The sequence below is a fragment of the Corythoichthys intestinalis genome, chromosome 17, assembly GCF_030265065.1.
Source record: "Corythoichthys intestinalis isolate RoL2023-P3 chromosome 17, ASM3026506v1, whole genome shotgun sequence".
In the NCBI taxonomy this organism is placed as follows: Eukaryota; Metazoa; Chordata; class Actinopteri; order Syngnathiformes; family Syngnathidae; genus Corythoichthys; species Corythoichthys intestinalis.
In genome coordinates, this window is record NC_080411.1 from 37464286 (window position 1) to 37525233 (window position 60948).

At 39.0% G+C, this 60948-nt stretch overlaps 4 protein-coding genes across 11 annotated transcripts; 2 read left to right on the top strand and 2 right to left on the bottom strand.

Moving 5' to 3' along the window:
• The first annotated feature begins 6426 nt into the window (after positions 1-6426).
• LOC130905071 (alpha-synuclein-like) lies at positions 6427-22278 on the top strand. 2 transcript variants are annotated; one of them, XM_057818085.1, is made up of 6 exons: positions 6427-6556; positions 6880-7033; positions 8183-8212; positions 10759-10904; positions 21698-21769; positions 21842-22278. In XM_057818085.1, exons 2-6 carry the CDS (start codon positions 6913-6915, stop codon positions 21854-21856), a joined length of 384 nt encoding a protein of 127 aa, XP_057674068.1. In that variant the 5' UTR covers positions 6427-6556; positions 6880-6912; the 3' UTR covers positions 21857-22278. The 2 variants fall into 2 exon arrangements, with proteins under 2 accessions (XP_057674068.1, XP_057674069.1); XM_057818086.1 differs by lacking the exon at positions 6427-6556 and adding an exon at positions 6728-6792.
• Positions 22279-23456: 1178 nt separating this feature from the next.
• nop14 (NOP14 nucleolar protein homolog (yeast)) lies at positions 23457-40444 on the bottom strand. Of its 2 annotated transcripts, none has more exons than XM_057818990.1 (19): positions 40322-40444; positions 39470-39652; positions 39209-39343; positions 38993-39134; positions 38719-38864; positions 38508-38645; positions 38182-38304; positions 37725-37856; positions 34076-34358; positions 31985-32115; positions 31835-31920; positions 31621-31756; positions 31063-31164; positions 27439-27592; positions 26140-26293; positions 25860-26007; positions 24611-24729; positions 24373-24528; positions 23457-24292 (listed from the first exon to the last, which is right to left on the bottom strand). In XM_057818990.1, exons 2-19 carry the CDS (start codon positions 39650-39652, stop codon positions 24196-24198), a joined length of 2565 nt encoding a protein of 854 aa, XP_057674973.1. In that variant the 5' UTR covers positions 40322-40444; the 3' UTR covers positions 23457-24195. The 2 variants fall into 2 exon arrangements, with proteins under 2 accessions (XP_057674973.1, XP_057674974.1); XM_057818991.1 differs by having other exon boundaries at positions 23458-24292; positions 40251-40414.
• Positions 40445-42671: 2227 nt separating this feature from the next.
• Positions 42672-50003, top strand: trappc13 (trafficking protein particle complex subunit 13). Of its 5 annotated transcripts, XM_057818232.1 has the most exons (14): positions 42672-42823; positions 44742-44810; positions 45060-45159; positions 45629-45713; positions 45790-45917; positions 46421-46493; positions 46655-46699; positions 46794-46811; positions 48187-48320; positions 48388-48586; positions 49220-49320; positions 49423-49570; positions 49758-49797; positions 49877-50003. In XM_057818232.1, exons 1-14 carry the CDS (start codon positions 42778-42780, stop codon positions 49933-49935), a joined length of 1245 nt encoding a protein of 414 aa, XP_057674215.1. In that variant the 5' UTR covers positions 42672-42777; the 3' UTR covers positions 49936-50003. The 5 variants fall into 5 exon arrangements, with proteins under 5 accessions (XP_057674215.1, XP_057674216.1, XP_057674217.1 ...); XM_057818233.1 differs by having other exon boundaries at positions 49758-50003; XM_057818234.1 differs by lacking the exon at positions 46794-46811.
• A 255-nt stretch (positions 50004-50258) lies between these two features.
• On the bottom strand, positions 50259-55962 carry sgtb (small glutamine rich tetratricopeptide repeat co-chaperone beta). 2 transcript variants are annotated; one of them, XM_057818238.1, is made up of 12 exons: positions 55834-55962; positions 55234-55346; positions 55071-55174; positions 54872-54947; positions 54667-54766; positions 54501-54605; positions 52522-52660; positions 52227-52289; positions 52104-52141; positions 51943-52026; positions 51059-51178; positions 50259-50998 (listed from the first exon to the last, which is right to left on the bottom strand). In XM_057818238.1, exons 2-11 carry the CDS (start codon positions 55331-55333, stop codon positions 51067-51069), a joined length of 921 nt encoding a protein of 306 aa, XP_057674221.1. In that variant the 5' UTR covers positions 55334-55346; positions 55834-55962; the 3' UTR covers positions 50259-50998; positions 51059-51066. The 2 variants fall into 2 exon arrangements, with proteins under 2 accessions (XP_057674221.1, XP_057674222.1); XM_057818239.1 differs by lacking the exon at positions 55834-55962 and adding an exon at positions 55453-55730.
• Positions 55963-60948: the final 4986 nt, after the last annotated feature.

Sequence of the window (60948 nt, forward strand, 5' to 3'; positions counted from 1 at the left end):
CTGCAGGAGACGGGGGGATTGATTTTTGATTGATTGATGATTTTGCGGGTGTGCGCTGGTCCTAATGGGAAACGCAGTGCTGGTCCTCATGGGAAACGCAGTCTTCCTCAAAGCAAAACACTACCATTTTTGTCCACCGGTGTCGCTAAAAATGACCAAATCTGAAAAGTTACCAAGTGTTGCTTTAAATCAATTTTATTATTATTTTTTTTTTTGTCATTTTTCCCCCCTACCATTTAAATGTCTTAAAAAGGCATTCTAGTAGGTTTTTGCCCTGGCAATGGCTTTTCTATTGTCTTATCTTGAAATTAATTTAACTGCATTTTCAAATCCTGTTTTTTTTTTTTTTTTTTGACAAATTTTGCTATGCTATAAAAATGTGATTAACCAAGATAAATTAATTTAATAACCTCTAGTTAATTTGATTTTTTTTTTTTTTTTTTTTTTAAATCCTATCCCTAGTTTTTACATCTTTTACTGGGAAGGGTGTAGGAATGCTTAAGGCTGCTCTACTGGGAATTCCATGTAAGGTTAACTCATTCTCTGCCTTTGACAGTGATCGACGTCAAATCCAGTTTAACTCCGCCAGTTATCTCCCTGGCTGACATTGAGGACGATAGACGTCAAATCCATTTTGACTGGGAAGGCTGTTCATCCCGTCAATGTGTGTTTCTAATGTAGATTTTCTTACATCCATGATTTTAGACTACATACTAGAATTTCTTGTATGTGCCAATGTTGTGGCATTAGCAGTGCAGTGACTTCCACAACACGTAATCTTTGAATACTCGTTCACCCATATACACGAGCTGATTTTAATTAGTTAAAAAGGATTGAACATGTATCTCATAAATGCTATTTCTTAGCACATCCGCGATGTTTCTACTGATGTGTTATCAATTAGGCTTGTGTACAGAAACACAAAGTTACGTGGTAATTTTAAACAAATGTTCCATTCTCTTTGTTTTATGTTTGGTTTGACAGTAAACATTAATTGGTAGCAGTAATAAACAACAGGAAGCCACTTTAATGTTTATTATCCGAAAAAATGCTCCTTGTAATGAAGTCAATTGACACAGTGCTCGTGTCTCAAAAGTTTGCCGGAAAGACAAGGCATGAAACCTTCCCAAAAACAGCTCATATCTCAAAAAGGTTGTTGTTAGAGTACTAAGATTTGAAGGGATCAGTGTAACACAACTAAGAAGATTCAATTAGGTACCGTAATTAGTTGGCTAAAATGTTAGTGTAAGCAAAGTTAGTACAAGCATATTCGTAACAAAATCATCATCCAAATTCTGTATGTTTTTCTAGTTTCTTACATTCTAAGATGATTTTTGACTAACAAAATGCAAGAACAAAGAGCAAAATAGTAGACACGAGAAGGTTGAACGCATGAAAAACAAACATGTGTTGACGTCATCGTGGTTACATCCACTTTTTGGATGGAATGAAGTGAATTTGAAGTCTTCTGGCAAAGATGAAAGGAACGTGTGGCGCGCTGGCATCCCGCAGAAATTTTTCTGCGTCCTTCTTGACCCTTGAAGACTGCTACATGGTTGGCATGTGTACATGTGTGTATGTGCACATGGTTTAGTCATGGCCGCCAGGGAGCCGTGAGGCGTGCTGCCACTAGCTGCAAACACAAAGCAGCGCCATCTGCACGCCTGGAGCGCGTCCAATGTCAACAAAACAATAGCACACGCACGTCAGAGGTTGTACGCAGCCCCTCATCTGGTCACGTCAACGATAACATTTGGGCGCCAGAACACATGCTGTGTACATTGTTCGCTTTTTAATGACATTAAATTTACAGTATATGAGCCTTTCCCTAAACCCAATAACTGGTTGGACCACTGTCAACAGTAACAACTGTTTGTCCAGCTGTAGAAAAAAATGTGCTTAAAATTGAGTATAAACTGATGGGCAAACACTCTCCAGATTGATTTTCTGTTGAGCGTCTACCATCGTCATCAATTACGGTAAAATGTCCAGGTCCTGAAGAGGGAAAGCAGCCCCCAACCATATTTGGCTGATGATATGCTGGCTTGATAGCAATAAATAATATTTCCCCTTAATAAAACGGCAAATTGAATTTGTTTTATGTCTAAGGAAATCAATGAAAAAACTAGTAGACTTGATGGACAAATCTTTGGCTTTTACATTCGATACAAGCTCAAAATTGAACAGTTAGCTCTATTGTTGTGCTATTGCGCCATCAAGTGTCCACTAGGAGTGTCACATGTTTCAAAACCTTGACTTTCAAAAACTTTTTTGCTGGCTAAATATTGTATTTCTAAAAATGAAAATTAGTTAGCTTTAGAATGTTTTTATTTTTGTTCCTCTTGTGCCGTAGTCATAGTTTGCCATTCATTGTAGATATTAAACGCACTATACTTTAACCCTTTATAAGGCAATTAAGGCAATTAATTATACTTTTTAAATTATTAATCACTATTGTATATTTTTTTACATAGTTTTTAATGAATAAGTACATTATTGATTAATAACAAAGTAATAATAAATAAATAAATACACTGTTTATGGCCCACGGTAACACTCTACAATCGATTTTTAATTTGTTTTTTGTTTCATGGTATTTAACCCATTATCTACCATTGACAACGATCGGGGGTCAGCAACCTGCTTCTCTACAGCCGCATGCGGCTCTTTAGCCTTGCCCTAGTGGCGCTCTAGAGCTTATTTAAAAATGTTTGAAAAAGGGAAAAGATGGGGGAGGGAAATTTATATAATATGGTTTCTGTAGGAGGAAAAAACATGATTGTAATTCACAAATATTGTAATGAAGTTAAACTTGAGGCGGCATCATACAACAGAGTAGTCACGTGGTGTGTCATTCTCTGTAGGATGCACTGCAGGTAAAATAAACATTTGATGATGAAGGCTCATTATACAGTGCTGGCCAAAAGTTTTGGCATCCCTGCAGTTCTGTCAGATAATGCTGAATTTCTCTCAGAAAATGATTGCAATTACAAATGCTTTGGTAGTAAAATCTTCATTTATTTTGCTTGCAATTAAAAAACACAAAAGAGAATGATTTTTAAAAAAAATCATTTTACACAAAACAAAAAAATGGGCCGGACAAAAGAATTTGCACCCTTTGAAAAATCGTGATGCTTTCTTTAATTTGTGTAATTAACAGCACCTGTTGCTTATCTGTGGAACGTAACAAGTAGTGGCAATAACTAAATCACACTTGCAACCAGTTAAAATAGATTAAAGTTGATTCAACCTCTGTCCTGTGTCCTTGTGTATACCACATTGAGCATGCAGAAAAGAAAGAAGACCAAAGAACTGTCTGAGGATTTGAAAAGCAAAATTGTTAGGAAGCATGGGCAATCTCAAGGCTACAAGTCCATCTCCAAAGACCTGAATGTTTCTGTGTCTACCGTGCGCAGGGTCATCAATAAGTGTAAAGCCCTTTGCACTGTGGCTAACCTCCCAAAATGTGGACAGAAACGAAAAATTGACGAGAGATTTCAACGAAAGATTGCGCAGATGGTGAAAAAAGAACCTCGACTAACATCCAAACAAGTTCAAGCTGTCCTGCTGTCCGAGGGTACAGCAGTGTCAGTTATTGTAGTTATTGCCACCACCTGTTATGTGCCACGGGTAAGTAACAGTTGCTGTTAATTACACAAAATATAGAAGCATCACATGATTTTTCAAAGGGTGCCAATACTTTAGTCCGGCCTATTTTTGGAGTTTTGTGTAAAATGATAATGATTTTTTTCCCCGTTCTGTTTTGTGTTTTTTCATTGCAAGCAAAATAAATGAAGATATTACTACCAAAGCATTTGTAATTGCAATCATTTTCTGGAAGAAATTGAGCATTATCTGACAGAATTGCAGGGGTGCCAATACTTTTGGCCAGCACTGTATATTTGTAGCCAACTTACTGGTAGTCATTTTCATAAAGGCTAATATAGCTAATATAGATACATACATCATGTGTTGCCTTGATTGTAAGGCTTTTAATTTTTTGCTGCTCCCGTCATATTTGTTTTTTGGTCCAATATGGCTCTTTCAACATTTTGGTTTGCCGACCACTAATAGCGATGGACATCCAATTTGTATAAACTGGGAATCAAGGGCGCAGGTTTGGTCTCAACATTGATAGGGACGATATAACAGCATAAGCTGCATGTACACTTTTTGCTCGGGATGGGACATTAACAAGACCAAACAGATCGGGTGAATGGGGGTCAGGGCTACATTTCTCTCAAATTCTTCATGTTCACACAGTTTTATGCTAACTCTGATGCAGATCGGACTTTCAGTAGCAAAATAAGTGGTGTGTTTCCCACCTCCACAACATGGCGTCTTTTGAAATTAATGACAGTGGCTGCTGATGGCCCCCAAAAAAACTAATATCCCTCGTCTTCAGAGGAGGCGGCATGTTGTCGACATGTATTTCTCTCGGGGCTGTGTGTGCGTGAGCGTGCGTGTGTGTGTCGGGGGTGGGTGACGTCATCAGCCAATCAAACGTGTAGGGGGTGGGGTGGGGGATGGACCGGCGCATTCAGCAAGTCAAAAGGGGTAAAAATAAGTTTGAAGTCTGGTCAATTTTATCTTTACAACATATGGGACGTGTCTAAATTACCTGTATAACTGAACTATATAATGCATATATGGTTGCTTAAAGGTCGGTGGGGACAATTTGAGCATCCTGAAAAGTTGGTAGTATTATGTCCCTACCGTCCCTATCAAGGGCGTAGGTTTGCATAGGGACAACCTTATTTGCGTTATGTAATGAATTCACTTATATAGGTTATTTATATTGTCTTCCCATATGTTTTAATTGTAAGTGACCCTACCATTATTAAGTGAATTATTTTTATTATGTTTAGATTTACATGTACATCTTTTCACTTGCTGAATGTGCCGGTCCATTTTTTTCAGCCGGCAGCACCCACTGTTAGAAATGTAAAAAGACATCATTGTTTTGGAAGTGGGGAACACATCACTAATTTTTTTCCTGTAGGTCCGACCACCATCAGTGTTAGCATAACATTAAACTGTGTGAACTTGCTAACCTGCAAAACTCAAGTAGGAAGCTGCTTTGAGAGAAGTGTCCTTCTCTTTGTGTTTTCTTCTGTTAACATTAAATAAACTATGAGAAATGTAGTAACGTCTGCTGGCAACTATGGAACTAGAAAAACGTTAGCAAGAAGCTGTTTAGAGAGAGAGGGGTGCTGAATAATCTCATACGTAGCTCACATAACACAACATAAACACAGAAATCATAATTAATTATGTATATATATTAGGGGTGTCGAACGATTAAAATTTTAATCGAGTTAATTACAGCTTAAAAATTAATTAATCGTAATTAATCGCAATTAATCACAATTCAAACCATCTATAAAATATGCCATATTTTTCTGTAAATTATTGTTGGAATGGAAAGATAAGACACAAGATGGATATATACATTCAACATACGGTCCATAAGTACTGTATTTCTTTATTATAACAATAAATCAACAAGATGGCATTACCATTATTACCATTCTGTTGAAGTAATTCATGTATAGAAAGACTTGTAGATCTTAAAAGATAAATGTTAGTACAAGTTATAGAAATTTTATATTAAAACCCCTGTTCATGTTTTCGTTTTAATAAAATTTGTAAAATTTTCAATCAAAAATAAACTACTAGCCGCCATTGTTGATGTCAATAATTACTTACACAATGCTCATGGGTGCTGAAGCCTATAAAATCAGTCGCACCCAAGGGCGAGCAGAGGCCGGCAAAACTCAAAAAAACACAACAAGTACACCTTTCACTGTGCTGTCATTTTAATCTGTTTGAGCGGGGCATTTGTGCGTTAATTGCGTCAAATATTTTTAACGTGATTAATTTAAAAAATTAATTACCGCCCGTTAACGCAATAATTTTGACAGCCCTAATATATATATACAGTATATATATACAGTATATATGCAGAATATATATATATATATATATATTTTTTTTTTAAGTGTTATGGGGGGGGGGGGGGTGCCGCGAGCTACCCACGCTAGATTTGCAATTGACTTGTCGATCATGATCAACGGCATGAGCACCTCTGATTTTGTATATCAATTAATTAGATTCATATTCTTGAGAAATGTAGCCCTGACCCCCGTTCACCCAATCTGTTTGGCATTAATAATGTCCCATCCCAAGCAACAAGTGTACATGCAGGTTATCATGTAATATCATCCCTACCAATGTTGAGACCAAACCTACGCCCATGGTCCCTATGCAAACCGACTCATGTTCCAGTGCCATTGACGGCGCTAGACGTCCAATCCACTTTGAGTTGGATCCATGCCATCCTCTCCCTTTCAAAATGGATTGGACGTCTCGCGCCGTCAATGGCAGCGAGTCAAGCGCGTGCGCAACACACATAGCGCGCGCGCGTATACAACCCACTGTCAACGAGGCGTGCCTTATTGTGTTAACCATGTCGAGCGAGTTTGAGAGTGAGCGAGCCGGTTATTCGGGGGAATTTTAACCCGGAACTGAAAACCAAGAGGTTAACACACAACAGGTGCGTGACTTGCCTTAGTTAGAATTAAAATATACATGTGTTTGTGTAAATTATTGTACCTATTTTTTCTTGTTGGTATAACCTTATGTGTTGGTTTGGTGGTGACAATTAAATATTTAAATATTTAGTAAATTAATATTAATTATTTATCTAGTATTATTCTAGGAACCCTCTACGCGCCTCATTTCAGGGCTTCCACAGGTGGTACGGATCTACATCCGCGATAAAAAAAAAAAGTAGGGCGTCGACGTAGAGCTGGAGTGACCAACCTTGATACACGTTTTTTTCAGCAGTGCTGATTGAGCCTCGGTTTTTCTGTTCAGTCCTCTCGTTAGTTGTCAAGAAGCAACAGTAACATGGAGGCGCTGAAGAAAGGATTTAGCAAAGCCAAGGAAGGAGTGGTGGTGGCAGCCACGAAGACCAAGCAAGGAGTGAGTGGCGCGGCTGAGATGACCAAAGATGGGGTCCTGTTCGTCGGTGGGTCCCCCACTTTCTACTTATTAACGGGGAATAGATCAGATAATCGATTCGACGCCGTCCAATCACACCAAATGCGATCAGACTCGAGCTAGATTTTTTTTTTTTTTTTGTAAGGAGATACTAAATGAGGTTTCCACTCACCTGACTTCCTTTAACCTTGAAAAGCTGACATTTTAATATATTTATTTTAAACATTAATTACTCAATGTTACATGTATCAGTAGTATATTATAGTCTTTAATTAGGAAATTGTACACATGCATTGCTTTCTAATTAATATTAAAAGCATTTTTCTGTAATGAATTTTTTAACACCCTGATATCCGGACAAGCCGGCAAGTCGAAATAAATGTTACATTTTGCTTATTATTAGTAGTATTAATTTATTGTCATCACAAAAATTATTCATATTTTTCCAAATGCATTTTTCCACAATCCAAACAAGCCCTTATTATGTATTCATTATGAATTTGAATTTTAATGTATTTTCTAACTGTATTTATAAAACAAACAAAAAAAAGCTACATTTGCATACTGTGGAAATTTTTGGTATTTTCTTCCTGAAAATTTTATTTTGGAAATATGTTATATTTTTAACTAGTAGTAACTCTTGTATTGTAGCCTTTATTATTAACATGGTGAAATGTTTGCCTGGCACAGCCAGACTATTCTCCTTGTATTTTTCAAACACTGTGAGAAATCACTGGAACAGTGGTGAGTCTGGTATACCAGGCAAGTTAAATGTTAATTTGCATTTTAATTGCAACCTTTTAAAAAAATGCCACAACATACGTATATTTTCTTCCTGCTGTGGTTTTTTTTTTTAAAATTAGTATCAACTGTCAAATTGGTAAAGCTTACTTTTAGTGGTCCCTAACTGTTGACCAATCATATGCCCCTTACACTTAGACTAAACATAACTAAAAAAAAACCAAACAAAAAAACTAAAAGTCAGCTTTACCAGTTATGGTTAAATGAGGTAGAGTTTTTAAATGTAAATTTACTACTTGGTCCAATATAGTAGGGTAACTATTTAAAAATTCTTATCTTTTGTCATTACAAAGTTCACTAATGTATCTTGCTATATATACAGGTAGTAGTTCTTATAAACTGTGTATTTAATTACCATCACTTCTTCTACTTTCAGGCAACAAAACAATCGGTGGAGTCACAACAGGTATGTATCGATCTATCACACAATAAACATGATCTTAATTCACCTGAAAGTAAGTAGCAGGGTGCCATATTTCCATGTGTGGACCTTTGGGAGGTGCTGGGGGTGTGGCTGTCACAAACAAGCACAGGAACCCATAAGTGACCTACTTTGAGGTACTCTGTGGTCCTTGTTAGGCTCAATGCAAAGAACATAATAGAGAAGTATAGAAAGATGAAGCAGATCAATATATAAAGGCAAGGCAAATGTATTCATATAGCCCAATTCAACACAAGGCAATTCACATGAAGATCCTAAAATCACATTAAATCAATAGAACGTAAAAACAAAGACATTCGAAACAGGAAATAAAATTATACATAAAAATCGCATTTCATCACAAATAGAATAAATAATAATTGAAATCAGCAATAGAGATAAAGCACTAGAGGGAATAGGAAGCAAACAGCTTGAAATATATAGGCAGCTATGGATGTGCTGTGCGAAACAAAAGCGTTTTTAGCCCTGATTTGAAGGAGCTAAAAGTTTAAGCATACTTCAGACCTTCAGGTAACTTGTTCCAGAGGTGAGGAACATAACCATTAAATGCTGCCTTGCCCTGCTTGGTTCTTGTTCATGGAACATACAGGAGAACTGTTCCAGATGACCTTAGGGTTCTAGATGTTTCATAGGAATCTAACAAATCAACCATGTATTTACAGTAGGTCCAAGGCCATTAAGTGTTTTGTAGCCGAGCAGTAGTATTTTATAGTCTATCCTTTGACTCAATAGAAGCCAGTGTAATGATCTCAAAACTTGTGTGATGTGATCCACTTTCCTTGCAGCATTCTGTACTAGCTGCAGCTTCCTGACTGATTTTTTTAATTTTTATCAAGACCTGTAAATATACCGTTGCAGTAGTCCAATCTACTGAAAATTATTGCATGCATACGTTTTTCCATGTGTTGTTTAGTCAGAAGCCCCTTAATTCTGGCTATATTTTTATGTGGTAATAAGCAGATTTAGTGACGGACTTTAGATGGCTATCAAATTTTAGGTCAGAGTCAATAATTATGCCAAGATTTCTGACTTGATTTGTAGCTGTAGGTGACATTGTTCTAAGGTGCCTGCTTATCTTTGACCTTTCTTTTTTGGCCCAAAAATGATTACTTCCGCCTTCTCCACATTTAACTGGAGAAAATTCTGGCACATCCATTCATTGATTTGATGAATGCATTTACTCAGGCAGACTAAGGGACTATTATAATGTGGGGAAACAGAAATGTAGAGTTGTGTGTCGTATGCATAGGTGTGATAGGAGATGTCATACTGTTCCATAATCTGAGCTAGGGGAAGCATATAGATGTTAAATAAGAGTGGTCTAAGAATTGAACCTTGAGGGACTTCACACGTGAATTTGGTTCGTTCCGACTGATGGTTTCCATTTGACACAAAGAAATCCCTATCATGTAAATAAGATGTGAACCACTGAAGAACAGTGTCAGTAAGCTCTACCCACTGTTCCAATCTGCTGAGTAGTATGTTATGATCAACGGTGTCGAATGCGGCGCAGAGATCCAATAGTAGCAGAACAGATTATTTGCCTGCATCGGTGTTCCAAGGAATATTATTTAGGACTTAGATAAGCATGGTCTCGGTGCTGTGTTGTGGCCGAAATCCAAATTGAAATGAGATAAAATGATTGTTTTGCATCATAAAAACCTGGATCTGTTCGAACCCAACCCTCTCGACCAATTCAAAGGCCACTAATTGCATGAAGATTACTCATACGGTAGCGGGTGTGTTCATGTGCCTTTGCAACATTCTTAACTACGCATTCACTGCCAGCCATCTTGATTTAACCCTTTTTTAAGCAGTTCTTTAATATTCAGCAACCAGGAACTGAGAAAAAACTAGTTTCATGCTAATTGTTGCTTTTGTGACAACTCGTACATCTGAATAGCTTAGGGTTGCACCGATAATGTTTTTTTGAGTCCAGATTCCGACACGCTTTGTGGTATCTGCTGATAATCCTTTTTAGCTGGCGGCCATCTTGAGTGGGGCGACCAGCAGTACACTACATCATAAATCGCGTACAATGCAGAGCATCAACACGTTATGTCTTAGTATTCCTCGATACAGATGACGCCATTTTAGTGCTGTATCGGTATTGGCGCAGCAACTCTAATTTGAACCAACTAAAACTTTTGAGTGCAAATATATTTATTGATATAGACATTCTGTGAGCGACTAACTCGATAAAAATGTTAGTAGTACAGGCAACCACAGCATCCAAGACCTTTGTTAAATTTTCTCACATTTAAGACCCTGCTAACTACCACAACACATATGCTGCAGAAATTAAATCATATGATCAAGCACAAGCTACCTGCAGTTGCTAGGCTTGCACTCTTCTGCCATTTATCTCATTCCCAGTCATATACTTCACAAACTTTTCACACTGCACTAGAATGAGAGTACCCCGGTGCTAGATTGCCCATAGAAGCGCCGTACGTCTATCGTCAAGCCTTTGCTGCATGTAGTAGCGTTTTCTCTTTTTCTGTGTCAAGTTGCAGGTAAAACTGTGGACGGCGTGAGTCAGGTGGGCGAGGCAATGGTTAATGGGGTGACCACAGTGGCCCAGAAAACAGTGGAGGGGGCAGGAAACATCGTCGCCGCCACTACCGGATTGGTCAAGAAGGATCCTGCTAAATCAGTAAGTACAAAAACTTGAATAATAGAACTAGGAATGTCCCGATTGCATATTTTAACACCCGAGTTGAGAATCTGCCAATAGAGAGCCGATCCAATTTTTTTCCCTCCAAACATTTACTGGAGTGTTTACAGTACTTCCACTTTTCCCGGGAGTGTTGCAGAGTATAAAACGTATATATTTTTGTTTCTTTTGGCAATGCCATTGTATTTCTTCATTATTTAGTTACTTTTTAGCCCTTATTTTTTTTTTTTTAAATTAAAAACCCGATCCTTTTCACCCGTTCTTGATCCTCTGAAAAATGGGCCAATCGGCCCTATTTCCAATCGCATGATCGGATCAGGGATATCCCTAATAAGAACACATGTGTCATGTCGTGCTGACCTTACAAAAAGGCCAAACATCAAATGAAATATTGAATACAAACTTTTATAGACAAGTTTCCTAAGCGAAATATGGGCGGCGCTATCTTGGAAAATGTGTGCTCCGAACTTCCGGTTTTGAAAGAACAACATGAATTGCGGTTGAAGTAAGCAGTGTATTAACAAAGTTTAAACTGCAAAATTAAAGCAGAGGAACTCAAGGAATCTCCAAAAATTGATTCAGCACAACGTGGATGAGATGTAGATGAGATTGTACGAGTGTTCTTATCACTTCGTTGATCATTCGTGGACAAAATTAAAACAACCTGTAAGCCTGTGTTGACGTGAGGTGTAGATTGATACGCCGGACCCTTGAGTGACCAAAATGAGGTGAAATTACAAATTAATATTACATTTGCCGAATGCAGAAGGGCTAACACGGATTTTGTTATTACAAGGTATGTACATAATATAAACAAAAATAGTATGTCATTCTTTTTTATTGCAGATATTGATCGCAATAAAACATTTGGACAACTTGATTCCATTTCTTGTTTTTTTCTAAAACGATTGGTGCATGTGCAAAACAGGTCAATAAATAACAATTTATAAAATGAACTGAACGAAGGTTGAGCGTCGGAGGAATGTGTTATCAGACAGCAGAGCTTAAAGTGCATGTGACACGAAAAAGCATGTTTATTTCATAATACACGCGGTATTTTATGCCCCCTGGACCGCTTGGATGTGTGTGGAAGCGATCGCTATATTTATTTAGTTTTTTTAATCCTGCGCCATGAAAATGAGTGACTTCTGGCTTCGGTCTTGCATTGAGGAGGAGGGCGCTGTGACGTGTACGGTAGAAAACGTCCTCTTCACTATACAGTGTACTGTTGTGTATGAGGACGAAGAAGTCAGCTGATTTTGCGGATTAATACGTTTATTTTTCGCATCACGCCAGCCAAACGGCCGCAGAAAAATCATTCTGTATGCGGGAGAGGCGTATGCGCCTTTTTGGAGTTTCAAAAGGTTCCCATTCACCGTGGATATTTACTGTGGGACCATGGGACTTACGAGGAAGTGAGTAAACATCTTGTTTTGCATTATGTCAAATACGAATACAGCTATTACAAAGTAAACACTACAAACTTCCTTTAAATAAAGGACTACTTACGTTTGATCATTGATAGGCATGTAAAAAGCTCTCCTCATGCTCATTAGCAGCACGTTAGCTGCACAACAACTCCAGCCACCCTCCTCCGGGGAACGAACTGTAAATTGCTCTCCGCCGGGCGGTTTGCCGATCCGCGAAGACAATCGACAATCAGGTCGTCATGTCAAATAATCCAGGCTAGTTATGTGTGATTTTCCGCTTCGAAGACTTCGAAACATCACTCGGTTTGGGTTAGCATGTCGGCTAGCTGTCACGCCTCTTGGTTTGTTTACATTCTCCGAAGCCAGGGAAGGGAAATGACATGTCCGATTTAGGTGTCATAAAATATCGTTCGGGAGGTGCGACAGTAAAGGTGAAGTCGACAGTTTTGACCATTTATGGTGTAATTTTGCCATGTCATCTTGAATAAATTGATTTTTATTATTTCATATTCCATTTAGCACAAGACTGTTATTTGTCATGACCATGCCATTTATTTAGCAATTGGGGAAAAAACTTTGATAAAAAGAATATCCTGTAAAAATATTGAAGTAAAGAGACAGAAACAATGACATTTTGCCGCTCTCTTTGTCGCGTTTTCCTCCTTGTGAATAGTTCCCCCTCGACGGGCTGACTGGTCCTTCTCAAGCCATTTATAATGCTATTGGGGAAAAATACTTGGATAAAAGGAATATCCTGTAAAAATATTGGAGTAGAGAGACTGAAACAATGACATCTTGCGGCTCTCTTCGTTGCGTTTTCCTCGTTCTGAACAATTCCCCGTCAATGGGCTGAATAGTAAAACCGATGTGCCCAGTCTACCGCTGACATCATCCACCTGTTGGGGACGCTAAAGCCCTATAATGGTAGGCGTGGCTAACCGGCAGATTAAAAGACTAATTTCTTGTCATCTGCGCTTTGCTAAATTGTTGTATATAGTCGAATCGTCTCAAAATATGATTCAAATTCACATAATAATGCCATTTAAGACTTTTTTTTCTCGTGTTGTATGCTCTTTAAGGGAGCCTCGCCAAACTTTCACCCGACATTACGGAGACCCTCGGCGGCATTCAGACTGGTTTTCTCTCGCTGTTCTCAGTAATTCCTGCTCCAAAAGTTTCTGCAGTTAAAAAGCTCATAGTTGTGATCTCAGGATTGAGCTGACTGTCCGCCGCAAGGCGAGCCACAGTCTGTCCCAGCCTCTGTCCCGGGTCGAACGCACGTAGTCTCGATATACAGTATGTCCATTCAAGTGTTGATGTGAGGCATCTCAACTTATCTTTCCTTGCCTAACAGCGTTTGCCACCTTTAAACAAACTAACAAAAACATGTAACAGTTAACATAATTGTGCCATCCAACACGTACTGATTAGCAACAGGCTAGCAGCCACAGCAGTGCAGTAGTTGTAGTAAATAATAATAAAGATAATCATAATTACAATTGTCACCGTAATAACAATATCAAAGTCATTTCATGCGTAAGATTTCAGCTTTAGTATTTTTTTTGAGCACCGGACACATGAAAATGCAGGGATAGGAAGAACATACCTTCCATAACACAGCGGCAACATGGCTACAAAAACACCCAGTGTTTGTGGTGGCACAAGCTTGGTTCCACATCTGCCTTCATGAACATGTTGTCCTCCCCTGTTGTGATGATGGCAGATGGATGTGGTATTTCCAAATTCTTTTTTAAGGGATTTTGATGAGTAATGTTACTCCAGCTCCACTGTTGCTTTGGATGGAGAAATTCTAAAACCGAAGTTGGTAGCAGACATGTGGAAATACCTCGGAAACTTGTCTATAGGTCACATTATTGAATGTGAATCTAAAAAATTCCTGAGGAAATGACTATGTAACAGTGCAGTTTATTACATTTTTCATTTTTTGACTTCATTTTTAACTTAAGATAATTATTATTATGACTTAGTGTCTGATATATTAAAAATATTTTACATATAGAATCATCTCCAAAAATATATTAAAAAAAAAAAAAAATCAACAATACTTTTACGTTTATCACAATGGTTTCTGGGAAAATATATCCTTTAAAAAATGTGACTTCTATTCACATTTTGCTCTTATACGTTTTCCTCAAATTTCTACATTACTAATGAATAATGTTAATTATTAATATAATTCATAACTAATATATACTCTTGTGACTTTTTCCAAACAAAAGTATCATTAAATTCATAAAGTCAACTGAAACTCTTTCAGTGCCATTGACATTAATAGATGTCCAATCATGTGGCTGTATATCCTTCTGCTGCGAACTAAAATTAGTTTATCACAAGTAGATGTCCAATCCATTTTAAGTGGGAGGGATGGCAGCGAGATCTCCCACTTAAAATGGAGTGGACGTCTATTGCAGTCTACGGCAGCCCATTAGTTGACAAAAGAAAAAAAATCTTGCATTCTTGCATTTTATGACCAGCATGATACGTTAAATTAGAATTTACTTTAAAATTGTATTTGTCTATTAAAGTACTTTTTCTTATTCATAGTTGGAATATTCTTCCAAAATTCAAATTTTTAAGATATTTTTTTCCCCTATAAAATTCATTCTCTTTGGAATCTACATCTAGTCATATTACGATGCCATTTTGAGGGCTACGTCCCAAGATTAAAATAAAGTCTTCCTAGCATGCTTCAATTCAAATATGGACTTCGCTTTGTGTACTCTGGCACAGAAAAAGACTTTCCCTAAATCTGTTCCCATCAGAGGACGATTAATATCTCCTGTTGACTGATCTTCGTCTTCCATTTTGTGTGTCCATTGAAAATGGTCGCATGACCTTGAGCATTTCATCATCCGCCGCCCTCGTCTTTGTCAGCTAGTGTTTGCTTTCCCGTTTAAAAGATTTCACCTCCAAATAAATCAATAACATCAACAGTAATGCACACTTGATAAGTGTTTAACACGTCTAGAGATGACAGCGTCTCTTGACTGAGTCACCATCATCACCATCAAGTGACAAGATTCCCAGGAAATGACAAGGAACACGTTCTTTTGTCCTTGCAAATGTCCTTTAACACGATTACACGCACACAGACGCGGCGTTTAATCAGGCCATTCACCCCGAGGGATGCCGCACACCACCTGGAATGTGAGTCCGCTTCTTATGACGAGCCCAACTGGCTGCAGAAAGAGAGCGACAGATGGACTGACTGACAGTCGGCAGTGTCATCCTTTGGAATCTGAAGCCGTTTATCAGTGAGGATCCCATTAGAAAGTGACACAGTGTTGACAGGCGACAAACAACAGGGAGAGGAAATTAAGGATCAATAAGAAAGGCTAGACAGGGGTAATCAATAAAGACGGATGGGTGGACTTTTAACTTTTGTTAAAACAGGTTAGCAAAAGGTGCCATACAAGGACCATCGAGGTGTGCTCATATGTAAAACAAGGTTTATTTCCAGACATTCGGGAACCTTTTTGACACATTGGTAATCCATTTAAACTAGGATGGATGGCAGCGGATAAACAAATGTTCATTTGCTGCCAACCTTCCAAGTTGGATATAAACGATGATAAATACACATTTGTAGTTTACCAAATATTAATACTGCGGCCTACATTACCAACAATGTGATGTCCTTGTATGTGGATTGCCGTTAATTACGAAAAAAGTCACCTAGCCTTTAAAGTAGAGCTGAAACGAATACTCGAGCAACTCGAGTTTAAAAACTTATCTGAGTAATTTTATTCACCTCGAGGAATCGTTTAATTTTGCCAGCTCTAAGAATCACGTTTTGCCCGGACTACTTTTAATGCGGGACAAGGCGCTGACATCACATGCGTAGAGGAAGAAACAATACAAAAAAATATCTTACTGCAGCCGACAGCCGTTACAAACTGCGCCGACGTTGCTAATAACTACGCCCGCATGTTGCTACGGTGGTAGCAAGTAGCGTCTGGTGCGTGTCATAGATATCACATGTACGTAGAACTAGATGCGAAATGACCGACTAGGCGGCGTTAACAAAACAGCCGCCATCTTAAAGCAGTACACTTCTCAGCGCTCATAAATAAGATTAACGTTAGTGTGACTCGCTCACGTAACGTTATCCCTGCGGAGGGCTAGGTTTCTATTCATTATGACCACTGTCGATGCCTTGCTAACTCTTACATACAGGCTTTATTTAATCTGTGAAAACAGTGATTAGGGTGTAAAATAAAAACCTAATAATGTTAACTGTAATGTAATGCTAACTGTCAATTTTTCAGTAGTCATTGCTGGATAAAACACCAAGTAGCACTGGTGCCTAATGTGCTCCAATACAGCACAGCATTTATTTTGAGCACTGCAAAAACTCAAAATCCTATCAGGACTTACAGTTTAGACCAACTTAAAACTTAACTAGAACTTATAGCTTGACACAAGTGGAAATTCAATTGAAAAGTGGAAAAAAACACCTAACTTTTAAGTAATGTGTGTTATCAAACGTAATGACATTTTTAGGTAAGAAATATATACAGTGGGGAGAACAAGTATTTGATACACTGCCAATGGGAAAACCCATTGACAGTGTATCAAATACTTGTTCTCCCCACTGTATATATTTTTATAAGATCTAAAAGTTTTTTTTAAGTGAAAGCAGTGAATTAGTCCTTTTTTTTAGTCACATTTGAGATGCAATTAAGTTGTTGCTGTTTTCAACAATGTACATCGAAAATAAAGACATTGATTGACTGAAAATGGTTCAATATTAGATGAAATGTCTTGTTTTTTTCATCTATATTGCTAATTGCTCTTTACCTAAAAAAAAATGATTACTCGATTAATCCATAGAATTTTCAGTCGATTATTCGATTACTAAAATATTCGATAGCTGCAGCCCTACTTTAAAGAGGTAAATTTGAGCAAATATACTTCAGTTAAGCAAAAAAAATCATCAATCTTACAACGAGATATCGCGTAAACTCCATGTAGCATGGTTCACCGAGTGTCAAGACACAGCTGTGAATGGCCACAGCTGGATTTTTGGGGGATTTTATGGGTGGAACAATGTAATATAACAAAGGTCGTGAATCGTGATGCAGAAATCGCAGACATCAAGGAGTGGTCGAGATTTTCTTTTTCATGTATTTACCCTTTTAAATGTTTTTTTTTTTCAATTTTTCTTTGTTTGGATCAATTTATCATCTAAAATATCGGAGAAAATGCGACAGTAACAAAAAAAATACAATCAAGCAATAATTATGAAGTAGATATGCAAGACTTTTTTACAGACACCATTTTTTTCATTGTGACGTAATTTGTTTAAAAGTTTAAAATATGCGACTGAATAAGCCATTTTTGTTTTTTTTAACTAAATATTAGACATCAATGATTCTAAGCTAAAAATGACAGACATTTCGAATAATAAATATAATTGAGCTTCTTTTTATGGCTGGGTTGAAACAAAAGCGGTTGCGCGACGTCTGTAAACGGAGGTTTCCAGGGTAAAACGGACAAATTAAAACTAGTCGGGGGGCTTCATGCGCCATGAATCTATGGCAGCATATACACATATTGTTCTATAAAACACAAGTTATTTTGGCTTTGCGTACCCGACTTACGTGATTTCGACTTTACGACGCCAGAGTCCCCCCTTTTTTTTTTTTTTTTTTTAATTATTATTTTTTATTAAATAATGTTGACTTTGGACTTATGATGTATGCTTTTATTTTGGCGCAGGAAGCGTGGCGCAGGTAATACAAATGACAGGCGAGTAAAAGCACATGTACACACAAAGAAAAACGTATTTGCGCACACACACACACAAGGAAGAGGTATTTGCTCCCCCGAAGAGGTCACGCATCCAAGTGAGAGAGAGGGGACAAATTACAGGTGCAAGCCTGCGCACACATTTGTTCCTTGTGCAGCATCCACGGTGGCAACACAAGATATAACACTTTTGTACTCTTTATTGTGCGTTTTCAATTGTGCTCGAATACTTGGGGCGAGTTTATGTGATTGTTTTTGATGATGCGCGGACGCTAACTGATATATGCTAATCGTTTGTGTGGATTGTTATTGCTGTATCAGCAACTAGTTATGAACACATTTGAATTGCTATTATTGAAGATTTCATTATTCTATTTAGTGTCATTCTGCAAATGTTGATGTCATGAGCAGCGGAATAAAGTGAGCAAACCACACGCACGTATGACATCGTCATTTCGGAGCTCAGCTCGCTGTCTAGCTAGGACTTAGCTCTAACATCTTGGCAAGGACAGTACTACAATGACGTATAATACATTGATGGGAGAAATATAATGTGACCCAGAGTGAATCGTGATGATTCTCAGCATATTGTGATGATTCCCTTAGTGACGGTAACCTTGAATCAGATGATTCCCTTTTATGACTGAAGCCTTGTTTTCCTCGCCACTTCGACATCTTTGTGATGTGTGATTGCAAAGCATGTGTCAAACACGTGTAACAAGGGCTGAGTTGCTCGTCTTCATCTGAGATAAGGGACTGACATGTTTGACCTCACGTGATGCACCACTATAAGAGCTGAGTATATTTACCTCTTCGGTTAGAGTCTTTAGAATCGTTAGTCTGCTGAGTCTGCCATACGGACGCCTAGCTTGTATTCCTAGAGTTTGCGAGTGGTTAGTATACGGACGCCTAGCTAGTATTCCTCTGCAGCTCAACCGGGGTGTCGGCTCTCCGCCCGCTTGTCAACGGTAAGAGTTTTAATTGCTCAAAGGTATGTATGCTTGTATGCTTTAACGGTAACGAAGGGATTTTAGAAGTGACAATCTATATCTAGCGTTATTGTTGTTCTTGCTTTCTTCCTTTTTCTTCATTAAACATTCTATGTTTCGCAAAAGTGTGCGTGTTACTGACTCACTGCAAACCCGGAAACGAAAATTCGCAAAAGTGTGACCCGGAAATTTCATAAAACATACATGTTTTTGGATGGTTGTTTTGTGATTTTGGGGTGTATTTAGGGGTACTTAAAGGGTTCCGACTCGCGTGGAAATTCATACTATGATTCAGTTCACTATATGAAACCAATTCATTGGCTGCCCTTGACAACAGACGTCCAATCCATTTGAACTGCGAGATTGGCAGTGAATGAACGTTTATTTGCTGCCATCCCTCACAGTTCAAACAGATTGAACATCAACTATTGTAGGTCTCCATATATGACCTGATATGATATGCGCATCATCCCACATATCTGTTTAGCTATGAATTTGGAGGGCATTTAAAAAATTCCGGACCTTTGCTGGGCGCCAACAACTTCCCATACTTTTTTATTTCCCAGAAATCATGCCGAGAAGTATTATAAAGTATGTGCTGGTCGCACACTGCTAAAATGATACGCTCCTCTGTGTTGACAAAGTGCGGCGTGTGGATGTCAATTTCCAGGTTGTCCAGTGTCCTCGCAGGTGATTTGTCAATCAATAAATCCGTTGCCCATTGGTTGTAGTGTCAATTGACAGCGACACAAAAAAACTAAATTCCCATGTTAACCTAATTTGTAAGTACTATACTGGTTGATGTAAAAACAGAATAAAGTACTAGTATATATTCATAAGTTAGTAGTTTCATGCATTTATAATGAAAGTATCAGTTAACCATTTATTTAAATTACCGTATTTTTCAGACTATAAGTCGCAATTTTTTTCATAGTTTGGCTGCGGGTGCGACTTATACTCTGGAGCGGCTTATGTGTGAAATTATTAACACATTATTATATCATTTCCAGTGTTGTTAATTTTACTTTAAAATAGTAATTAATTACAGTTACAAATTACTTCTCCCAAAAAGTAATTGCGTTAGTAACTCAGTTACCTGAATGTAAGAGTAATTAGTTACTTGGCAAAGTAACTAGTGATATTTTTTTTTTCTCCCAAAAAAAACCAAACAAAAAAAAACAACAACAAAAAAACAGGTCACACAATGTGACGTTTAAAGGATTTGGGGGGACAATTGGCCCTTGCCCAATTCTTTACCCTCCACTTAACTAGACACAAGGGTATCGCGATAACTAGCTAGTAACCTTTGCTATGTGTGGAAGTCATTTAAAGTTGTGAATCAACCGTTAAAGGTGTTAAAATTGCTCCCGTTATTGCATTAGTTCCCTTCTACTTTAAACATGTGTAAGTTTTAAAACTGTTTCATCATTTAAAGATAGATTTAAGTTAAGATTTTGCAGATTTAGAAGCATTTTAGATTTAAAAAAAAAAAAAAAAAAAAGTTTCTTAGGTTCGCTAGGAAGGATCTCTACATCAGGGCCTTCCTGAGAGGTCTACTGCTTTAAGATGGCGGCTGTTTACTAACGCATGTAGTCCTTGAAACATGTTGGCAATGCAGCTGTGTCAGTTTTGCATCTAGTTCTATAATATGATATCTACCGTGTCATGTGGGCGTAGTTTGTCGGCTATGGCTACAGTCAGGTATTATTGGAGCCACCTAGCATCGCGGTTGCAACGGCGTCTTCCCCACTGCTGCTCTGCTCTCGTCCCCGTGAGTCCGTTTCTCTCACTTTTTTTATTCAACCAACTTAGTAACGCATAGTAACGCACGCCTTTCCCGCCTCAGTAACGGTAACGGCGTTGCCAAGATGAGAAAAGTAATTAATTAGATTACTCATTGCTGAAAAAAAATAACGCCGTTAGTAACGCCGTTATTTTGTAACGCCGTTATTAACAACACTGATCATTTCACATGTTATGTTGGTGTTATAGGAGTGACACAGATGGATTGGTAAACTTGTTAGCATGTTCTTCACGCTATAGTTATCTGAATAGCTCTTAATAGCTATGTTACGTTAACATACCGGCCACGTTCGCATTTCGTAGTTCATGCGTCATGTAACATCATACTGTACACTTATTCAGCATGTTGTTCTCTATTGTATTTTAATTTGCCTTTCAAGATGACATATCTGTTCTATGTGTTGAATTTTATCAAGTAAATTTCCCCCAAAAATGCAACTTATACTCCGGTGCGACTTGGTTTTGTTTTCCTCTTCATTGCACATTTTTGGGCTGGCACGACTTATACTCAGGTGCGACTTATAGTCCGAAAAATATGGTAGAGGAAAACTTTGCATGTCGATTTACAGTGTGCGCTACTGAATCTTCTGCTTGCACCCCTAATATTTTAGGTTAGGGGCCACTGTGCTCCTTGTAAAAAAAAGTTGGTCTGTAGCCCTGTAGTGACCAAACTCAAATCCACAGCAGAAGAATGAAAAGGGTCACGATTAGACATTGATTATCGTCAATGGCACTGAAAGAAGAAAAAAAAATAATTTTGAATCGTTTTGTTTTCCAGAGCAATGACAACTCCACCGCTCAAGATGCGGCCGAGTCACCGGTGGACACTGACACCACTGACGCCACCGAGGTGAGACAACATTCGAATAGAAACAAACATTTTTGTTGGACGTGAGAGATGACAACTGATCTTGTCTCGTAGGACGACACAGACTGAACATGTTTTCGGATGGATCATCGGAACATTCCGTGTCTCTCTGCCAAGTCCCGTCGTGCCTCGTCTCAGTCCTCTATGGGTATTTTAACGTATCAATTTGTTGTACGTTGGGTTGTGTGTATTTGTAATGTGCGTGTGTGTCTATCGCACATAAGCAAATAGACCTCAGGTGTCTTGTTTGTAACGGTGATAATTCATTATCACTGTGTATGTGTCAGTAACTTACAGATGGAACTAGATGACAATTAACCACCTAAGTGTCTAAGTACAAAAAATGATCATGATGATAATCTCTATTTTTTTGCTATAGCGTCCGTTTGTGTATCCATATTGTATTTTCATCATGAAATTAATAATAAAAATGTATGATGTTATATTGGAATTTAAATGTTGAATAAAATGTTTGAGATGTGTGTTGGCAGTCTTTTTCATGTTATTTTTTTCCCCCTCAATTTTATTCAGTTATACAAGTCAAATATAAGACTTTAAGACCATAATGAATAAAATTTACTTTGTTGTAAAGCACTTTGAGGACCTCTCAGGTTTTTGTATAGAGCTATATAAATGATTTTGATTTTTTTTTTTTTTTTGCGAAATAAAAAAGTTAAGGAATATTTATACTTAGACACGGGTTAATTTGTGCCAGATCCTGCCGGAACAAGATCTGGCACCTCTTGATTTTGGCCTCCCTGTGTTCTGGGACTTATTTGTGCAGATCAGGCACCTTTCGTGTACAGAAAATGATAATATAAAAAGGTTTTTTTTTAATGTTAAAATACTAATATGCATAAATTTACAAATCCCAAGAATTGCATGTTGTTTATAAAAATATAACTTCATTTGAAAGAGATTTGTTGATGCATTGAAAAGCTGGACCAACAAATCACGCATTGAGAAAAAAAAAAAATCACGCCTCTGACATTTAAAAAAAAAAGTATAGCCTAAATAATGCTAAATTGTTGTCTTAACATTTATACCATGGATATTTAGGTGGAAAAGCGCTATACAAGTATAACACCATTTAAAGAAATTAAGGCTCGTAAGTCCCACAGCATGGCAAGTGGGCATTTGCGTGTTTTCAGCACCATTTTCTGCATATGCTCCGGGACCTGTGCCCGTTTCGTCATCCCTGCGCTATCATAAGTACTTTGTGTTCCGGCACCTTATGATTTACAAATTAAGCACTGTACTTAGGATATAATATTTTTTTACATTTCTGCATTATACCTGTTTGGAGAAAGGGGATGTTACAATGTAAACACACTTTAAGAATATTTTTTTATATTTTTGGAGATAGAAAAGGATTTGAGGCAGAGTGACGATTAATTACGGCAACTGTGGTGGCAATCTTAATATACAGTATTCATCTTCTGAACCACTTATCCTCACGAGGGTCATAGGGGTGCTGGAGCCTAACTAAAAACGGGCAGGAGGCAGGGTACACCCTGAACTGGTTACCAGCCAGTCGCAGGGCACATACAAACTACCATCCATTCACGCACACACTCAGCCCTGTAGAATTTTTGGAGTGTTAAATCAGCCTACCATGCATGTTTTTGGGATGTGAGAGGAAGCCGGAGTATTCGCAGAGAACATGCAAATTCCACACAGGGAGATAGGATTAAGTTGTGTATTGTTTACATTATTTTAAAAAATGGTAGCTTTTTCCACCACATAATACATAAATTATGAATAGTATTTATTTATACATATTTGATGAGTGAAATGGATGGTTTTGAGGAGCAGTAATGATGACATATTGGATTTTATGTAAAAATGATATTGTACATCGTGCATTTAGTACAAACTGCTTCAAAAAATATTACAAATTAGAATAGAACAAGTTCACAATCAAATTTACACACATTTCAGCTGTCCAAACAATTCCCTATAGGTATATTAGCAATAAAAAATAAGAATATATGTGCGCCGTTATTAACTCACTGGGCACCATTGACTGGGCTAGACGTCACAATATTGTTCATTCGCCCCTCCCAGTCAAATTGGACTGAACGTCTATCGCCGTCAATGGCAGTGAAAAATGATCAGTCAAAGCCAGCCATCCCTGTTCAAATGGATTTGATGTATATCTCTATAAATGGCAGTGAATGAGTTAAAAACGTTTACCTAAAACAATTCACACATTTGAACCCTCTTCCATCAGGTAATTATTCTTGAACTTCCCTGAAATGGTGACAGCAAATAAGTAGACATAGTACTAGTAAACCTGATCACTGTATTGTTGAAGTTGACATGAGGTCCAAGATGAAAGTGTCCAGAAGAGAGTAGTTGACAAAAAAAGTATAGAAATGTGTGTGTCAAGTAGTAGGCGGGGGCGCTCACTTCCTCTTCATCCTCTTGAGCGCCTTCCACTCTCCCTCCTGTGTGGCCAAGCTGCCGAAGAGCTCCTTCACTTTCCTCTTCCTCTCCGCGTCTCTGTGGGTAATAAGGATGGTGAGGACGTGGCTGAACATTACCCACGACATGTGGGAGAGTGGCGTCACAATGACCAGTACCTTCTCATGATGTCGTTAAGTTTCTCGGTGGCCAGGAAGCGAGTGTCTTTCCGTATCTCCCTCAGGGCTCCCTTGAACTCTTTCTTGTACTTGTGACGCAATCGGTGCTCTTCCTTTTGTTCTCTGGTCACGCCGCGCTTCTTCCCATAGTCTAACCTGCAGAAAAAGAACAAGTAGCACTCACTAAAGAACCACACGTGTGCCTTACGATGGTAGAGAGCCTCTTATCGTCACGTACACTTCCACAATTTTGGGCGTGAATAGCTTCAAAGGGACAGGCTTTTTCTTCTCGAATACCAAGCGGCTGTGGATTTGCGGCGGTCCACCCAGGGTGTCCAGGATCTCAGCTTTAAGTGCCTAAAACAAAATTAAAATACCTACCATAATTTTCAGCGCACCTGACTATAAGCCGCAACCCACCAAATTTAGCACGAAAACAGCATTTGTTCATAGATAAGCCGCACTGGACTACAAGCCGCAGCTTCCCTAGCTGTATTATGGGATATTTCCAACTAAGGTTATTAACCGGTAACACTTTATTTGAAAGCGGTTTAATTAGACTGTCATAAGACCAAATGAACGACCATGAAGCTTTAAACCAATTGGCTGGCAAAGCTTCATTGCTTCAAGAAGCTTCATTTGGCCATCACATGCTCCTTTGGGGGGGCCAGTCAACCTCTGGTGTCACCTGCTGTCAACACTTGTTGTCCAACATGCCTCCCAACATGCATTGCAGCGCTACATATGTAAATAAAATCAAAATTCAGGTTCTGTGCTAATTATTTCTTCAATTACTGTTCCAGCTGTTTCATTAATTGCTTTTTATGGTATTTGGTAACACATTATTTGACAGTGGAGCCATATGACTGTCATTAGACAATCATAATTATGATATGACACTGTCATTATCATTTATGAATGCTTATAACAGATGCCATTTAGTGTAATCCTGCAATTTATCTCACTTTTGAATGGCTGTAAAAGATCCAAGCAGGAAATAAACGGAGTTAGTGACATAATTTGTCGGATGACATTTATTGACATAAGCATTCAGTAATGCCCATGATAGTGTCATGTCATAATTATGACTGTCTTTTGACAGTGTTCTGACGCCGCTGTTAAATACAGGTTTACCTATTAACCCAAATAAATCAACGAATAAGCCGCATAAGTCGCAGGATTCAAAATGAAGAAAAAAAAGTAGCGGCTTGTAGTACGAAAGTTACAGTATTCACATAATGCTACAGTTGCAGTTCATTCACGTTTTTAATGAAAAAAAAAAAAGCTTAATTTAATTCCAATGGCAAAAACATTTAAAATTTCAATTGTTCAAAATTTGTCTGATTAGCATGTGCTTTCCACACCATTTAAATAATAGGTATACTGCAGTCTCATCATAACTGAAACAAAAATAGTACTGTTCAAACATTGCAAAACAAATAGGTTTTTACAACAAAATTAAGAAATAAGAGTTAAGGATAACCTACCCTTAAAGACTCTGGTAATAACTGAGAGGAGATGTGTTGCAAGAGGAGCGTTTTGATTGGCTGGAAGATGTGAGTGAAGCAAACCAGGTCCTTGTAGAGCACACAGCATCTGTTTAGCAGCTCCATGCACGTGGACACGCAAGACAACCTAATAAACAACAAGATGGCAGACTTTACCATTTAGACCTCCAGTGTGATTGCAGAAGATGTGAGGACCTCAGGACAAAACAGTATAGTAACCAAAAATTAAAGCGAAAGCGAAGCTCTCAAGTAGCATTACTTGTAGTGATCTGCATCAAGGTCATCCTTTAGGTTCAGTGTGGCAGACAGCGGCAACGTTTTCCTACTCCAACTCTTTAAAGATTCCGGGTTTGATAGCACCAAGAGATTGCTGTGTTTTCCCATCCTCTTAAAAGGTGGAACGACACTGTAATCTGCAAAACCAAGATTTTATATATATTAGACATGTGCCGATTACCGGTTTCAAGGTATACCGTAGTATATAAACATCACGGTTTCAAAACCGCAAAAAATTTTCCGTCATACCGTCCCGACAGTATTAGTTATTTTTTATGTCCTAAAAATGCAGGGAGAAATCCCTCGCTTGCAGCTGCAAGGCTCAACGCTCCCCCACCAGTTGTTGCTCAGTTTCAGTTGCTGTGCTACACGATGGCTAGAGGAGTTGAAACTCAACTTTTTTCCCCCTGTCGAAGAAAACGAAATCGCTGGTATGGGAATACTTTGTCTACAGAAAAGTTACAGATGGCCGCGGCTTAGAGGAGGGCCAACCGACATGTAAAACATCTTTGCGCAGGGTGGCTGCCGAAGAGGGAATACCTCCAATATGATTTCACATTTACACAAAATTAAACACCCTCATGAACCACCAGCTGCGAGAGTTAACTCCAGCGTGTTTAGTGTGTAGCGGTAGTAAAACGTGGTGTTTTTATCTCTCTGGCAACTGTGTTGAGAAAGAGTGTGTTTATAATGTAAATATGATACGAGTCATACACACGTGCGTTATATGGAAAATCATTCTATTATTTTTTTTCTGATGGTAATAATGTTGAGCTGTGGTTTTAGGCTCAACTAAAGGACTGGATATGTTTTAGTTTTATCAAGAATATTTCTGTTATTTTTTGTCCTGTTCAACGGAAATAAGCTTTTTTTGAGATATCTCAAAGTCACGCATTTTGGAGCTGTAATTGGAATACCGTGAAAACATGATATTTTGGCCTATTGTTATCATACTGTCAGAATCTCATACTGCCAAATGCCTACTAGTGATATGCAAAAGAATCGCTAAAATAAATCTTCAACCTATTCTTGATTAACAGCTTGCATTTTTAATGTATTTCACTTAAAATGTTGTTTTTTTTTTTAAATCAAGGTACTGATGAACATTGTTTCTGAACTGATATTCATTAAAAAGCAGTAATATTGTGTTCTGGATAGTGGTTACGGTATCAATAACTAATAATAATAATGATCATAATCATAATAATGAATAAAAATAATAATATATAAACAGTTTAATGAAAGCGATGATGTGACGGCTTGAAGATGACATGACGTCTACCTGCTGAGGTCTTGTCCTGCACAGCCAGGTGCAGAATTCCAGAAAGAAAATTGATGAGCTCAGGCAGGAAACGCTTGGAAAAGGAGATGTAGTCCACTGCCAGACAGCACAAAACTAAACCCGACGTCACGTTCTCTAATGATCTCACTGGACACTGCACACAAATGATTTGTAGTCTTTATATTTGAATATACTAGCTGTACACAGATAATTGCATTCCTTAATCCACATATAGCATTAATTTGCTACATACTGGACTGTCTCAGAAAATTAGAATACACAATATTCTAATTTTCTGAGACAGTCCTGTACATTAATCCACCATTTAAAGCAGGGGTGTCCAAACGTTTTGCAAAGGGGACCAGATTTGGCGTGGTAAAAATGTGGGGGGCCGACCTTGGCTGACGTCCTTTACATAGAACAATATACAGGACTGTCTCAGAAAATTAGAATATTGTGTATTCTAATTTCCTGAGACAGTCCAGTACAAGAACTCTATGCTATATGTATGTTAAATATGCAATTATTTCTTAATCTATGTTTCGGAACAGCCACTTAATGTCCCTCTACCAGCAAACTAAGCCTGCAATATATCACCATCCAAAACAAACATATGGTTCGGATGACACATCATCAGCTTTCTGAAATTCAACAAATGGTTTAGTTTGTTTTTCCTGAAAAATCCTAAATAAGAATTTCGGGGAATATTTTACGGAGGCGTCGATATGACGAATGATGAAGGTAAATTGGTGTGACTCTGCAGCTTTGCAAAGAATCTCAGCGTTCCAGCTCAATTGGTAGCGATGAGGACAAAATAATATCAGTTTCTTGTGGCACACAAGGTCAAACTAATTTAAATTCACAGTAGAAGGATGAAAAGAGCCACATGATTGAACGTCTCTCATCGTCAATGGCACTGAAAGAGGTAAGTATGACTTTGATTTACACTATGTGCTCTGACTTTTAATGTGTGCCAAACATTAAGACTACATGAGATGAAGAATGACAGTGATGTGGGATTTAAGAACAGTGGTACCTCTTCATACGAATTTAATTCATTCCTTGTCCTGGTTTATAAGTCGAAATGGTCGTATGCCCATAACAATACATACATTACAAACAACAATACATTATAATTCGATGAATTCGTTCCACAGCCCAAAAACCTACGCAAAATCCTTAATAAATACTGCTGGTACAATTACAAATAGCAATTACACATAGCAAAACTAATGAATTATACAGTATATCACAAAAGTGAGTACAGCCTCTCACATTTCTGCAGATGTTTAAGTATATATTTTCATGGGACAACACTGACAAAATGACACTTTGACACAATGAAAAGTAGTCTGTGTGCAGCTTATATTACAGAGTTAATTTATTTTCCCCTCAAAATATAGCCATTAATATCTAAACCCCTGGCAACAAAAGTGAGTACACCTCTTAGAAACTACATCCCTAAATTCCAAATTGAGTACTGCTTGTCATTTTCCCTCCAAAATGTCATGTGATTAGTTAGTATTACTAGATCCAGGTGTGCATAGGGAGCGGGTGTGTTCAAATTTGTAGTGCAGCTCTCACACTCTCTCATACTGGTCTCTGAAAGTTCCAACATGGCACCACATGGCAAAGAACTCTCTGAGGACCTTAAAAGACCTATTGTTGCGCTACATGAAGATGGTCAAGGCTACAAGAAGATTGCCAACACCCTGAAACTGAGCTGCAGCACAGTGGCTAAGATCATCCAGCGTTTTAAAAGAGCAGGCTCCACTCAGAACAGGCCTAGGGTTAGTCGTCCAAAGAAGCTGAGCGCACGTGCTGAGCGTCACATCTAAATGCTTTCTTTGAAAGATCGTCGCAGGAGTGCTGACAGCATTGCTGCAGAGATTGAAGAGGGTTAGGTTAGGGGTCAGCCTGTTAGTGCTCAGACCATACGCCGCACTCTACATCAAATTGGTGTGCATGGCTGTCACCCCAGGAGGATGCCTCTTCTGAAGACAGTACACAAGAAAGCGCGCAAACAGTTTGCTGAAGACATGACAACAAAGCACATGGATTACTGGAACCATGTCCTATGGTCTGATGAGACGATGATTAATTTGTTTGGTTCCGATGGTCTCGAGCATGTGTGGCGGCGACCAGGTGAGGAGTACAAAGATAAGTGTCATGCCTACAGTCAAGCACGGTGGTGGGAATGTCATGGTCTGAGGCTGCATGAGTGCTGCAGGTGTTGGAGAGTTACATTTCATTAAGGGAAACATGAACTCCAACATGTACTGTGAAATACTGCAGCAGAGCATGACCCCCTCCCTCCAGAAACTGAGTCACAGGGCAGTGTTGCAGCATGACAATGACCCCAAATACACCTCCAGATGACCACTGTTTTACTGAGGAGGCTGAGGGTAAAGGTGATGGACTGGCCAAGCATGTCTCCAGACTTGAACCAAATAGAACATCTTTGGGGGATCCTCAAGCGGAAGGTGGAGGTGTGCAAAGTCTCAAATCTCCGGCAGCTCCGCAACGTCATCAAGGAGGAGTGGAAGAGCATTCCAGTGGCAACCTGTGAAGCTCTGGTCAACTCCATGTCCAGGACATTAAAGGCTTCTATTCTGGATAATAGTGGTGGCCACACAAAATATTGACAGTTGACATGTTGTATGTTAATATTGACAACTTTCACTAAGGGGTATACTCACTTTTGTTGCCAGGGGCTTCGATATTAATGGCTATATTATGAGTTATTTAGAGGGGAAAATAAATTAACTCTATTATATAAGCTGCACACAGACTACTTTTCATTGAGTCAAAGTGTCATTTTGTCAGTGTTGTCCCAAGAAAAGATCTACTAAAATATCTATGAAGAAATGCAAGGGGCATACTCACTTTTGTGATACACTGTAAATACAAATCGAAATAATAATATAAATAACAATAATACAAATAACAATAATAACAATGTAACGAATCGGGTTTTAATGTGACGGTTATGTTTTGCATGCTGTTCCTGAACACTCCGTGTGACTGACGACAGTGAGAGAGTTGCGGTAGAGTTTTTATTTTCTCTTTTTATGTTGTAGTTGGCATAGGCTAAGGCAAACAGTAGTCGTGTTGTGTTGCACATGTTCTGAAATAGATGATTAAAAACCTCTCGAAGCTGGCGAGTTCTTTGCCGATGTTACAATAATAATAATTGACACCTTAACTTATAAAGACTGTCAAATGGAAGTAGGAGGACGACCGTCGAGATCATCGACATATCCCGTATTGTCGAGCCAGTGCACTGACGCGCAAACCACGCTCATATTTTTCTAACATTTCCATCTTAATTTCAATCGTGTCACCTTTTTCCATTTTTCACCACCTGCACTAATCTTCCTGGGACCCATGTTGATTTCTCTCACAAGAAAATCTGCTGTGCTTCCGTCTTGGGGAAAACAATGAAATTGCGACGCTCTCATAAAGCATTGTATTTCGAGCATGTTGTCATATGTCGAGACAAATGACGAGTCAAATTTTACGGATTATATTTCAATGTGTTCATATGTTGAGGTACCACGGTACGATTTTACAATGTATTATATAAATGTAAGATAGTAAGCACTAGACAATGCAATAGGGTACCTTTGTGAGGGCTTGACCAATATAAAGCAGTGCTGGTGTCGTGACAGGATGTCGGAAGTCAGATGTGGGAAACAGCAATGCCGCCACCTTCAGATAAATTAGCTAAAAGCACGCAAAAATACATATCAGTGCATGAGGATGTATACAAACATAAGATTTAAAAAAGCAATCTCACGCAAACATTTTGCCTTTACTGTTCACATAGCACACTGAAACCCAACATACACTACACCAAAAATGTACACTCCCGGTAATTTAAAAATATACATTGCCAATCCACCACACGTATGTTAGCCATTTTTAAAAACAGCTAACACAAGGTAAAAAGCTAAATATGGCTAAAAGAGAGAGACAAGTACACTAAATAAGACAGTTATTGATAGCAGATGAATAAATGGGTGACAAGCAAGACGAATGGAATAGCTGATTTGTTGATAAATTATGTCAAGCGATTAACTAGGTGTGCTTCAGCTTATAAAAATAAAATAATAATTTTATAAAACATTTTTAATGCCAATTACAATAAACTGTAATAAGTCAATGAAGAGTTGATAGTACCATGTCAAGTGTTGGGAAAGCAGCATTGCCTTTGACTTCTAGCACTTCTTCCATGCTGTGAGCAGCATCTCCAATGATTGTCTGCATGGACTTACAGGTTGCTTCCGGAAACATTTGACACAGGCTGTACACCTCTCTACCCAGATGATGAAACAATAAAACAACTTCTTAATAGAAGAACTCATTTGAACTACCTGGCTAGTAATTGACTCACGGAATAAGCTTGTCGACAGTTGTGAGTTCAGGCGGATTCCGAGATGCCAGTTCTCCCAGGTACTCCAACAGAAAACCCACCAGTTTCTGACACACGGGTATCATATTTATACATAATCAGGCAAAAACACTGTATAATGTACTTCTGTACCTGCAGTTTGATCTTATTTCCCACAGCCAGGCTAGGGTGGTTGCACTTCTGAGTTCGGGCCACGATGAGGCGCTGGTTGTCAGGGCTATGACCACGAAGTAGCTTTTCAAGGTCTTGGGAGCTTTCTGGAACTGGAAGAACAGTAAACAGTGGTAAATAGGAAACTGCAAAACATTTATGGGATGGCATGGCTCAGTGGTAGAGTAATTGTCCCCCAACCCAGAGGTTTATGGGTTCGATTCTCTGCCCTGATGAACTCGCCTAAATATCCTTGAGCAAGATACTGAACGCCACATTGCTCTGGTGCTGCGTCACCAGTAGGAAGATGGCAATGTAGTGTAAAGCGCTTTGAGCGCCTTGAAAGGTGGCAAAGCGCTATACAAGTATAACACCATTTACCATTTACAGAACACATTGCTGAAAGGCAGCGTTGGATAGAGTAGCCAAAAATTTGTACTCAAGGATAGAGTATAAAATACTACTGCTCGTCTTCAAAATACTTAATGGCCTTGGACCAAAATACATGCTTGATTTTTTTAGATTCCTATGAAACAACTAGACCCCTAAGGTCGTCTGGGACCGGTCTCCTTTATGTTCCAAGAACAAGAACCAAGCACGGTGAGGCAGCATTTAGTTACCGGTATTATGCGCCTCACCTCTGGAACAAGTTACCTGAAGGTCTGAAGTATGCTCAAACTGTTAGCTCCTTTAAATCAGGGCTAAAAATGCTTTCATTTAGCACAGCATATCCATAACTGTCTACATATTTCAAGCTATTTGCTTTCTATTCCTCTTGTGCTTTATCTCCATTGCTGATTTCAATTATTATTATTATTATTATTCGTCGTAGTAGTGGTGGTAGTAGTATTTTTTTTTATTTTATTCGTGATTAAATTAGATTTTTATGTATTATTTCCTGTTTTGTCTTTGTTTTTACATTCTATTGATTTAATGTGATTTTTATGATTTTCATGTGCTGTAAAGCACTTTGAATTGCCTTGTGTTGAATTGTGCTATATAAATAAATTTGCCTTGCCTCAAGTAAGAGTAGCATTACTTCAAAATAATATTATTCAAGTACAAGTAAAAATAGTCATCCAAAAAATGTACTCAAGTAAAAAGTATTTGATGAAAAACTACAATTCCTTATAATCTTTTTTCTTTTCTCCGTGCTCAATGTGGTCCACACAAGGACTCAGGACAGAGGTTGAGTCAACTTTAATCCGTTTTAACTGGCTGCAAGTGTGATTTAGTTATTGCCACCACCTGTTTTTATGTGCCACAGGTAAGTAACAGGTGCTGTTATTTACACAAATTAGAGAAGCATCACATGATTTTTCAAAGGCTGCCAATACTTCTGTCCGGCTCATTTTTGGAGTGTTGTGTAAAACGATACTGATTTCATTTTTTTTTCGCCCATTCTCTTTTGTGTTTTATAATTGCAAGCAAAATAAATGAAGATATTACTACCAAAGCAGTTGTAATTGCAATCATTTTCTGGGAGAAATTGAGCATTATCTTACAGAATTGCAGGGGTGCCAATACTAGTGGCCAGCAATGTAGCAGAATCATCGAACTCTGACTGAAAAAATAGAAATGAAAATCACTTGTCCCAGGAGCATGACTGTCCTCTACTGGATAAACACATTTTCCACCATGAAACTAAAACTCTGCTTTTCCGCCATCTATCGGTGCGAAATAAAAACTGCACTTTTTTTGACACCTGACATCTCTTTTTTATGGCACTTTAAAGACGGCATTTGTTGTGATGTTAGAACATCGACGTTATCATACTGAACTGCAAGCGTGTGTTGTGTGTGGTGATGTATCTGTATTGTTACGTCTAATTGGTATAATGGAGTAATGTGATTAGTGTTGTTACGTGTGATTGGTGAGACTGGGTGAGAGAAAAAAAAAATAGTGACTCTAGTGTAGCCCAAAGTAGCGGAGTAAGAGTTGAGTGTCTTCTTCACAAATCTACTCAAGTAAAATAAAAAAGTATGCCGTGGTAAAACTAGTCTTATAAGTACATTTTTCTCAGAAAGTTACTACCCACCTCTGCTAACAGGTGAGAAAAGAGTGGTTTGTTACCAGTAAAGGTGTATGGAAGCTCAGCTTTGGCTGCTTCCTGCTGGGCCTTCCTCTCCTCTTGGCTCTTCATTTCTTTAGCCTCCTCCTCTTCCTCGCTTTCTTGTTCTGATGCCAAGTCTGAATCTCCATTCTCTTCCTCCTCCTCATTCCCTTCCTCGTTGGCACTACCATCCTCATTTTCCTCCTCCTCTTCTTCTTCTTCGTCCGCCTCCTCGCCTCCCTCAGATTCTTCCTCTTCACTTTTTTCTGCATCTTCTTCTTCCTCAAGGTTCCATTTGCCATCCTTTAAAAGAAAGCAAACATACACAACATTTAAATATTTCCTGTAAATGTACACATTAGTGCTAGGCAACATGGGGAAAAAAAACGCTTCTATCGCGATATGAGTTATTTTATATCATGATACGATATGCCATTAATTATTTGGTGAAAAAAAGACATCAATGCCCCTTCTGGTTCAAGTGGATCGAGTTAAATGAGTGCCTTATAAAGGGTTAACTGTTAAACCCCCCCCCGAGGAAGACGTATACATTTCGCGGCCCCCCAACTCTCTGCCGCCACTGCAAATAGTACTATTTGTCCATAAAATTGTAATAAGTACCTCTGCATAGCATTGTGTCCTTTTTAATATTAAAGGGAAAAAAGCACTAACATTGTTTTGTTTGTAAAAGAAAAGACTGAAAGGGCATAAATTTGCCTGGAAAGGAAAAAAGTCATGTCCAAACTCTCATAATACACTCAAGGTACATTTTGTGACCATTTCACACTGAAAAATTCAAATTTATTACCAACATTAACTCATGAGGACAATATGCCAAACAATTTGACAGAGAAACCCCCCCCCCCCCCCAAAAAAATTCATAGAATAAAAACGACAGTCTCATTGGACAGAGGGGCAGTTCTTATTCTTGCTGCAGGCAGTATCAGCTCCTTTGCTATGGTGGGGTTATTTTGCACTGAGCAACTATTTATGCCACCTTATATGAAGCTAACAGTGCTCACTGGTTTACTGACGTAACACTGCCAAAACGGGACGATTGTTGACAATATTCGGCATGTTTTCGCTGAAAAAAAAATCAAGTTGCTTATGAAGGTGATTGGGGTCTAATGTCTTTAAGTGACGTCTTATTTAATTTGGCTTCCTGCAGTCCACTGCAAACATTTTTAGACACATTAAACAGACTGGTCTTTCCTCGTCTTCCACTGTATCAAAAGTCAAAGCAAAAAGTTACATACACTACGCTTCATCATATTTCCTCATCTTAGCTCTTTATATCTCCAGTGCTCTTTGCTGTGTTTGGTTCAAAAATACGGCGCATACCTTGAAAAATAAGAGCGCCAGTGCCACCAACCGAGTGAATGTGAAACTACACTTTATTCTAGTACGGCAAAAAAGTATGTTACCATGCGCCACCCCCAACATCGCTCTGCGGCCCCCTGGGGGGGCGTGCCCCACTACTTGAGAAGTACTGGCCTACACTAAGTTGCTGTTTTAGGGACATCCACAGAAATGTAGAGCAGGGGTCAGCAACCCATGATATGCGTGTCAACACTGACACAGGAAGGGTTACCCAGTGACACGCGAGCGCATGGCAAAAAAAAAAAAAAAAAAAAACAATGCGCCTCGTTAACTGAAATTTAGACATTTTCAGTTGGCGCCCTGTTATTTAGGGGCTTTACGGTAGCGCCCCTCCCACCCCCTCTGCCTCTGCTCCTTGCGTGCTAACAGAGAGACATGCTGTAACTAGCCACAGACAGACACACAGGCGCGCGATAAATGAATGATGGCAGCTCCTCCAGCAAAAAAAAATCTCTGCCTTTCCAGCCAGCGTGGACAAATGAGTGGGGCTTTGTGCTAAAAAATGACCGTGCTGTTTGTGTGTTATGGCTCGAGAGCGTTGTGTGTCGCACAAGTGTCAAACGTCATTACGAGACAAAACATCAAAATTCATTCAAGGGTGAGTCTGGCAAGGCGGAGACATTAAAACGCGCTGTGTCCAGGTACAGAAAACAAACACAGACCCCGAAAACCTTTGTCACTGCTAAAAACACCACCACCGAAGCAAGCTATCAATTTCTCACTGCATTACAAAGCACGGAAAACCATTTACCGATGGCGAATATATCAAAGAGGTGATCTTGTCAAGCGCAGAGGTTTTGTTTGATTGCTTGCCTAACAAAGAGACAATCAAAAAAAGAATAAAAGATCTCTGCGTCAGCCAGAACTGCTGAAAGGCGAGTAGAGGAGCTGAATGTTCAGCTATTATTACTGTTGCATTTATTTTCAAGTTTTGATGTTTAAATTAGGGCTGTCAAACGATTAAAATTTTTAATAGAGTTAATCACAGCTTAAAAATTAATTAATCGTAATTAATCGCAATTCAAACCATCTCTAAAATATGCCATTTTTTTCTGTAAATTATTGTTGGAATGGAAAGATAAGACAAGAAGGATGTATACATTCAACATACTGTACATAAGTACTGTATTTGTTTTTAATAACAATAAATCCACAAGATGGCATAAACATTATAAACATTCTTTCTGTGAAAGGGATCCACAGATAGAAAGACTTGTAATTCTTAAAAAAGAAATGTGAGTACAAGTTATACTAATTTTGATAGTTTGTATATTGTGACTAAATATTGCCATCTAGTGTATTTGTTGAGCTAAACGAAATGTCTGAATATAGTTTGACCAACGTCTGAATATTATTTTAAATAGAGTTTGACCAACGTCTGAATATTATTTTAAATAGTTCTCTTTGTATTGAGCGCTTTTCTTTTTGTGAACATTATTTTTTTGAGAGATAGGCTTCGGAATAATACTTTTGTTGTGCTTTCACTAAATGATAGTGTAGCATCTTAACTGTTCTTAACTGCCCAAATGCATGATGGGAAGTTGGGCAACCATGACTTCCAGTGGTGGCTGCAAATGGTATATCTTCTCTGCGTTGTTTTGGAAGAGATGCCAGAGCTTATACCAATAAATAGCACGGCTCCAATGAATGCCCGTATCTACTCTCCTCACTTGTCTCTGCCTCTTAGCTCTCAATATACATAAGCGGGTCATTCCGCGCATGCGTTAAATATTATAACGTGATTAATTAAAAAACTTAATTACCGCCCGTTAACGCGACAATTTTGACAGCCCTACTTTAAATAAGTCAGATGCTGCTGCTGTTCAGCTGTTATTACTGTTGCACTTATTTTCAAGTTTTGATATGTTTACATAAGTCAGATGATGCTGCTGTTCAGCTGTTATTACTGTTGCACTTATTTTCAAGTTTTGATATTTTCTACAATATGAATTTATTTTTCCATTAATTGAAAAAGAAGAATGGTAGTTATACGATCTCAATGTATGTCCATGTTGTTTTCTTTGGAGTAAAATTACAGCTCAGTTGGATATAAAAATTTGGATGTGCATCATTAAGCTTGGAGTGGCACAATGATTGACAAGAAAATTTGAAAGTGGCACTCCAAACCAAAAAGTTGCTGACCCCTGATGTAGAGTTAAGTACAGAGTACTTTATAAGATATTATTAAAATTAACAATAGGAAAAAATTTTGCCATCTATAATTTTCTATCGTATTGGCGATATCGTCAGATCGCCCAGCACAAGATCACGTAAAGTATATTGCGTTACCTGATAAGCCAGAGTTTTCATGTCATCTTTGTCAAGAATGAATCCGTCGTTGAGGTCGTCAGCCGACATGTGAGTCCGAGTCGGCGCGCCTTCTGTTACTTCATCGCCCAACATCCTCCTCAGTCGATCCGCCTTAGAGAAAAAAAAAGTCAGGGTAGGATAAATGAATCTATTCCATGTATTGATTATTATGCAAAGCTCCTTCACTTTTTCTTCTTGTATGTATATTTCTGTACCCCTTCCTGATTTAATTTTTTTGCATGTTTGTCACGCTTGAATGTTTGCCATCATACAAATTATATAAAATATTGGAAAAATATTCATTTAGTTTCATGATGGGAAACATTTTAGCGGGACAAACATGCAAAGGTAACAGGAAGGGGGCATTTTTACACAACTGTAGGATTTCCTCTCCAGCTACTAATTTGTATTTTTTCAATGGTAGTTGTGAACACACCTCTAGTTTCTGCAGCTTCGCCTGCTCCTCCTTGGCGATCTCCTCAGAGGTCTTCATCTTCTCTGATGGCTGAGCCTTCATCTCGAAGCCCAGCTCCCTAACCATCTTGTCATACTCGTCCAGCTGCGCAAGCATTACACATTAGCTTGTTGGGTGCCATTTATGGCGATATACGTCCAATCCATATGAACAGGGAGGCGTTGGCAGCGAGTTCAAAAGAATTGGACGTCTACTAGTGACAAAGTAATTGTACAGATTGCCTCAAATATTTACCCTTTGTCACTTTTATTTTAGGTATTTTCAAATTGTCGTACTGTTGCTCTCACCTTTGGTTTCTCCTCTGACGTCTGTTCCCGCTGACCTTTGGGCTTCTTTCGCACCATCATTGCCTGAATGCTCTTCCATTCCTCATCTAGCTTCTCCGTCAGCACTTGTGCCTCCTCCTTTAGCACCTGACGCTCCCTCTGAAATGTAAGACGAGGATGACGTTTATACATATATATGTCTATTTCAAGAATCGCAACAGAGGAGTCTCACCTTCTCCTGTTTGGACTTGTGAATGAGCTCCTCAATAAGCTCCTGTCTGGATTTGGCTTTAGGACCGCCCTCGTCATCGGCATTCTCTCCGGAAGTCTTTTTTCTGAGGAGGCCCCCACCGCCAAAGTGAGAGGCTGTCAACTCAGCTAAAAGAATTCAGAGCATATTTTAAAGCATTTGTTTGATTGCTGATTATATTTTTAAGAAATTTCATATGAGTGAGCAAACACTCATTGCTGTAAAATAAACATTTTTTAGCATGTATTGCTCTCACCTGACAAAAGCCCTTTCTCATCCGATTCGTCGTCGCTGTTCACCATGTCTGTAAACTTGTCCATTTCGGACAGAGATTGCCCATAATGAGTCAGCTCCTCCTCCTCGTTCAGATTGTACATATCCTTCTTGTCATGGGTGCGCTGGAACACGTCATTTAAGAATAGTTGAAGACATTAACAGAATTAAAAGTTTATAAAGCAGCGGCGTAGCTCACCTGTCTCTCCATGGCAAACCTCTGCAGGATCTTTTCTTCTGGCGCCATTTTGGAGTCGTACTCACCGATACGCCTGTCTATGAACTTGTTGCTCTTATTCTTCTGCTTGTACTCCTTCAAAAGGGTCTCCTTCCTCTAATGGACAACAGAAAAATAATCTAATGGTAAAGCTATGTGACAGACTGACTCCAGAACAGATGATTTACATAGAAATATTTCCTGAAGGGGTTAAAGAATGCACAATTATTTATGGAGTCTCACCTTGTTGATGGCTTTGGAGCGAGACACTCCAGGGAGGCCAACATCGTGCTTGCCTTTCCTCCCCAGCACATCAAACTTCTTGCGGTTAATTTTCACTTCAAAAGGGTTGTTCTTGATCTCAGCAGAGGCTTTAAGTTTGCGAACTTTGTCCGCCACGCTCCGCTTTTTGAGAATCTTCCCCATCTGGAAGAGTCGTTTATTATCACGTATTAATACAAACCACCATAATTGTGTGAATGCTGCAGAGCAGTGTTATTCTGCAGCTATAAACATTTGTTGTAGTAGCATTAGGGTTCTGCAAAATATTCCCTTCATATGTAGCATAGGAATTCTCACTTTTGCCATTAAGAAAAAAAATGCAATCACCTATGTTCTCTTAGTATTCCCAAATGGACACAATTTCACCTAGTCTTACCAAATCTCTAAACTTTTTCAAACTACTCCAACATCAGATTAAATTCAGGCTAATATTTCACTTAGGAATCAAATTATTATTAATTGTTCTGAACGGTGTATCTGTTCGCCCTGTCATTGAAATCTGCTGTTACTATTTCAATTTCATTGTGCTTCTTGCCCAATGACAACAAATCGATCCAATTCTGGTATGGAGACACTTAATCGTTCCACACACATTTCAACAAAAGAATAATTGTCTCTAAAAACCTTTCATTTGTGCGCAAACTTTACGGCAATGACACGCTCTCCCTACAAAACAAATCAATCTATAAATGAAGACATTAGCATTATTAGCAAAATCGTAAACAACTTCACTTGAGTTTACCGTGTATGCGTGGTGAATAGTGGAACCTATAAAATCCACTGTGACAAGGACATTTAGGTGCTAAAACATACCGATGCGTACTTCGATCAATTAAATAAACTCTTAATGCTCTATCCACGTTCTCAGATTCAGGTTGACCGCATGCGTGCACGCGGCGATGTTAAAGTTCAAAATAAAAGAAAAACAAAGAAAAGCAGAAACAAGAGCTTCAATTTACTACAGCGTCCTATAGCGTTCAGGAGTAGTACTGTCACCATACTAAAATTAAATACAGTACTGTGCACTGTGTTCAAATGTTTGATGGATTAAAAAAAACACAACAGCCTAGAATAGATGGTCTGAGTATCGATACTTTTGCATTCAAATACATAATACAAAATTTCAGTTTCGATACTTTGAAACTTTTTGATACTTTTTGATATTTTTGCCAGTCCTATTCAGGAGTAGATGCACATAGCTGGAGTGGCACATCCAAGTGAGATGAGAAAATATACACTGCTTGCCAAAAGTATTGGCACCCTAGCAATTCTGTCAGATGATTGCTAAAAAATACTCAATTTCTCCCAGAAAATGATCGCAATTACAAATGCTTTGATAGTAATATCTTCATTTATTTTGCTTGCAATGCAAAAACACAAAAGAGAAGGGGAAAAAATCAAATCAATATCATTTTACACAAAACTCCAAAAAATGGGCCAGGCAAAAGTATTGGCACGCTCAACCTAAATCTTGGTAGCACAACCTTTAGAAGAAATAACTGCAAACAACCACTTTCGGTATCCATCAATGAGTTTCTTACAATGCTCTGCTGGAATTTTAGACCATTCTTCTTTGGCCAACTGCTCCAGGTCTCTGAGATTTGAAGGGCGCCTTCTCCAAACTGCCATTTTCAGATCCCTCCACAGGTGTTCTAAAGGATTCAGGTCTGGACTCATCGCTGGCTACTTTAGAAGTGTCCAGTGCTCTCTCTCAAACAATTTTCTAGTGCTTTTTGAAGTGTGTTTTGGGTCATTGTCCCACTGGAAGACCCATGACCTCTTGGGGAGACCCAGCTTTCTCACACTGGGCCCTACATTATGCTGCAAAATTTGTTGGTAGTCTTCAGACGTCATAATGACATGCACACCGTCAAGCGGTCCAATGCCAGAGGCAGCAAAGCAAACCCAAAACAACAGGGAACCTCCGCCATGTTTGACTGTGGGGACCGTGTTCTTTTCTTTGAAAGCCTCATTTGTTTTTCGTGTAAACTCTATGTTGATGCCTTTTCCCAAAAAGCTCTACTTATGTCTCATCTGACTAGAGAACATTCTTCCAAAACGTTTGTGGCTTTCTAAGGTTTCTCAGGTCAAGTTTTGGCAAACTCCAGCCTGGCTTTTTTTATGTCTCGGGGTAGGAAGTGGGGTCTTCCTGGATATCCTACCATAGTCCCTTTTCATTCAGACACCGACGGATAGTACGGGTTGACTCTGTTGTGCCCTCGGACTGCAAGACAGTTTGAACTTGTTTGGATTGTAGTCGAGGTTCTTAATTCACCATCCGCACAATCTTTTGTGGTAATCTCTCGTCAAGTTTTCTTTTCCGTCCACATTTAGTGAAGTTAGCCACAGTGCCATGGGCTTTACACCTATTGATGACATTGCGCACGGTAGACACAGGAACATTCAGGTGTTTGGAGATGGACTTGTAGCCTTGAGATTGCCCATGCTTCCTCACAATTTTGCTTCTCAAGTCCTTAGACAGTTCTTTGGTCTTCTTTCTTTTCTCCATGCTCAATGTGGTACACACTAGGACACAGGACAGAGGTTGAGTCAACTTTAATCCATTTTAACTGGCTGCAAGTGTGATTTAGTTGTTGCCACCTCCTGTTATGTGCCAGAAGTAAGTAACAGGTGCTTTTAATTATATAAATTAGAGAAAAGCAACACATGATTTTTCAAAGTGTGGCAATATTTTTGTCCAGCCAGTTTTTGGAGTTTTGTGTATAATGATAGTGACATAATTTTTTCCCCCATTCTCTTTTGTGTTTTTTCATTGCAATCAAAATAAATGAAGATATTACTACCAAAGCATTTGTAATTGCAATCATTTTCTGAGAGAAACCGGATTGCAGGGGTGCCAATACTTTTGGCCTGCAGTGTATAAAACTAAACAATTTGAAAAATCTGTTTGATTCACTGGCTGCCATTGACACTGGCAATCCATTTGAATGCTGAGTAACCGCTACCTGGGGAGGGATCAGTGACGTCACCTACGTTTCACGCCTGAAATACTACATGCTATATTTACTTACCTGTACATGTCTTATTAACAAATAAGTAATAAAAGAAACACAGTTTTTATTTAGTATTTTTATTTTAAAGTATCTCTTATTTTCCTGCAGATGTCGCTTCACATCTCGCCCGCTTAATCCCAAACCGACGAAGAAGAAGACTCACGCTTCTGATCACGTGGGTCTGCTTGCTGTCACTCACAACAGTTAGCTTCCGTCGGGGCTAACAACCCCAAATAAAAGCCGTTTAATGTCAAAATGGATGTAAGTCAGGCCAAACAGGAACATCTACTGGCTTTGAAAGGTACTTTGCAACTCGTATACGACTTTGAAGATGTACTTTTTAAGGTGGAATGTTCGCTTTTAGATGTCACTACAACACTTCCTGCTAACCCGGCTAACGTAATTTTTGTTATCTTTACCACGCAATTTTGATTTAGAATGGAAATATCTACACATAATTTTATGTTTATATGATAGAATGTTTGGGTGTTCGCTGAGGCATCAGTATGCTAGGAAAGTGGACTGTTTTGCTTCGTCCGTTGCCATAGTTATTTACAATAGCATCCCTTCGCTCTCATGACCGGTGTTTATCATTTACGACATATGTGTCCAATCTATTTAAATGGAAAACTGTTAGCCCCTCCCATTTCAAATGGATTGGGCGTCTGGCACAGTCAGTCAATGGCATTGAAACATTAATATTTACTGCAAGCCACTCACAGTAAAAATGGATTGGACGGCTGTCGACTTAATTGGCAGCCAATGAGTTAATCAGAGGTGGGTAGAGTTGCCAAAAGTTAAACTTAGGTAAAAGTAGCGTTAATTCTAAACAATACCACTCAAGTAAATGTAGTCATCCAAAATTTTACTCAAATACAGGTAAAAAGTATTCTTTGAAAGAAGTAATGAGTAACATTGTGAGTAACTGCTTACAATGTAATGTAGAATGTAGAAATTACAGTGGTACCTCTACATACGAAGTTAATCCGTTCCAGGACCTTGTTTGTAAGTCGAAATGGTCGTATGTCGAGCAGGATTTTCCCATAGGAATACATTGTAATTCCATTAATTCGTTCCACAGCCCAAAAACCTTCACTAAATCCTTAAAAAATACTGCTGGTACTATTACAAATGGCAATTACACATAGCAAAACAAATAAATTATAAATCAAAATCGGAATAATAATAATAATAATAATTCCTGTATTAATGTAACGAATCGGGTTCTAATGTGGCGGACGTTTTTTGCTGACCCTGAACGCACCGCGGGGCTGACGTGCCAGAGACAGACCGGTGAGCTTGAGTTTCACTTTCACTTTGAATGTTTTCTTGAGAACACCGTCAATTGCGGCAGACAGAAGGTGTTTTTGTTTTGAATAAGTTGTGAAATAAATGATAAAAACGTGGCGAAGTTGGCGATTTCTCTGGAGATGTTACCACAATAAGAATTGTCAGCTTAACTTATAAAGACTGGCGAACGATGGTCGTCGGAGGACCGTGGAGATGTATTGTTGAGCCATTTCACGGATGCCCACCCTCTTCTTTTCTTGCATCTTCATTTAGAAGGTAAGCGTCAACTTTTTCCTTGTTTCACCACCTGTACCAACCTTTTCTGAAACCAGTGTTGATTTGTCACACAAGAAAATCCGCCGTGCATTCGTCTGCGGTGCTGCCATTGTCGTCGTATTTCGAGCATGTTGTCGGATGTAGAAACAAATGGCGAGTCAAATTTTACGTCGGATGTCGAAAAGTTTGTGTGTCGAAGCGATCGTATGTAGAGGTACCACTGTATTAAATTCAGACCAGAACAGCACTTGAAACATCACCAGTCCAAAAAGCATGAGCGCCCTCTAATGGAGAAAAATATTGTTATCTCTGATTGGTATAATGGAGTCATGTGGTTATTGTCGCGAAGTCTCATTGGTGAAAGTGAGACAGCCACTGTATCTCTGGCAGTAATAAAACCAATACTGTATGTAGAGTAAAGAGGAAAAATGTAACAACTAGTGCAGCCCAAAGCAGTGGAGTAAGAGTAGTGTTTCTTTATCACAAATCTACTCAAGTAATAATAAAAAGTACCGCATGGTAAAACTACTCTAAGAAGTACATTTTTCTCAAAAGGTTACCTAAGTAAATGTAACGTGTTACTACCCACTTCTGGAGTTAATGATAGTCATTCTGAAACAATGATAATGCATGGAAATGTCTTTGTTTTTCAGTGATGCGACTGACAAAGCCAACTCTATTTACCAACCTGCCAGTGACTTGTGAAGAGCGAGACCTACCAGGTCGTCATTTCACCTTCTTTGGAAGCGCGTACAGTTGAATAATTTTATTTCTATGACAATTTTTCCAGGAGGACTCAAAAAAATGCTTTAGATAGGTGAAACGGATACAGAAAAATTAAAAATACAGACTCACAGCATTTTCAAATTTATTTACAAGAAAAAAAATCATTGCATCTATTTTCTATTTGGGAAAAAAAAAAAAGCCCCCTCTTCCAATGATTGATACCGCCATCCTGTTTCTGTCCGCAGGCGACCTTTTCGCGCGACTAATGCGCGATGACCCGTCCACCATCAAGGGTGCGGAGACGTTAATGCTGGGTGAGATGCTCACGCTGCCACAGAACTTTGGGTGAGTGCCCTGATTTTTTCCTTTTACATGGGAATTTTGGTTTGATTTTAAATCTAATATAGCATAGATTCTTTTGTATGTAACTAAATCAATTTTAATTGTTTTTTAATTTATTATTTATTTAATGTAGTTGCTTTTTGGGCTCATCATTCATCATTTTGTTTTAGTTCGTATTACAGTATATACATTCATTAATTATATTTCAGTTATTTGACTTAATATTTTTAATGTTTTTCCATTTGACTTTAGTTTGTATTTAATAATTGTATGTTTTATCTATTTTAGTGCAATTTCAATTAAGTGAATTTCTAAATGTAATTTTCAATTTTTAAATTCAAATTTTCATTTTTTTGTTCGTATTATTTGAAATTTATTTTGTTTTTACTATTATTTTAATTACATTTTATTTCATTTAACCTTTCCGTAATTAGTTAGTATTATATCAAAAAAAAAATCTGTCATCTTGCAGGAACATCTTCCTGGGTGAGACCTTCTCCAGCTACATCAGCGTGCACAACGACAGCAGTCAGGTGGTCAAAGACATCCTGGTCAAGGTAAACCAGTATTACCTAGTATTGTGAAAACCTTGCGACCTCCTGAACCATCACCCTTGATTGTGGTCCTCCACAGGCTGACCTGCAAACCAGCTCCCAAAGACTCAACCTGTCGGCGTCCAACTCGGCCGTGGCCGAACTTAAACCCGAGTGCTGCATCGACGACGTCATTCACCATGAAGTCAAAGAAATCGGAACACACATGTGAGGCGCCTCCTAAGGCATTGTTCAGACTAGTAGCAAAATATGATTTTTTTTTTTTTTTTGGACCATCCAGATTGAAACTGGATAGCTCTTTTTTTAGTCTGAACAGTCACAAAGCACAGAAATCTGATTTTTGCGAGATGGATTGAAACCACATACAAGAGTAGTTTCATATCAGATATGGATAAGATGCTCCTCAGTCTGAACAGCTCAGATGGTTTTTGACTGTCCATTCAGTCACCCTATGCTGGATGACGCCTTTGTTGCCGCAGACACCTGTCAGGTTCGTCAATAGTGTGGCCTAGTCTGAACAGGCCCAGATCTTATTTGGACACTAGCTAAAAATAGTGTGAATAGTCAGCCCTAACAATCAGTTTTTAGGAGGAATATGATTGGAATCAGATATGTCTGCAGTCTGAACGCAGTCAATTTTATTTTGTCTTTGTATTTGTTTTAAAAGTATCACAAAGTGTGGTTGACACCAATGTGCGCATTGTTTGCAGCCTGGTTTGCGCCGTAAGCTACACCACACAGTACGGAGAGAAGCTCTACTTCCGCAAGTTCTTCAAATTCCAGGTGAGGAAGCTCCCTTAGCACGTCCTCGAGACATGTCGTAAGCGCTCGCTAAAAGCGTCAACTCAGCGCCAGTACACGACGGCGACTTTGCAGATCGATATTTGTTTTTGTTGCACCGGCAAGCGATGGAGACGTTCAGCTTTCATTCTCTCTTCAACCAGGTCCTCAAACCTCTGGACGTCAAGACGAAGTTCTACAATGCTGAGGTATGTCGCCATCTTGTTAGCGCATTTGCTTGTTAGCCTTCATCACGTTTAGCATGTGTTCATTTTGTCCTTTTATGTTCATTTTCTCCATTAGAGTGACCTCAGTTCTGTGGTAAATCACTTTCCTTTTTCTGTTCTCATCCCTTGTTTTCTTCACGCCGCCTGCAGGGGGCAGCAAACAACAACCGTGGTGGTATTTTGAGGATTGGACTGTATACCGTATTTTTCGGACTATAAGTCGCAGGGTTTTTTTCATAGTTTGGCTGGGGGTGCGACTTATACTCAGGAGTGATTTATTTGTGAAATTATTAACACATGATATCATTTCACACGTTATTTTGGTGTTTTGGAGTGACACTGATGGTTTGGTAAACTTGTTAGCATGTTCTTTATGCTATAGTTATCTGAATAACTCTTAATAGCTATGTTACTTTAACATACCGGCCACGTTCGCATTTCATTGTTCATGCATCATGTAACATTATCATACTGTACACTTATTCAGCATGTTGTTCTCTATTTTATTTTGATATTAAATTTCCTTTCAAGATGACATATCTGTTCTATGTGTTGGATTTTATCAAGTAAATTTCCCCTCAAAATGTGACTTATACTCTGGTGCGACTTATATGTTTTTTTCCTCTTCGTTGGGCTTTTTATGGCTGGTGCAACTTATACCCAGTTGCGACTTATAGTCCGAAATATACGGTAATTACGATCATTTATTGGCTGCCATTGATGGCGATAATGGTCCAGTCCATTTGAGCTGGGATTGTTTGATCGCTGCCAACCCTCCCAGTCTAAATGGATTTGATGCACATCGCCATCAATAGCAGCTAATGAGTTAATATGAATTAAAATGGCTACTTGCTGGTCATAAGCGTACGTTTGGGAAAGTCCTATTGTTGTTGCTTTGCATACCTCCTTCTTCACATTTCATTCTGCACAGGGCGCCGACATGGTGTTTGTAGTTTTTTTTGTGTTTGAATGTGATTTCATGAATTTAAAATGATAATGTTAAAATTCAAATGATTGCAATCCTGATCGTAAAAAGAATAAAACGTTTGCGAAGCTGTCCCGGCTTCGCATGAACCAACTTGGCAATCTCTGGCGGAGTCTAATGGTGGCATGAGCTAATGCTAATGAGCTAAACTGCGCTGGCTGAAAGGTTTTGCGTTCAAATGCTACTTTTGACCACAAACACCCCAAAATGACACCTAAGGTGAATTTTAATAATATTATATAAATATGCTGACAACACATTTATGGGAAAAGAACCTTAAATTATATGGTGTTCAGTAATGGAGGCATACCCGTTAAAATGGTGAAATTTAATTAACGAATTAAGGTGTCAGAGCAAATTGGGCCATTGTTGGTTAAAAGTGTATTTGTCAGTCTGAGCCCGATACTCAGACCCCAGTCCCGAAACCTTCTCTCGAGACTCCGCCACCCCCATAACCAACTGACCGCCGCGCTCTTTGCCACAGACGGACGAGGTCTTTCTGGAGGCCCAAATTCAAAACATTACCACGTCTCCCATGTTCATGGAGAAGGTTTCTCTGGAGCCGTCCATGATGTACAACGTAACAGAACTAAACACCGTCACGCTCCAAGACCATGGGTAAGGCTAAAGTTCTGACACACAGATGTTCCAGATAGAAGAAATAGTAGATCATCCTCATTCTTAGGGTGTCTACGTTTGGCAAGATGTCATACCTGCAACCCATGGACACGCGTCAGTACCTCTACTGCCTAAAGCCAAAACCAGAGTATGCCGAGAAGGCAGGCGTCATCAAGGGCGTTACAGTCATCGGAAAGCTGGACATCGTGTGGAAGACCAACCTGGGGGAGAGGGGGCGCCTGCAGACCAGCCAGCTGCAGAGGATGGTACTCCCCAGTCGACGCCCACCCCCTTAAAACTGGATGATTTAGCACAATAAAAATATGCAAATTTAATGTTCTATACCATATTTAATACTTCTGATTTAGCATATTTACACCAGTCATTAATACAAATATTATGTGCCTATAATGTGCCATATATACATATAATGGCAATATTATTTACCATTTTACTAACCTTCGATTGCCTCTAATGTCCAATATTTCCTCATCTGCAATGAACTATCGAAATGCAAGTGCTTGCTTCTAAATGCCAGCAAAGTATGTTTCTATTAGACAAGGCATAGCGTTAAATGAAACTCCTTTCATTACAACCTAGTTTACACCAAGATGCCAACAGATGGTGCCAGAACAATACTTTTATATTAGATTTGGCATTTTTAGGTGCGTAATCAGAAAATAAAAGATGTTAGGTTCCCCAAATTACCACCATAAATATGCTTTCTGTATTAATATTCAAATAATGTACCTCTTACTGTATACAAACTTTACATTCATGTAACTCCGTTAGTGCCAAAGGCTAGTTTTTACATCGATGTTATTTCGTAGGGAAAGGTCTATGCTGCTTTGTAGATGATTCAATGTAACATATTTACATAATCGGTTTTCTTATGTCAGGCTCCAGGGTACGGAGACATCCGTCTGTCCATGGAGGTTATTCCCGACACAGTCAACCTTGAAGAACCTTTTAACATCAGATGTAAGATCACTAACTGCAGGTAGGGACGTGTCTCAGTTATTCCAGCATCTGATTGTGTAGCCATTCCTTTCAAGATGGATTTTAAATGTCATTAATAAAAATCACCTCATTGTGTGCATAGCGAAAGGACCATGGATCTTCTAGTGGACATGATAAACACGTCGTCCGTCCACTGGTGTGGCGTCTCCGGGAGATCGCTTGGCAAGCTAAGCCCCGGGGCGTCACTCTCGCTGCCCCTTACGCTACTGGCATCCGTCCAGGGTCTCCAGGTAGTGTGCTAAAAGTATATTATTTTATTTTGTGGATAAGGACTCTACTAGTATGTGACACAATTAGTAGTGTTACCAATGGAGCAATGTTGTGCACTGTTAAGCTCAAATCTTGTAGTAAGACAAAAGTGGCATGAGTGGTCAACATCAATGTAATAGAAAAAATGCTTTCTATGATGTGTTTCAGAGTATTTCTGGCTTGAGGCTCACAGACTCATTCCTGAAGCGTACGTACGAATACGACGACGTGGCTCAAGTATGCGTGGTTTGTCCGTCCTAGCGAATTTTTATCTTGTTTTTAACCAGCTTTTCAACGGACCAACGGTGTGCCTCACACTGCACACTGTGTTTTTAACGCTCATTGAGATGCTTGTGAATAATGTAATTCTTTGGAAATAATGTGAATACGTGTTAATAAACTTGCTAAATTGCAGATGTCAAAACAATGCTAACATCCAACAAGCATTACCTTAGTCCTGTCGCCAAAGTCATTTTTATACTATTTTGCAAAAATAATCTTTTGGAGATTTTTTATAAAATAACAGCCAACTGTGCTACTAGACTATCATGTAGTTCTTCATTCTTACTCTTTAAATGAAAGCTTGCTACTTAGTTAACATGAAAAAATGATTATAGTCCGTTAGAACATTATTTAAAAAAAAAAAAAAAAAAAAAAGACAAGAAGAAATTGAATTCATGACATTTTATTTTTGTAGTCATTGGAAGGAAGCATCTTCCTGGCCCAGCAGAGCTAATTTGAGACACTGGCAACTTGAGTGGGCTACCCAACCACATACACATACATTTTCAGATGTTAATTATGGTTCAGTCCATTACACAACTCAACATTTCTGATGAAATGGTGACACGAGTTGGCAGACGCTTGAACTACTACAGTAAGTGGCAGCTATTTGCATTGTAACTTCCAAGCAGTCTCGCAGAAAATGACACAAAAATCGAATCAGCCCAGTTCGTTCTCAGTGGCTCATTTGTTTCCATAAAGCTTCTGATGCCAAATACCAGATTTAAAAGCATGCAGGAGGAGCAACCTTACACATGTATAACATACAGTTTTGAAGTGTTCAGTAGTATATTATTGAGTGGTGCTAAAGTGCAATGACAAAGTCACAATGCAGGCGTGTCAGTCACATGACTAAAAAGCAACACTGGATGCTGTGATAGAGCGGGACCTTGACTCACGAGTTAAAGGTGTTCCATGACTCAACTAAAGAAATTTACTCATATCTCAAATGGTGATCGGAATGCTGGCCGGCTCTTTAACTTTGTGCGGCTTGCTTATAAATCAACCAGGGTGACGGCATTAGAAACTCGTAAAATGGCGCACTCGTAAGTCAACATACCACTGGACTCACATTGGGTCTTAGCTGTCAATCACCTCCGCGGGATCCAGCTTGATTTGGTGAGATTCTAATTTTGGAAAGGGATGAGAAGTTGAAGAAGAATGCGGAATGGAGTGCACGCACCAACCTGAGATGTCAGGAGTGCTCTTCCGCGCTCCCGCTGAATGATCGACTTCGGATGTGATTGCGTAACTGCTCGATGAGCTCTGGGTTCTGCTGCTGGATCTGCTGGGCAAATTGCTGCCCCCTGATGGACATGACATGTAATGCTCAGTGGTTAGGTACTAGGTCTCAAACCATTTCTATTACCATACTAGTTAGTAACTGGTTTTATATCGGCAAGGTATACAGTACCTTCGTGTACTTCTTTTTGATAATGGAATAACACATCTAGATAATGTTAAGCAGTGTTCCCCAACCACCGGGACGGGTACCAGTACCAGTCCGTGGCGCATTTGCTACCGGGCCGCAGAGAAATAATAATTTGTTAACAACTTCAATCTGGCCTGTACCTCTGCTGTGTGCTGCGGGCAGCGATGTCTTTGGACAGCTTTTTTAGGGGTAACAGGTCACCTGCTGAGCCAGAAGAGGAGCTTATAGCCAAGACCAATCTGCCTAATATGTGACTAAAAGATAGCACACGATGCAACAAAAGCGAATGCACTAAGAGCATCACACCTCGTGGTGAACCCTATTGCTAAAGCCAAGAAACCTTTCATGATTGGAGAAGAACTCATTATGTCTGCGACCAAGGATATTTGCAGTCAAGTTTCAGGGGAGGCCGCTGTTAAAAAAGGTTGATTGAGCGTATGGTTACATTTTTCCTGCACTTAATTTTTGTTTTAGCCCCGTCGTGTTATTTTATATTTACTGTAATTTTCTGCCACATTGCCGGTCCGTGGAAAAAAAAGGTTAGGGATCAACTGTTAAGCGTTGTACTAAGCAAAACTGCTTACGGATGCCAATAGAGGGCGCTGAAACAATGCCTGTTGACAGTGAAGTTGTACTTACGCTTCAATCAAACTGGAAATGTCGCTCAGTCCTCCCACTCCAGCAGCCGGGCCTCCCACAGCATTGGACATCATTCCCGACATTCTGATTATGAAGAGAAAGTGAGACGATAAAAGCCAAGAAAATCTGAACAGTGACAAGTAGCCTCTGCCGAAACTCACAGCTGCTGTACTTGTTGGTTCTGCATTACACTGGCCGCCTGCCGACACAGGAGGAATTTTGTTTATTTATTTATTTAGCTTACTGTCAATCAGTGATGACTATACAAGAAGCGTGACGCTTACCATGCTGATAAAGGCGGGGTTGTTGATTAAACTGGCCATGTCGAATCCCAAACCAGCGGCTATCTGCATTATGATAATGATGTCCTTTTGTGAGATGATACAGTAAAAACGCCGTGCTTATAAAGTCTAGACACCCTTGCTAAAATGTGTTTTTATTATTTTTATACTGAAAATGTTTTATTATACAAGAATCCTGTCAAAATGAATAGCACTATTAGTATGCCCTTGGAAAAAAAAAAGGTGAGTCATGAGCAAGGGCTGCCAGCATGTCGTTTCTTTATTGTCTCATACTCACGGGACTGCTGACTTCCTTCTGTTTCTGCTCAGCCACCTTCAGGTTGGACTTGTACGTGTCGTTGTCCGGATCCAGGACCAGGGCTTTCTTGAAATAGGAGATGGCCTCTGGGTATTTGTTCATGGCTGTCAGTGCCAGACTGCGTACAGAACAACAGACACAGTGGATTTACACACATTTTGATTTTCGGCAATTGTATTAAAGTGGTACCGCGACTTACGAGTTCTTCCAGGTACAAACCATCATTCCGCCAACATTTCAACTTGTGCACCGCATTATTACGGGGCAGTCGTTGTAGTGGTTGGGGTTGCGTTATGCATCAACTAGATGGAGCTACGCTAAAGGGAATGCCATGCCATGATTAGCCAATAGTGATCCATATAAAGTGTGCCTTTTATTGTGGAAAATACATTTTTTATATATTCCCCCTTGTTTTCATGTTTTTTTCTGCAATTATGATACGTATGTGTATTTTAAATACTATTTTTAGATATTACTAGTAGGGATCTGCCATTTTAGGCACCCCACGATTTGATTACGATTCAGGGTGCTACGATTTGATTATTGAACGATGATCACGGTATTGACAATGATCACGATTATTGCTGCATCATACATTACCAATGAATAAAGTAGCCAAACAAATTTATGTTCATTTATTTAAAATATCCTAATGATTCAACAGGAACGATGGAACCATGCCCATACAACAAAAAGCTGCCCTTAAACTGCCTTTTTTTTTGTTTTTTTTTTTTTGTTTTTTTTTTTTATAACAAAGCGCAAAAACATTAACCATTTTAAAGGCAGTGCTTATTTCTCAACATGCCTATACAACACACAGCTGACCTTGAGATGCTCTTTTTCACAAGAAGGTGCAAAATCATTAGCTGTTTCAAAGGCAGACTTATTTCTCCCAACAATATCATAAAATTTACACTGGTGGAACGAATTCCACATTTTCTGGAAACAAACAAAGTGTCTTTAAAAATAAGACTTCTTTTGACCAATACACTTTGTTTTCACAGAATTCTGTACTATTTCGCATGTTTGTAGTGTTACCGCTGTACTTAATCCTGATTTTAAACGTTCTGCATCTAGAGTAACTTTTGTACACCACCAAACAACGCACAACTTGACATGGAAACACACGTTAGCGCTAATTAGCATAGCGCCCGGCGCTAAGTAGTGGCATCTCAAACAACAACAAAAAAGGCTAAACAGTACAAGAGGGTTCGTGTACTCACCTCTTATAGACACACACGAGACTTAGCAACACACTAGGGACATTTTCCAATTAACACGACTTGAACCTACTGCTGGTCAACTGAAAGGCAAGGAGCATTGAACTATCTCTCTTCCCCTCTCGCTCTAAAAAAAAAGCACAAAAGCGCGACCGCCGGGTCCCTGCCTGTCTCATACACATATTTATTTTAAAATCTTTCGAAAAGGAGTAAATCTCTCGCTCAGTAACCAGCTGCATCTATCATAAGGTTGTGTGCGCGTGCGTCCATTAAAGGTGTCTGGGCGGCAAACGTGTCTTGAATTTCGTTCCGCTACAAACAGCTGTCATAAAGTTATTAGGGAAAATCATCGTTTTTGAACATTTATGAATCATAATCGAATCACGATGCATCTAATAATTTTTTTGGGCACACCCTTAATTACTAGTAAACAATATTATTCTTTGGTAGCTTTTAATTTCTAAACTGCACTGGTTTTTAATATTACAACTATATATATGCGTATTCTAAATATTACTTTATGTATACTTTGGGATGTTTTTCTATTTATACGTACATTTTGAAAATTACTTTAGACAACGTTATTGAATTATTTAAAATAAACATTTTAAATTTGATTTCAAGTCACTGGTTCATGGCTGTGTATTTCAGGCTGCGACCAAATAAATCATAAAACCCACTTCTATCATATAAAGATTTTGAATGTGGGTTTTATTGTATTTAAAATTTCATACTTACCCCATCCTTCCGTACGCTTTGCTGTAGCCAGGATCAATCCCGATGGCTCGCTCGCAATCGCCTGTCGCCTCTGTGTAGTCGCCCAGCTTACTATGAGCAGCCGCCCTGCACAACATCAGCGTTAGCATTCTCTGGCCTTAGCATCACCTTAGCTTGTGGCTAATACCTGTTACAGTAGTAGACAGCGTTCCTCAGGTCTAAATCTATGGCCTTGGTGTAGCACTCCACTGCGCTTCTGTAATTCTCCTCTTTCATGTGGTTATTACCTGAAAACAGTATTACGTTATACCGCATCGCCTCCTCGCCTCGGTCCATAAATGATCACTTTGGCATCAGGATACAAGTCGGCTGATCAAACGGTATTTTATCACCTTCGTTTTTCAGCTGTTCAGCTCGTTCAGCATCTTCAGGCGAAGGTGATGTCACTGGCGAGCTAAGGTTGTCGTTCTAAGGGACATACAGATATGATATCTACGATCACATAACATTTTTTTTTTACCTGCATCCAAGACACGATTTTGGTAACATGCTGCTTACTGGCGGTTTTGGAGTGTGAAACAAACCACTCACCTTGAGCAGAGAGTTAAGGAAGACCTCCATGAGGGGCTGCGGTGCCGCCAGGTGGCTATCACTGGAGGTGATCTTGAAGGTGGTCTCCAAACACTGGATGGCAACTGAGACAAAAGTGAAAGTTCATACCATTTGGGACCACTGTTACGAGGCCTCCCCTTACCTTCCAAGCTCTCCTGTTCGTCAGAATTCAACGTGCCGCCGTGCGTCTGATCCCGTAGGAACTGGACGATAGAAAACGCCAGGCGCTTCTCCACCGCCATGTTTACCTACAAACTACCCACATACATATTTTGCATTGTTCATTAGCAAAAAACTGAGTTAATGTTGTAGTCTCATAATATTTTTTAATTCATAAATAAATATTTAAAATATTAGGTACCACGATTAATCAACAATCCATTGACTGGAATGTAATGATTTTAAAGGCGATGACGTCACGGTTAGCAGGTGCAAACGTGCACGCGGGAAAAGTAGTCACGTGCAGAACGCACACGTACCCCGCCCCCTCCTCCCGTGAAGTGCTGATTCGGTTTGTGACGTCACTGCATTTTATGTCAATTAGGCTTAAGCGCAAACCTAATTTGGGGCATGTGACCGTTACAAAAGTACCGTAAATGGGCGTCTCTGCCTCAAACGAGCGCGAGTCTGACGGACGCGACGGTCAAGGGACACACAGGGACTCCATAATAGCTATTACTTGTATAAAAGCTAATATAGTTAACATAATTGCGTTAAAAGATGATGTTTAGCATCTTCTTACCTGAGCCGCGGCCGCTTAGCCGTCGCCGTCACTCGCGCCACGGACAGCTCAAGCTAGCCAGACCCTACTCTACGCATGCGCAAGAGCTCGTGGTGATACCGGAAATGACAGAAAACACTTTGATATACCGACGGCAGCTACTGTTACCGTGACAACAGCCGTGAAACGAGCCTGAAGAGTTTTTTTTGGTCGTTCTCGCTCGCTTTTTTTTTATTTTTTATTTTTTTTTATGTAATTTAATTTTGAATGACGTGTGCCATATTTACGTCACGGACCACGGCTTCCAGGCGCACGCTCGGGAGGGATAAATCACCTGCACTACACAACACACTGAATACACACACGCGACACGAGCCGAAACAAAAACTACTTCGTACCTAGGGGTTGGAATCTCCGGGGGCCTCACGATTAGATTAGGGATGTCAAACGATTAAATTTTTTAATCGAGTTAATTACAGCATAAAAATTAATTAATCGTAATTAATCGCAATTCAAACCATCTATAAAATATGCCATATTTTTCTGTAAATTATTGTTGGAATGGAAAGATAAGACACAAGACGGATATAAACATTCAACATACGGTACATATACTACATAAGTACTGTATTTGTTTATTATAACAATAAACCAACAAGATGGCATTAATTGAAAGACTTGTAGTTCTTAAAAGATAAATGTTAGTACAAGTTATAGAAATTTTATATTAAATTAATGTTTTCGTTTTGTTACAATTTGTAAAATTTTAAATCAAAAAATAAACTAGTAGCTCGCCATTGTTGATGTCAATAATTACACCATGCTCACCCCCCAAACCCATAAAATCATTTGGACCCAAGCGCCAGCAGAGGGCGCCAAACACCAAAAAACAGGTAACAAGCGGACATTACACTGCTCTCATTTTAATCTGTTTGAGCGGCGCATGTGCGTTAATTGCCTCAAATATTTTAACATGTTTAATTTTAAAAATTAATTACCGACCGTTAACGCGATAATTTTGACAGCCCTAGATTAGATACAATTTTTGATTCAAGGCTCACGATCACAATTACCTCACTATATGGTGATACAATAATTATCGATAGACAGGTCTGGAAATCAGCTATTAATTAATTTCATTCCCCCTTACTAAGGTTGTTTCTTTCAACAGAAAAGGTAAAGTTGTTAAATCTATAGCCTATCTGTAGGCATGAACAGGCTTAGTACAAAAAGACCAAGGCCAAACATGGCTAATTTATCTAAATATTCATATTTTGGAAAAATAAGCCTACATGACTGCTGTGATATATAAATAATTTTTTTTTTTTTTCAGGTCATTCATTGTAAGAAAAATGCAGCACGGCAAAACGCCACGCTAGAAAATAAGCAAAAATATCAAAATGGCTTACCTCTTCGGTGCAGGATTGTCAAACTGTAGGACCATGGCTCCCAACAAAATGCTTACTGCATATGAAGGTGAATGGCCTCACCTAGCTGGCGTTAAATTGGTCTTTTGGAAGTCCGCACAAGTTCATCCATTGTTCACATTTTTTCCCTCTGAGTTTTGGGCTTCAGGAAACATTTGAAGAAAATATCCTTCACATGTGGACGGTCGTAATTTCTAGAGTCGTTTGTACACGTTCCATAGCAGCAGTGTTTAATCGACATGTTTGTTTTTTGAAAGATTACCGGCAGAAAACAAGCATTACTTGCATGGGTTGTATGCGATCTCGCTTCTATGTTGACCCCCTTTCGGTTTATGATGGCGACGTCATCCAGCCTTGCTGTTTAAAAATAGCATTCATGCGGTACGCTATTGGACAATTGGTGCCGTCAATGGCAGCCAGAGTTAAAATAGACACTTTGGTAATGGAAAATTTCAGTAGCAAACAGTTGGTTCCTCTATCAAACAGTGACTGACACATTTTTAAAACAATATATCGATTCTTGGTGGGAGCATATCTATAACCATGCAAAGTATTGTGATATATCACCATTGTGATTTATTTTCACAACCAGAGGTGGATAGAGTAGCCAAATATTTTACTCAAGTATAAGTAGTGTTACTTCAAAATAATATTACTCAAGTAAGATTTAAAGTAGTCATCCAAAAACTCAAGTACGAGCAAAAAAGTATTTGGTGAAAAGAATACTCAAGTAATGAGTAACATTGTGAGTAACTGTCTACGATGTTTGATTTTTTTTTTCTTGAAACAATGGTATTTTTTTTTTCTCAGCACAGTTATCTATATGAACTTATTATTATACTTTAAAATAACCTATTACATAACCGCATTATGCCAAAGAAACACACACACACACAAATAATTGAATTCCAGCGAGAGAGAAAAAATCTGCAGCAATGAAGCATCATTTGTCCAAAGAGCATGAGTGCCCTAAAGTGGAGAAAATAGTTCCTTAGTTTGAATAGTTGAATAGTTAATTGTTCCTTCATAGTTTGTATTATAAAAATTAAAAGGACCATATCTCCGGTTTTCCATACTCAATCGATGCCCAATAAAAACTGGGAGAAAGTTTAAAATCCACACTTTCGAGTCATGTTGAGGGCAGCGCTCTATGTCAAATACTTAATTTTAACCAATGCTTTAAAGAGCACAGGACAGGAGAAAAAAAAGTCTAAAATAGCATTATTATGTGAATTAGAATCATATTTTGAGACGATTCGACTACAGTGCTGCTCGAAAGTTTGTGAACCCCACAGCGATGGTCAGATTTTTTGTAAAAAAAACTAAAATAACCTTATTAAATGTTAAGTTATACCCAAATCCACAATACTGACATTCCAAATAATGGACTGAAACAAAAGAAATAGTTATATTGTCATTCTTTATTTAACAAAAGTGGTTGATTTAAGAAAAACTCAGATATCATGTGTGCAAAAGTATGTGAACCCCTTCAGTTAATAGGATATTGCGCCTCCTTTTGCAGAGATTACCTCAACCAAACGGTTTCTGTAGTGACTAATCAGCCTCTCACATCTACTTTGGGGGATTTTTGCCCATTCTTCCTTGCAGAACGCAGTCAGTTGAGAGAGGTTTGATGGGCGTCTGGCATGAACTGCTCGCTTCAGGTCCCGCCACAGCATTTCAATGGGATTTAGGTCAGGACTTTGACTGGGCCAGTCCAGAACACGAATCTTCTTCTTTTTCAGCCATTCCTTGGTTGTATTGCTGGAATGCTTTGGATCATTATCATGTTGCATGATCCACCTTCTGCCAAGCTTTAACTTCAAAACAGATGGCGTCAGGTTATGTTCTAGGATTTGACAATATTCCTCAGAATTCATGATTCCCTGGACTATGTGGAGTTGTCCAGGTCCTGAGGATGAAAAGCAAGCCCAGATCTTGACATTCCCACCTCCATGCTTCACTGTTGGGAGAAGGTTCTTTTGGTGGTATGCAGTGTTGACTTTTCGCCAGACATGGCGGTTTTGGTTGTGACCAAACAGTTCAATTTTGCACCTACATCAGTTGATGAAAACTCTTTTTAATTTAGTCTCGACAACACAACTGTTAAAAAAACAAAAAAAAAACTACTGAATTGATTGATTAGGAAATCAGGTTGAAATAATAGAAAATTCCAAAATGTTGAGGGGGTTCACAAACTTTTGAGCAGCACTGTATATACAGCAATTTAGCAAAGCGCAGATGACGAGAAATTAAGTCTTTTAATCTGCCGGTTAACCACCCCTACCGTTATAGGGCACTAGCGTCCCCAACAGGTGGATAACGTCAGCTGGAGAATGGGCTCATTGGTTTTACTATTCAGCCCATTGAAGGGGAATTATGCAGAACGAGGAAAACGCAACAAAGAGAGCCGCAAAATGTTATTGTTTCAGTCTCTCTACTCCAATATTTTTACAGGATATTCTTTTTATCCGAGTAGTTTTCCCCAATAGCTAAATAAATGGCTTAAGAAGCACCAGTCAGCCGGTCAAGGGGGAATTATTCACAACGAGGAAAACGCGACAAAGAGAGCTGCAAAATGTCATTGTTTCTGTCTCTCTACTTCAATATTTTTACAGGATATTCTTTTTGTCCAAGTATTTTTCCCTAATTGCTAAATAAATGGCATGGTCATGACAAATAACAGTCTTGTGCTAAATGGAATATGAAATATTAATAATGCATTTATTCAGGACGACATGGCAAAATTATTCCATAATGGTCAAAACTGTCGACTTCACCTTTACTGTCGCACCTCCCGAACGATATTTTATGACACCTAAATCGGGCTTATGTCATTTCCCTTCCCCGGCTTCGGAGAATGTAAACAAGCCAAGAGGCGTGACAGCTAGCCGACATGTTAACCCGAACCAGGTGATGTTTCAAAGTCTTCGAAGCGGAAAATCACACATAAATAGCCCGGATTATTTCACATGATGACTCGGTTGTCGATTTTCCTCGCCGATTGGCAAACCGCCCGGCGGAGAGCAACTTACAGCTCACTCCCCCCTGCTACTACGGACAGGAGAGCTTGCCGTGGAAGCAGCTGGACAATGACTGCTGAACAAACTGGCCGACGTCGGAGAAGCGTGTAGCTGCCAAATGGTCAACACGAATATGGCAAAATAATGCTTTACGACACAGCGAAGTCGTAAACAGAGAGAGTCAGTGGAGGAGGGCGGCTGCAGTTGTTGTGCTGCTAACATGTGCAGCTAATGTGTATGAGGAGAGCTTTTTACATCCCCATCCATGATCAAACGTAAGTAGTCCTTTATTTAAAGAAAGTTTGTAGTGTTTACTTTGTAATGGCTGTATTCGCGGCTATTTTTAACTCAAAGTTGCAATTTCTGATCGGTCAGAAAATTTGACAGAACACCGGCACATGAGCACAATAAGCCGAATATAGTGCTGTCCCTGCGGGGGGATGTGCAACAAGCCACTGGTGTTGTGCCGAAAATAGCCGGCCGTATGCATGTCAGCCACAAAATGCAAGCCACCTACATATTAAAATGATCCCAGTATTTGACATAATACAAAACACAATGTTTACTCACTTCCTTGTAAGTCCCATGGTCCCACAGTAGTAGAGATTGTTTTGGCTAATATCCACCGGTGAAACCCCAAAAACGCCTCTCCCTCGTACAGTAAGATTTTTCTGCAGACGTTTGGC

Coding starts and splice junctions, on each gene's coding strand:
- LOC130905071 (XM_057818085.1), top strand. CDS start 6,913: ATGGAGGCGCTGAAGAAAGGATTTAGCAAAGCCAAGGAAGGAGTGGTG. Junction 7,034..8,182: donor AGATGGGGTCCTGTTCGTCG/GTGGGTCCCCCA, acceptor TTCTACTTTCAG/GCAACAAAACAATCGGTGGA. Junction 8,213..10,758: donor AATCGGTGGAGTCACAACAG/GTATGTATCGAT, acceptor TTCTGTGTCAAG/TTGCAGGTAAAACTGTGGAC.
- nop14 (XM_057818990.1), bottom strand. CDS start 39,652: ATGGGGAAGATTCTCAAAAAGCGGAGCGTGGCGGACAAAGTTCGCAAA. Junction 31,165..31,620: donor CTTTCCCAACACTTGACATG/GTACTATCAACT, acceptor GCGTGCTTTTAG/CTAATTTATCTGAAGGTGGC. Junction 24,529..24,610: donor ACGCCCAAAATTGTGGAAGT/GTACGTGACGAT, acceptor CTTTTTCTGCAG/GTTAGACTATGGGAAGAAGC.
- trappc13 (XM_057818232.1), top strand. CDS start 42,778: ATGGATGTAAGTCAGGCCAAACAGGAACATCTACTGGCTTTGAAAG. Junction 42,824..44,741: donor ACATCTACTGGCTTTGAAAG/GTACTTTGCAAC, acceptor TTTGTTTTTCAG/TGATGCGACTGACAAAGCCA. Junction 49,571..49,757: donor CATCCGTCCAGGGTCTCCAG/GTAGTGTGCTAA, acceptor GATGTGTTTCAG/AGTATTTCTGGCTTGAGGCT.
- sgtb (XM_057818238.1), bottom strand. CDS start 55,333: ATGGCGGTGGAGAAGCGCCTGGCGTTTTCTATCGTCCAGTTCCTACGG. Junction 54,767..54,871: donor TGAACAGCTGAAAAACGAAG/GTGATAAAATAC, acceptor TACTGTTTTCAG/GTAATAACCACATGAAAGAG. Junction 52,027..52,103: donor AACCAACAAGTACAGCAGCT/GTGAGTTTCGGC, acceptor CTTCATAATCAG/AATGTCGGGAATGATGTCCA.